The 72,089-nt window shown below is 43.7% G+C and overlaps 1 protein-coding gene across 1 annotated transcript; it reads left to right on the top strand.

Annotated features, from left to right (window-relative positions):
• Positions 1-20,887: 20,887 nt before the first annotated feature.
• On the top strand, positions 20,888-56,543 carry LOC122932172 (prostaglandin reductase 1-like). Its single transcript, XM_044286434.1, has 10 exons — positions 20,888-20,951; positions 33,760-33,873; positions 37,005-37,050; positions 38,120-38,176; positions 44,151-44,318; positions 44,534-44,653; positions 46,226-46,379; positions 51,282-51,387; positions 53,235-53,359; positions 56,385-56,543. Exons 2-10 carry the CDS (start codon positions 33,768-33,770, stop codon positions 56,493-56,495), a joined length of 993 nt encoding a protein of 330 aa, XP_044142369.1. The 5' UTR covers positions 20,888-20,951; positions 33,760-33,767; the 3' UTR covers positions 56,496-56,543.
• The last annotated feature ends 15,546 nt before the right edge of the window (positions 56,544-72,089 follow it).

Below are 72,089 nucleotides of genomic sequence, written 5' to 3'. Positions count from 1 at the left end.
AGGGCTGAGCCATGCGCCCTGCATGGCTCATGTGTTCAATCTGGTTGTAAAGCGGTTCCCGAATTCTTCACCCCATCTGCAAGACATCCTGAAAATGGCCAGGAAACTATGCATGCACTTCAGCTACTCATACACCGCAAAGCACACCCTCCTTGAGCTGCAGTGGCAGAACGGCGTCCCCAACATAGGCTAATAAGCAACGTTTCCACCCTTTGGAATTCCACCCGCCATATGTTGGACCGATTATATGAACAGAGAAAGGCCATAACGATTTCTTGATGATACAGGCGGACAGAGGTACTCCCCTGTGTAACTTCGATGTTAGCCAGTGGCAGCTCATGCGTGACACCTGCCATTTGCTTGGTCGCTTTGAGGAGGCCACTTTATTTGACAGTCGCCAGGACTACAGGATGAACAAGGTCATTCCACTGATTCATGTCCTGGAGCACATGCTACTAAATCTGGCTAGCCACATGAGCCCTGTGGGGGCTAAACTAGAAGAGGAGGTCATTCGAGCACAAGCAATGTGTAAAGAAATGGGTGGTTTTTCTACACAGTTGACAGAAGAGGAGGAGCAGAAGCAGCAAGAGGAGCTACAGGGTGATGAGAAAGACGAGGCAGAAGACCAAGACACACCGTGGCAGTATGCAGTGGAGATGGAGGCAGGGAGTCCCTCCGAGTCACTTGCGCAAATGGCCCGATCCATGCTCACTTGCTTGAGTAGTGACAGACGAATTGTCACCATTCGGCAGAGGGATGACTACTGGCTCTCCACCATGTTAGATCCTCGCTACCAGTCCAAAATAGGGGTCTTTTCTACACCCGCTGAGAGAGAGGACAAACTGAACTACTATCGAGACATCCTATGAAGTCAGTTGGCCGCTGCCTATGTGTGCCATCGCCCATCCTCACGCAAGTCTGCACTCACGGGCCCCCTGCACTCACGTTCCACTGCCATGGCTGCTGGGGGGGAGGGTAGGGGGGGCAGGAGTAGTACCAGCTCCATCAGCAGCAAATTAAGTCTAGAGTCGCTGATGAGCAGTTTTCTTCACCCACCTACTGAAGAAACTACTCACCAGCAGCAGCTAGACATAGAGCAGAACCTAAACAAGCAGGTTGTGGCATACTTGGGGTGCACCCTGCCACCCCACATCGAAGATCCCCCAGACTCAGTTTCGGCCTAGGTACCTAGGGCCCACTAGTGTAACTGATTCTGGGGGCCCACCTTAGGGCTCCTAAACACAAACTTATTTTTTTCTGTGCACGTACCATTTTTTTTTTGTGTGGACTGTATGTGAAACCATTCACTTCAATGGGGCAGCAAAAAACTGAAATGACTCCATGTGCATTCCGTGTCTGTATATCCGCTGTTATGCAAAATTACAGAACATATCCTAGCTGTTCTGTTCCGCATAATGTGGAATGTGCACACCCAGTATCCATGTTTTGCAGATCCGCAATTTGCGGACTGCAAAACATCCAACAACCGTGTTCATGAGCACTTACAGTGATAACAGAGATATTAAAGATGAAGTATGATGGTAGACACAGCAAAATGCACAAACATACATGTGGTAGAATTTAGGCTACTTTCACACTTGCAGTAGCAGGGTCCAGCAGGATGTTACAGCGGGAGAACAGCCTGCCGCATCCGTGCTAACGCTAGTCCTCCGTGCCGCCAGAAGTCCGCTGTAGTTTTGCCCAAGCAAAGGTGCTAGAGGAGCAATGTGAGCAAAGGGCACAAACGGAGGGTCATAAAGGAAACAGAGGCATTAGGGTCTCCTGAGTCAGGGTATTAGTGGGGATCCTGGAGCAGGGGTAACTGGAGAAGAGGCAATATTAGTGGGGGCATCTGGAGCTGGGGCACTTATGGGGGTGCACCTAAAGCAGAGGCATTAGGATCTTCTGAGGCAGGGTAATAGTGGGGATCCTGGATCAGTTGCAGGGGAGTTAGGGGGGCAACTGGAGAAGATTCAATATTAGGGGTGCTTTTAGAGTGGGGGATTTGGGGGGGGGGGGATCTGGAGCTGGGGCACTTATGGGGGTGCACCTAAAGCAGAGACTTTGGGTGGGACATACTGAAGAGTTTCCCCAATGCCACTCTGATCTCAACAAATCCCCTATTTCCCCCTTACAGTCTCCTACAGTTCACTAGTGTCACACACCTGAGAAATCAGCCCAGCACTGCAGAGGAGTCCTTCTCTCTAGCAGCCACAGTTTCTTGACAGCAAGGAGGGCAGGAGGAGGCAGACACCTTCTCTCCTTCTTCACAGCCAGCAGCCCCAGAAGTCTAGAAGATATTGTGGTGTCTCCTGTACAATGTGCACCAGTAGGAGGCTGCATTACTGTGGGATACTGCCACCTAGTAGTTACAATAATTATCTCTCCTAAGAAAGGAGAAAAAATTACTCCTCCATATTATATCCGGTGCAGGGGACTGGGGGCCCACCGAGGAATCCCCCGCCTCCCCAGTGGGCCAGTCCATGCAGTCTGGACTACTGGTCATCCAAACTCAATTTGTGGCCGCAACTGGCCGAGTTTGCCCTGGACAATCTTTCCTGCCCGGCCAGCAGTGTGGCATCAGAGTGGGTGTTTAGTGCGGCAGGGGCATAGTCACCCAAAATGTGGAGAAACTGACCTTTGTGAAGATGATTCAGGCGTGGATAAGCCAGGATTTTCAAATACCAGTGCCTGATTCATCAGACTAGATCATCCATGGTGCCGTAAGCCGTGTACCGGGGTGGGCTGACCAGGATACAGTGAAGTCACGAACGAGGAAAGCAACTTTGACACCAGCTTTTGTGAATCAGATTTCTTTTTACTGTAACAAGGTATTAAACAAAACCCCAAAATGATCAAAGAATGAGGTTACATGCACCCAGCCGCAGCTGAGAACCCCTGTGCTGCACAGCAAGATGTCCCCTGGTGGATACTGAGGCAGTTTGCCGTAATTTGCCTATTGGTGGAAACAACTAGAACTGTCCCACCGTACCTGTTATTACCCTTTGCAGAACGCGAACGATTGTGTGTATGCTTAGTTCGGGGTCATCTGTGGTACAGCACAGCAGCTTACAAACGTATCACTTCTATGCAATATTTTCCCCCTCTCCTTTACATAACTGATATGATAAAACATGTTCAAATGTTACTTTCTTAATGAAGACACTAAACAGGTTTGTAGTAATGGAAGATTGCTCTCAGTATGCAATGTCTCTTTAAGTAACAGAGTCCTTGTACTAACGGTGCCAACACTTTTCGCCTGATACACTGCAATGACCCTGACTGACTAACTACAGGCCTAATCTTTAGGTGCCAAACATCACTAGACGGTGCGTGCACAATATTACTGACCCGGGTCCTGATCTGTGTCTGATGATGCCTTCCAATTCCAACTAAACAATGACAAGCCCTTTCAGCAACCATGAGGTACTGCAGGTGAGGGAGTTCTCCGTTCCTCAGCTTCTATCAGCCTTCCTGAAAAACAATTCCTTTTCCTCCGGACAGGATCTGTCTTGGACGGTGATTACTCAGCTGCCATTCCTGAAGCTCTAGGATGCACTGACACCCTGGATGCGAGGAGATTCAGTTTACACACAGTCTTTTGCAAGATGTATGCTCTCCTGCTTCCTGTTTCTTGCTTCCCCAGTAGTGATGTCCGGATCATGAACGAATCGTTCTTTTGAACCGATTCAGTGTACCTGCTCATGCTGCTGCCACATCCCCACTATATCACTGAGCCACTCTGTGGTCTCTTCATGCTGTTGCCACCTCTCCACTATGTCACTGGACCACTCTGTGGTTTCCTCATGCTGCTGCCACATCACCACTCTGTGGTCTCCTCATGCTGCTACCACATCACCACTCTGTGGTCTACTCATGCTGCTGCCACCTCACCACTATGTCACTGGACCACTCTGTGGTCTCTTCATGCTGCTGCCACCTCACCACTATGTCATTGGGCAACTCTGTGGTCTTCTTATGCTGCTGCCATCTCACCAATCTGTGGTCTCCTCATGCTGCTGCTACCTCAACGCTATGTCACTGAGCCTCTCTGTGGTCTTCTCATGCGGCTGCCACCTAACCACTATGCCACTGGGCCACTTTGTGGTCTCCTTATGTTGCTGCCACATCACCATTCTGTGGTCTCCTCATGCTGCTTCCACCTCACCACTATGTCATTGTGCCACTCTGTGGTTTTCTGCTACTGCTGCCACATCATCACTCTGTGGTCTCCTCATGCTGTTGCTACCTCAACGCTATGTCACTGCACTCTGTGGTCTGCTTATGATTCTGCCACCTCACCACTATGTCACTGTTCCACTCTGTTGTCTTCTCATGCTGCTGCGACATCACCATTCTGTGGTCTCCTTTTGCTGCTTCTACCTCAACACTATGTTACTGGGCCACTCTGTGGTCTTCTCATGCTGCTGCCACATCACCACTCTGTGGTCTCGTCATGCTGCTGCCACCTCCCGACTCTGTGGTCTCCTCATGCTGCTGATACCTCAACACTATGTCACTGGGCCACTCTGTGGTCTTCTCACGCTGCTGCCACTTCACCACTATGTCACTGGCCACTCTGTGGTCTCCTTATGCTGCTGCCACATCACCACTCTGTGGTCTCCTCATGCTGCTGCCACATCACCACTCTGTGGTCTCCTCATGCTGCTGCCACATCATCACTCTGTGGTCTCCTCGTGCTGCTGCCACCTCACCACTATGTCACTGTGCCACTCTGAGATCTCCTCATGTTGCTGCTACCTCACCACTCTGTGGTCTCCTCGTGCTGCTGCCACCTCCCCACTCTGTCACTGGGCCACTCTGTGGACTTCTCATGCTGTTCCCACCCTCTCCACTCCAACTTGGCCTGGTTGACATCATCATTTATTTGATCCTTCTTTTGATCTGTCAGAAGGAAGGAACAATTAGACTCACAACGGATCCTTTCTATGTAGCAGCTGTAAGGCCTGTATTACATGGTCCCTATTTTTTACTTTGCATCAGAATTGGCTTAGGATTTGGTAGTCAAAAGCAGGAGTGGGTACAGAACACAGCAGACATGCAAATATTCCATTCATTTGTGATCTCCGTTTTGGATCCACTCCTGTTTTTTTTTTTTTTTTACTTTAGCAATACTGATGGATTACTGACCAAATGCTGACTGAGTGAAGGCGGATGCTCAACAGACAGGATCCGTTTTTGGGGGGTTATTGTTCTGATGGCTCAGAGGAAGGGCAAAATAATCAGTGACGTCAACACAAACTTACTGCTGACACCCTCTCCACTCTGTCAGGGGGATCAAGTCAAGTGTTTACTGTTTAATAGAACAGGTTCTGTAGACATCTATGTGGAATCAGCTGATGATGTAAAAGGAGTGCGCTCTTTCACATTAAAGTAGGATCTTGGGCCTCTGCTCATTTTTTTTTTATACCTGGCGCTAACATTGACCTTTAAGGCTGAGTTCACACTTGAGTTTTTTGGTCAGTTTTGGCCCCATAACTGCCCAAATAAGTGAAGTGTGCAGTGATTCTAAGAGCGACACAGTATTGTTTCACTACCACAGCAGACTCCCTCTGCATGTTACTGCAAGGCACAGTGTTCTACACCACTATACATGCTCTCTGCAGCCAGGAAATTGCTGTTTTTTTTAACTTGATTCGCCATGAATAATTTCGTATCGAATATTTTGGGAAAATTTGGAGAACCGACCGAAACAAATTTTAGAGAAATTCGCTCATCTCTAATATTAATAATAAAGTCTAAGGGGGGAATTTATCATGAGGGTAATATTTGAAGTCTGTTTTGTTTGAGTCTATTTTGAAGGACTTTGCACAAAATTTATCAAATGTTGAATGGTGTTTGATAAATGTTGTGCAGCCTTAATACTAACACTTTTGTCTAGAAATCCTACTCAACCCTCTTACTGTAGTGAATCTGCAGTAAAACTTATTTACATAGCTAACAATGCCCACTTTTTGAAAAGTTGCAAAATTTTTGAGCAAAGGACTCAAAAAGTCACAAAGCCCCTATTGTGTGACTTTTTTAAGCCAGAATTCTGGAGTTAATGGAATGGTAAATTCACCTCATAATTGTCTCATTCAGTGTTTAAGATCACCATCTAGTGGTGAAATGCCTGTATGCATGAAGTGGCACAATCCTTTTCCTGCTCAGTAAGGGTACTTTCACACTAGCATTATTCTTTTCCGGCATTGAGTTCCATCCTAGGGGCTCAACACCGGAAAAAAACTGATCAGTTTTATCCCCATGCATTCTGAATGGAGAGAAATCCGTTCAGGATGCATCAGGATGTCTTCAGTTCAGTCTTTTTGACTTTTCAGGATGGAGATAATACCGCAGCATCTGGCCCTGAGTAGACCCAAAAAATGTGAAAAAAAATGAATGCCTGATCCGTTTTTGCAGATGACACCGGAGAGACGAATCCGGCATTTCAATGGATTTGTCATACGGATAAGGATCCTGATTCATCTGACGAATGCCATCAGTTTGCATACATTTTGACGGATCCCAAAAAATCCCAAAGACAAATGAGTAAAGTGCAAAGTGCCATAGTAGAATTCAGTACATACAGGAGACAATTCTATAGAGTATACAAACCGATGTAGTCCTGATCCCGACATGTGTTTCGTGGTCGCTTTCTGAAGGGGTAGTGTGGATATGGCAGCAGCAGGAGGATACCACAGTGTGGCAAGGTGACATAGTGTGGAGATGGCAGCAGCAGCATCATGAGACCGCAGAGTAGCAAGGTGACATAGTGTGGAGATGGCAGTAGCACCAGCAGCATCAGGAGACCATAGAGTGGCAAGGTGACAAAGTGTGGATATGGAAGCAGCAGGAGGATAACACAGAGTGACAATGTGACATAGTGTGGAGATGGTAGCAGCAGGAGGATACCAAAGAGTGGCAAGGTGACATGGTTTGGAGATTTCAGCAGCAGCAGGAGGATACCACAGAGTGACAAGGTGACATAGTGTGGATATGGCGGCAGCAACAGCAGCAGGAGGATACCACAGAGTAGCAAGGTGACATAGTGTGGAAATGGCAGCAGCAGCAGCAGGATACCACAAAGTCGCAGAGGTGACATAGTGTGGAGATGGCAGCAGCAGGAGGATACCACAGAGGGGCAAGGTGACATAGTTTGAAGATGGCAGCAGGAGGATACCACAGAGTGACAAGGTGACGTAGTGTGGAGATGGCAGAAGCAGCTGCATTCGGAGACCAAAGAGTGGCAAGGTGACATAGTGTGGATATGGCAGTAGCAGCAGCAGCAGGAGGATACCACAGAGTAGCAAGGTGACATAGTGTGGAAATGGCAGCAGCATGATACCACAAAGTCGCAGAGGTGACATAGTGTGGAGATGGCAGCAGCAGGAGGATACCACAGAGTGGCAAGGTTAAATAGTTTGAAGATGGCAGCAGCAACAGGAGGATACCACAGAGTGACAAGGTGACATAGTGTAGAGATGGCAGAAGCAGCTGCATCCGGAGACCAAAGAGTGGCAAGGTGACATAGTGTGGATATGGCAGTAGCAGCAGCAGGAGGATACCACAGAGTAGCAAGGTGACATAGTGTGGATATGGCAGCAGCAGCAGAAGGAGGAGACCACCACAAAGTAGCAAGGTGACATAGTGTGGAAGTTGCAGCAGCAGCAGGATACCACAAAGTCGCAGAGGTGACATAGTGTGGAGATGGCAGCAGCAGGAGGATACCACAGAGTGGCAAGGTGACATAGCATGGAGATGGCGGCAGCAGCATCATGAGACCACAGAGTGGCAGGGTGACATAGTGTGGATATCGCAGCAGCAGCAGCATCAGGAGATAACATAGTGGCAAGGTGACATAGTTTAGATATGGCAGCAGCATCAGGAGGATACCACAGAGTGGCAAGGTGACATAGTGTGGAGATGGCAGTAGCAGCAGCAAAAGAATACCATAGAGTGGCAAGGTAATACAATGTGGAGATGGCAGAAGCAGCTGCATCAAGAGACCACAGAGTGGCAAGGTGACATAGTGTGGAGATGGCTGCAGCAGCAGCATCATCAGACCACAGAGTGGCAAGGTGACATAGTGTGGATATGGCAGCAGCAAGCAGGAGGATACATCAGAGTGGTAAGGTGACATAGTGTGGAGATGGCGACAGCACCAGCAGCAGGAGGATGCCACAGAGTGAGAAAGCGACCGCGAAACACGTGTCGGTATCAGGACTACATCGGTCTGTATAGTCTATAGAATTGTCTCCTGTATGTACTCATTTATACTGTGGCACTTTACTAATTTGTCTTTGGGATTTTTTTCATTCCTTCATTTACTGCCAGGAGTATCTTATCTTTATATATCCTGAATATTAGTCCTATGGGTATCTTTTCCTGTGAATGCTATGCTGCTAATATATATATATATATATATATATATATATATATGTATATATATATATATATATATATATATGTATATTTTTAATTATTTGTTCAATAAAATGTATCTTATGTATTACATATTTGATGCTTTGTTTTTTGGGGGGTTAATTGATAATATTCTGACAGGCAGCTACGTATCAGGTATTGATCTGATTATATGGTGTGTGTGTATAGTGTAGATATGGCAGCAGCAGGAGGATACCACAGAGTGGCAAGGTGACATAGTGTGGAGATGGCAGCAGCAGCAGGAGACCACAGAGTGATAAGGTGACATAGTGTGGATAAGGCAGCAGCAGCAGGAGGATACCACAGAGTGGCAAGGTGACATAGTCTGGATATGGCAACAGGAGGAGGATACCATAGAGTGGCAAGTTGACATAGTGTGGAGATGGCAGCAGCATCAGGAGGAAACCACAGAGTGGCAAGGTGACATAGTGTGGAGATGGCAGCAGCAGGAGGATACCACAGAGTAGCAAGATGACATAGTTTGGAGATGGCAGCAGCAACAGAAGCAGGAGGATACGACAGAGTGGCAAGGTGACATAGTGTGGAGATGGCGGCAGCAGCAGTAGTAGCATCATGAGACCACAGAGTGGCAAGGTGACATAGTGTGGATATGGAAGCAGCAGCAGGAAGATACCACAGAGTGGCAAGGTGACATAGTGTGGAGATGGCGGCAGCAGCATCATGAGACCACAGAGTGGCAAGGTGACTTAGTGTGGATATGCTACATAAACAGAAAAATCACAGAAAAAAACAAAGATAAAAACATCCTGAACAATATGATAAATAAATGTGCGGATGTCCCTGGCCACATTCATGAAAAACAAATAAAGAAATAAGATAATAATGCATAAAAATAAAAAAAAGTATACATATTAGGTATCGCCGCGTCCGTATCGACCGGCTCTATAAACATATCACATGAACTAACCCCTCAGATGAACACCGTTAAAAATAAAAAATAAAAACTGTGCTAAATAAACCATTTTTTGTCACCTTACATCACAAAAAGTACAACAGCAAACGATCAAAAATGCTTTTGCCCACCAAAATAGTACTAATATAAACGTCACCTCATCCCACAAAAAATGAGCCCCTACCTGAGACAATCGCACAAAAAAAAAAAAAAAATATGGCTCAGATTATGGAGACACTAAAACATCATTTTTTTTTAAAAAAAAGCTGTTATTGTGTAAAACTTACATAAATAAAAAAAAGCATACATATTTGGTATCGCTGCGTTCATATCGATCGGCTCTATAAAGATATCACATGACCTAACTCCTCAGATGAACACCGTAAAAAAAAAAGAATAAAAACTGTGGTAAATAAAAAAAATTGTCACCTTTACATCACAAAAAGTGTAATAGCAAGCGATCAAAAATGCACCCGAAAATAGAGCCAATCAAACCGTCATCTCATTCCGCAAAAAATGAGACCCTACCTAAGATAATCGCCTAAAAACTGAAAAAACAATGGCTCTCAGAATATGGAGACACTAAAACATGATTTTTTTGCTTCAAAAAAGAAATCATTGTGTAAAACTTACATAAATAAAAAAATGTATACATATTAGGTATCGCCGCGTCCGTAACAACCTGGTCTATAAAAATATCACATGATCTAACCTGTCAGATGAATGTTATAAATAACAAAAAATAAAAACAGTGCCAAAACACCTATTTCTTGTTATCTTGCCTCACAAAAAGTGTAATATTGAGCAACTAAAAATCATATGTACCCTAAACTAGTACCAACAATACTGCCACCCTATCCCGTAGTTTCTAAAATGGGGCCTTTTTTTTGGAGTTTCTACTCTAGGGGTGCATCAGGGGTGCCTGAAATGGGACATGGTGTAAGAAAAACAGTCCAGCAAAATCTGCCTTCCAAATACCGTATGGCATTCCTTTCCTTCTGCGCCCTGCCGTGTGCCCCTACAGCGGTTTACGACTACATATGGGGTGTTTCTGTAAACTACAGAATCGGGGCCATAAATATTGAGTTTTGTTTGGCTGCTAACCCTTGCTTTGTTACTGGGAAATATGGATTAAAATAGAAAATTTGCCGAAAAATTTAAATTCTGAAATTTCATGTCCATTTGCCAATAGCTCTTGTGGAACACCTAAAGGGTTACCGATGTTTGTAAAATCAGTTTTGAATACCTTGAGGGGTGTAGTTTCTTATATGGGGTCACTTTTATGGAGTTTCTACTCTAGGGTTGCATCAGGGGGCCTTCAAATGGGACATGGTGTCAAAAAAAACAGTCCATCAAAATCTGCCTTCCAAAAACCGTATGGCATTCCTTTCCTTCTGCGCCCTGCCGTGTGCCAGTACAGCTGTTTACGACCACATATGGGGTGTTTCTGTAAACTACAGAATCAGGGGCATAAATATAGAGTTTTGTTTGGCTGTTAACCCTTGCTTTGTTACTGGGAAAAATTGAGTAAAATGGAAAATTTGCCCAAAAATTTAAATTCTGAAATTTCATCTCCATTTGCCAATAACTCTTGTGGAACACCTAAAGGGTTAACGCCATTTGTAAAATCTGTTTTGAATACCTTGAGGGGTGTAGTTTCTTAGATGGGGTCACTTTTATGTAGTTTCTTTTCTAGGGTTGCACCAGGGGGCCTTCAAATGGGACATGGTGTTAAAAAAAACAGTCCAGCAAAATCTGCCTTCCAAATACCGTATGGCAAACCTTTCCTTCTGCGCCCTGCCGTGTGCCCGTACAGTAGTTTACGACCACATATGGGGTGTTTCTGTAAACTACAGAATCAGGGCCATAAATATTGAGTTTGGTTTGGCTGTTAACCCTTGCTTTGTAACTAGAAAAAAAATATTAAAATGGAAAATCTGGCAAAAAAGTGAAATTTTGAAATGTTATCTCTATTTTTCATGAATTCTTGTGGAACACCTAAAGGGTTAACAACGTTTGTAAAATCAGTTTTGAATACCTTGAGGGGTGTCGTTTCTTAGATGGGGTCACTTTTATGGAGTTTCTACTCTAGGGGTGCATCAGGGGGGCTTCAAATGGGATATGGTGTAAAAAAAAACAGTCCAGCTAAATCTGCCTTCCAAAAACCGTATGGCATTCCTTTCCTTCTGCACCCTGCCGTGTGCCCGTACAGTAGTTTACGACCACATATGGGGTGTTTCTGTAAACTACAGAATCAGGGCCATAAATATTGAATTTTGTTTGGCTGTTAACCCTTGCTTTGTAACTGGAAAAAATGGATTCAAATGGAAAATCTGGCAAAAAAGTGAAATTTAGAAATATTATCTCTATTTTTCATGAATTCTTGTGGAACACCTAAAGGGTTAACAAAGTTTGTAAAATTAGTTTTGATACCTTGAGGGGTGTAGTTTATAGAATGGGGTCATTTTTGGGTGGTTTCTATTATGTAAGCCTCGCAAAGTGACTTCAGACCTGAACTGGTCCCTAAAAATTAGATTTTTGAAAATTTCTGAAAAATTTCAAGATTTGCTTCTAAACTTCTAAGCCTTGTAACTAGTGCTGAGCGCGAATATTCGCATAACAAATATTAATCGCGAATATCACAACTTCGATAATTCGCGAATATTGCGAATATAGTGCTATATATTTGTTATATCGAATATATAGCACTATATCGAATATATTAGTTTTTTATAATATTCGTCATTGATGAATATTCTAAAAAACGAATATATAGCACTATATCACATATATTCGTTTTATAGAATATTCTTTTTTTTCCCCCCAATTAGTACAGTTATTGTCATTCGGCATATCCTCCCCGACAAGCGTCCCTGTCACCATGGGAACGCCTGGTGGTTAGAATATACCATCGGATCTGAGTTTTCACGATCTAACTCAGATCCGATGGTGTATTCTAACCACCAGGCGTTCCCATGGTGATGGGGACGCTTGAAGTTAGAATATACCACCAGAGTGCTGTGATCCGTTCAATTAACCCCTCAGGTGCTGGTTAATTGCGCTGATCACAGCGCCCTGTGCACCCTCCCCCCCACCTCCCCAGTATTTAAATAATTGGTGGCCAGTGTGCCCCCCTCCCCAGTATTAAAAAAAATTGTGGCCAGTGTGCCCTAACCCCCCCTCCCCCCAGTATTAAAATTATTGGTGGCAGTGGCCACAGGGTCCCCCTTCCTCCCACCCGTCATTGGTGGCAGCGGGCAGTTTTACTCAGCAGCATTTACTTACCTGCGGGGCTCTCCTCCTTTTGAGAACTCACAGGTCTATGCGCCGCATATGCCTTCAGCAATGCGCCGCATAGACCTGTGAGTTCTCAGAAGGAGGAGAGCCCCGCAGGTAAGTAAATGCTGCTGAGTGATTAACTAACCATGGCAGCCAGGACTTCAGTAGCATCCTGGCTGCCATGGTAACCAATCGAAGCCCGGCCATTACGCTGGGACTCTATCGGAGCTGCCTGCTGCCACCAATGAAGGGGGGAAGGGGGACCCTGTTGCCACTGCCAGGGGGGAGGGGGACCCTGTGGCCTCTGCCAGGGGGGGAGGAGGACCCTGTGGCCACTGCCAGGGGGGGAGAGGTACCCTGTGGCCACCGCCACCAATGATTTTAATACTGGGGTGGGAGGGGGGGTTAGGGCGCACTGGCCACCAATTATTTTAATACTGGGGGGGAGGGCGCACAGGGTGCTGTGGTCCGCGCAATTAACCAGCACCTCCATGGGAACGCCTGGTGGTTAGAATATACCATCGGATCTGAGTTAGATCGTGAAAACTCAGATCCGAAAGGATATTCTAACCACCAGTCGTTCCCATGGTGACGGGGACGCTTGTCGGGGAGGAGTATGCAGAAGGGCAATAACTGTACTAATTGGGGGGGGGGGGAATTAATATTCTAAAAAAACGAATATATGTGATATAGTGCTATATATTAATTTTTTAGACTATTCGTCATATTGTAAGAGGAATATTTAGCAACATTGAACAAATTGAACATATAGACTGCAATTTGACTAATGTAGTGATCTAATCTTTTTTTTGTCAATTTTTTTTGTCTCTTTCTGATTCAGAAAGAGACAAAAATATACATTGTATATGTGTATTTTACGAATATTCGCTATATTGCTATAACTTAGTTTTTTAGAATATTCGTCATATTCTAAAACAAGAATATATGGCGAATATTCGTAAAATAAGCAAAATCGCAATACGCGATTAATTAAATTGCATATTATTCGCGATAAATAGCATAATGACGAATATAAGACGAATATTCAATCTAATATTCGCAAAATATTGCGAAATCGAATATGGCACCTCCCGCTCATCACTTCTTGTAACATCCCCAAAAAATAAAATATAATTCCCAAAATGATCCAAACATGAAGTAGACATGTGGGGAATGTAAAGTAATAACTATTTTTGCAGGTATTACTATGTATTATAGAAGTAGAGAAATTGAAACTTGGAAATTTGCAATTTTTTAAAAATTTTGGTAAATTTGGTATTTTTTTTATAAATAAAAATGATTTTTTTTAACTTAATTTTGCCAGTGTCATGAAGTACAATATGTGATGAAAAAACTATCTCAGAATGGCCTGGATAAGTCAAAGCATTTTAAAGTTATCAGCACTTAAAGTGACATTGGTGAAATAGGGCTGAGTCCTTAAGGGGTTAAATTAGTGAAAAACCCTGTTCATTATGAATCAGTTTTCTTTCCCTTAGGCCTCCTGCACACAAACGTGTGCACCCCGTGGTCGTGTTGCGGCCCGCAATACACGAACACTGTCCGTGGGGCAGCCACAGCGGATCGTGGACCCACTCACTTTTTTTGTTCTATCTTTTCGCTGAAAGGAAGTATGGGACGAAACCCCACGGAAGCACTCCGTAGTGCTCCCGTACGGTTCCGTTCCGTGCTTCCGTTCCGCACCATTCCGCATCTCTGGATTTGCAGACCCATTGAAGTGAATGGGTCCGCATCTGTGATGCGGAATGCACACCGAAATGCACACGGAGCAGTGCCCGTGTATTGCGGATCCGCAAATGCAGACCGCAATATGACCATGGAGCGCACACGTTCGTGTGGAATAGGCCTTAGTCTGAAGACTTTCTGAGTGTACTTTACAGGTTCTTACTCCTCAGAAAACTAGGCATGAGTCCCAGACAATTTCCTTCTTTGAGACATTTACGTCAACAAAGCCATCTCTACTTCACATTACTCCAGAGAGAAAGGGAAGAACTAGAAAATCTAGAATCTGCATGGCTGAGCAATGGAGTCAGTCAGTAATGAATTAAGGCCTCATGCAAACGGCCGTTGTGTGCATCCGTGGCCGTTGTGCCGTTTTCCGTTTTTTTTCGCGGACCCATTGACTTTCAATGGGTCCGTGGAAAAATCGGAAAATGCACTGTTTTGCAGCCGAGACCGTGATCCGTGTATCCTGTCCGTCAAAAAAATATGACCTGTCCTATTTTTTGGACGGACAACGGTTCACGGACCCATTCAAGTCAATGGGTCCGTGAAAGAACACGGATGCACACAAGATTGGCATCCGTGTCCGTGATCCGTGGCCGTAGGTTACTTTCATACAGACGGATCCGAAGATCCGTCTGCATAAAAGCTTTTTCTGAGCGATTTTTCCATGGACCCATTGAAAGTCAATGGGTCCGCGAAAAAAAAAGGAAAACGGCCACGGATGCACACAACGGTCGTGTGCATGAGGCCTTACACCAAGCCCACAGCGCCAAGGGGAACCCAACTACTATCAAGCAGGAGCCCCAATATCAGGGTGTGGCCTGAGTGAAGAATAGGTGTGCCAGAGCCACTACCACTCCCATCCTCCTGTCTGCCGCTCTCGGGCCGCTTCACTTTCACTATAAGGGATAAAGATATAGCCACATGGTCAGGTTTCCTGGTGAAAAGCAGAGAAGGTATACAGTAAATTACAGAAACAACTTAGCCTCTTTTTTTAATTCACTCCTTGAAAAATGACTTATTCTAAGACCCCATTTACACAAACGTGTTTTTGGTCCACATGCAATTCGCATTTTTGCGGATCAGATGCAGACCTATTCATTTCAATGGGTCTGCAAAAAAAGCTGTCCGCATCCGTATGTCCAATACACAGCATGTTCTATTTTTGTCTGTTTTAAGAACAAGGATAGGCATTGTTACAATGGATCTGAAAAAATTAAAAATAAAATGATGCAACACTGACGTATGTTTTGTGGATCCACATTTTCCAGACTGTAAAATATATGCGGCTGCGTGAACGCAAACTAAAGAAAATAGCTACCATAGATGGAGAGGTGTAAAGCCTCGTCAGTGTTTTGGTCAGTGATTTCCATCAGTGATTGTGAGCCAAAACCAGGATTGGAGCCTCCACAGACATAAGGTACAAGGGAAAGATCTGCTCCTGTTCTGTGTTTAGAGCCGCACTTGGTTTTGGCTCAAAATCACTGACCCAAAGGCCTCTTGCCCACGAACGTAAGGGCTCTGGTCCACAATGCACGGGCACCGACTGTGGGGCAGCCGCATGCCGAAAGCAGACCCATTCACTTGAATGGGGTCCGCGATCCGTCCGTTCCACAAAAAGATAGAACAAGTTCTAGCTTTTTTTGGAACAGAAGCACGGAATAGAACACCACAGAAGCACTCCGTAGTGCTTCTGTGGGGTTCTGTTCCGTGCTTCCGTTCCGCAACGCATCTCCGGATTTGTGGACCCATTCAAGTGAAATGATCCGTGATGCGGAATGTACACGGCTGGTGACCCATGTATTGCGGAACCGCCATATGCGGTCCGCAGCATGGGCATGGAGCCCTTACGTTCGTGTGCAAGAGGCCAAACACGTGTAAATGAGGCATAGTCCTAATATTTTCCACTTACGTTGCTAGATCAGTGTGACTCGGCAGTTTTACCTTTACCGGTCTTTACTGGCCTATAAATTAGAACAAAGGTCACATCAGCAGAGCTTGTGAGTTAGAGGTAATAGTGTCTAAGGAAATGCTGTGAAATCTCCAGAGAAAATCCCTCTTTGAGAGGACCATCCCTCATGAAGGCCAGAATTTTTATGACCAGTGTGCATCTACATTAAAGACTATGTACAGTCAGCCTTTTTAAAAAGGTCACCTCTCTCACAATCTCATTCTGAGTAGTGAGTACCCTTTCTGAGCAGATTTTATGTTGGAAGTCACTTTGTAAAGACCTAGGGGGTCACTTATTAAAGTTACAGAAATACTTTTTTTTGCGGTGCGGAGGCACGGACAGAAACGCCACGGAAGCACTCCATAGTGCTTCCGTGCCTCCGTTCCGCAAGTGAATGGGTCCACATTCATGATGCGGGTAGCACACAGCTGGTGTCCGCATATTGCATCAGTAAGTTGCATTTATCATGTAGAGAAAATTAATACAAGGCACTTACTAATGTATTGTTATTATCTATATTGCTTCCTTTGCTGGCTGGATTCATTTTTCTATCACATTATACACTGCTCGTTTCCATGATTACAGACCACCTTGCAATCAATCAGTGGTGGTCGTGCTTGCACACTATAGGAAAAAGTGTTAGCCTCTGGACAGTGGGAGCTCATACAGGCTAGTGTTTTTTCCTATATTGTGCAAGCACGACCACCACTGATGGATTGCAAGGTGGTCGTAACCATGGAAGCGAGCAGTGTATAATGTGATAGAAAAATTAATCCAGCCAGCAAAGGAAGCAATATATTAGTAAGTGCCTTGTATTAACTTTCTCTACATGATAAATGTAATTTTCTGAAGTAAGACAACCCCTTTAAGAAAGCATTGCAGCCATAAGAAAGTGGTGTGGTGTTTTTATTTATTTTAGAACATCTGAATGGGGATCACAGAAATCCATGAGCTTCCCACCAATATCAGATTACTGGAACTGATATTAAGAAAATATCTGCATCAAAATGTGCAGCATTTGAAGGCACCTTTGTAAGGTCAGTGGCACTGCTTGTCAAGTAGGAAAGCTCATTATATTATTCTATGAAGTTAAACATTTACTGATACATATCAAAGGGGTTGTCTCACTGCAGCAATAGCATTTATTATGTAAAGGAAGTTAATACAAGCCACTTACTAATGTATTATGATTGTCCATATTGCCTCCTTTGCTGGCTGGATTCATTTTTCCATCACATTATGCACAGCTTGTTTCAGTGGTTACGACTAGGGATGAGCGAACCCGAACTGTATAGTTCGGGTTCGTACCGAATTTTGGGGTGTCCGTGACACGGACCCGAACACGAGCATTTTCGTAAAAGTCCGGGTTCGGTGTTCGTCACTTTCTTGGCACTTTTTGAAAGGCTGCAAAGCAGCCAATCAACAAGCGTCATACTACTTGCCCCAAGAGGCCATCACAGCCATGCCTACTATTGGCATGGCTGTGATTGGCCAGAGCACCATGTGACCCAGCCTCTATTTAAGCTGGAGTCACGTAGCGCCGCACGTCACTCTGCTCTGATCAGTGTAGGGAGAGGTTGCAGCTGCGACTGTTAGGGCGAGATTAGGCAGTGATTAACTCCTCCAAAATACTTAAGTCAGTGATCGATCTACAGCTGTGGATCATTGAACTGCTGCTATTCAATTGCTCACTGTTTTTAGGCTGCCCAGAGCGTTTTTATGTCACTTTTTTCTGGGGTGATCGGCGGCCATTTTGTGTCTTGTGGTGCGCCAGCACAAGCTGCCACCAAGTCCATTTAACCATCAATAGTGTGGTTATTTTTTTGCTATATCCTACATCAGGGGCTTGGCTGTGCTTGCTATTTTATTCAGGGGTGAAATACAATTGCCAAAATAGCAGTACCCTAAATCATGTGTTTCAGCTGTGGCTAGCCAATTGTAATACTGTCTGCTGTCTGGCAAAGGATATATTTTTGTTCTGGGTTGAAATACAATTCCCAACTTAGCAATTCCCTAAATCTGTGGTTTCTGCTGTATCAGGCCAAGTTTAAATCTATCCATAAAAGGGTATATTACATTGAAGGTGCTGATAGGGTCATCCTCAATAACTTCACACGCTACCGTGCATTTCCAAGTCTAATTCTGTCCGTAAACGTATACCTGTCACCCAGCGCCTAAATAATAGGCCTACAATTTATATTCAGCTAAATCTGTCATTATTGCTGTAGCTGGTCAAGTTATTTAGTGTCCGCCAAAGCACAGTTTTTGTTCTGGGTTGAAATACAATTCCCAACTTAGCAATTCCCTAAATTAGTGGTTTCTGCTGTATTAGACTTACTTTAAATCTATCCATAAAAGGGTATATTAGATTGAAGGTGCTGATAGGGTCATTCTCAATAACTTCACACACACGCTACTGTGCATTTCCAAGTCTAATTCTGTCTGTAAACGTATACCTGTCACCCAGCGCCTAAATACTAGGCCTACAATTTATATTCAGCTAAATCTGTCGTTACTGCTGTGCCTGTATTAGTGTAATACGGTACCTAAATAGATAGCCAGATAGTGTTAGGTGTCTGTAAAAAAAGGCCTGAATTTGAATTCAATACATTGGGCTAAATAATTTTTTTCTTATTGTGGTGAACAGTAACAATGAGGAAAACATCTAGTAAGGGACGCGGACGCGGACATGGTCGTGGTGGTGTTAGTGGACCCTCTGGTGCTGGGAGAGGACGTGGCCGTTCTGCCACAGCCACATGTCGTAGTGAACCAACTACCTCAGGTCCCAGTAGCCGCCATAATTTACAGCGATATTTGGTGGGGCCCAATGCCGTTCTAAGGATGGTAAGGCCTGAGCAGGTACAGGCATTAGTCAATTGGGTGGCCGACAGTGGATCCAGCACGTTCACATTATCTCCCACCCAGTCTTCTGCAGAAAGCGCACAGATGGCGCCTGAAAACCAAGCCCATCAGTCTGTCACATCACCCCCATGCATACCAGGGAAACTGTCTCAGCCTCAAGTTATGCAGCAGTCTCTTATGCCGTTTGAAGGTTTTCTGAGAGATGCTATCTTGGAGCACCTCAATGAACATTAGCAAATAACGCCATATCAGCATGGCTAAATGAGGGTTCGGTCATGTTAAACTAATTTAATCCGTTTCTATGAGGAGGTAAGTTCTAGACTTGACAGAGGCGAATCAATGGATGTTGTGTATCTGGCCTTCTCTAAAGCATTTGACACTGTACCACATAAAAGGTTAGTATATAAAATGAGAATGCTCGGACTGGGAGAAAACTTCTGTATCTGGGTAAGTAACTGGCTCAGTGATAGAAAACAGAGGGTGGTTATTAATGGTACACACTCAGATTGGGTCACTGTCACTAGTGAGGTACCTCAGGGGTCAGTATTGGGCCCTATTCTCTTCAATATACTTAATAATGATCTTGTAGAAGGATTGCACAGTAAAATATCAATTTTTGCAGATGACACTAGACTGTGTAAAGTAATTAACACTGAAGAGGACAGTACACTGTATATATACTACAGAGGACAGTATACTGTATATATACTACAGAGGACAGTATACTACTACAGAGGGATCTGGATAGATTGGAGGCTTGGGCAGATAAGTGGCAGATGAGGTTTAACACTGACAAATGTAAGGTTATGCGCATGGGTAGGAATAATGCAAGTCACCCGTACATACTAAATGGTAAAACACTCGGTAACACTGACATGAAAAAGGACCTAGAAATTTTAGTGATCGGCAAACTATGATGTAGAAACCACTGTCAGGCAGCTGCTGCCAAGGCCAATAAGATAATGGGTTGCATCAAAAGGGGCATAGATGCCCGTGATCAGAACATAGTCCTACCACTTTACAAATCACTAGTCAGACCACACATGGAGTACTGTGTACAGTTCTGGGCTCCTGTGAACAAGGCAGACATAGCAGAGCTGGAGAGGGTTCCGAGGAGGGCAACTAAAGTAATAACTGGAATGGGGCAACTACAGTACCCTGAAAGATGATCAAAATTAGGGTTATTCACTTTAGAAAAAAGACGACTGAGGGGAGATCTAATAACTATGTATAAATATATCAGGGGTCAGTACAGAGATCTCTCCCATCATCTATTTATCCCCAGGACTGTGAGGAGGGGACATCCTCTGCGTCTGGAGGAAAGAAGGTTTGTACACAAACATAGAAGAGGATTCTTGATGAGGAGGTGGTGATGGTGAGTACAATAAAGGAATTCAAAAGGGGCCTGGATGTATTTCTGGAGTGTAATAATATTACAGGCTATAGCTACTAGAGAGGGGTCGTTGATCCCCTTAAGTGGGGAAAATTGGCTTCTACCTCACATATTTTTTTGCCTTCCTCTGGATCAACTTGAAGGATAACAGGCCAAACTGGATGGACAAATGTCTTTTTTCAGCCTTATAAACTATTTTACTATGTTACACGCCCCCTCACTCTGAAGCCTAATGCAGGCATGCAGTGTGAAGGACTACCCCTCCGTCTTCCTGTCTTCTTAGCCGGAGACAGATGAGCCATAGGAACTGTCTTTCAAAGGAGCAGTGGAAAGGGACAGGAGACATTAATGAAAGCTGTTATTATAAGGTAATTATAGATCTATTGACAATTATTGACAGACTAACTCAGGTATACATGCCTAGCTCTAATAAACTAGCAAATAAATAAAAAATATGACAGTTACACTTTAACTGTACTAGACATTGCCAGTTACTCAACAATAATGGCACTCTTGGCTCTGTAGGTTGGAGTACTTTGTACCAGATTTATCAAAGGCTGCATGTCGTTCGCTACATTTTAGTTAATCTTTACACTGAACAATTTGTTTAGAAATTCTGCTTAATTTTTATGCCATCCTTCTCCTGGAGTGAGTTTATTACTTTGTGCAACTTTAAAAACAAACACAAATTCTCAATAATAGGCTACATGCACACGACCGTATGTGTTTTGAGGTCTGCAAATTGCAGTAACCCAAACAGTGTCAAAAGTCAAATTTTTTATTTTTTTATAAAAATTTTTGAAGTCAGAATTCTGGAGTGCTGGGTATGATAAATTTCCACATGTCAGGGTGCTTTCACACTTGCGTTTTTGCCTGCATCTGTTATGAACGGATCCGGTTGTATTATCTTTAACATAGCAATGACGCAGCCGTCATGAACTCAATTGAAAGTCAATGGAGGATGGGTCCGTTTTCTACTGTGTCAGAGAAAACAGATCCATCTCCATTGACTTACATTGTGGGTCATGATTCATCCCACGATGGAAAGAAAACCGCAGCTTGGGAACGCAACCAAAAGGAACGGAATGCATTTTGGAGAATTCCATTCTGTTCAGTTACGTTTTTCTCCGGTTTCGAGATCCTCTGCTGGATCTCAATACCAGAAAAGAGAAAAGCTAGTGTGAAAGCAGCCTTATCGTATAATCACATTAGGCAGAATGTTTACAGGTTGAAATGTGAGGCAGATAGTCACATTATAACACGAGATGCTGTGGATTTACAGTTTTTACCTCATGTAAAATGATGTGCAGATTCCAGGGTGAACATATGGGAAACCTTTCCTAATGCCTGTTTCACACGATCAGTATTTGGTCAGTATTTGCAAGTTAAAACCAGAAGTGGAACCTATAGAGAAAGGTGTCATGGAAATACTTGTGCCTCTTGCGTGCTTACAAATACTGATGCAAAAACCCTGACTGTGTGAGTAAAGCCTCATTCACACGTCTGTGCTTAAATCCGTGAGTGATGCAGATCGGTGATGCATCCATGAAGCTGTCCGTGAAGGATCCACGTTGGGTGCGTGTGTCCGTTTTTTGCTGTCCATGTTGCATCCGTGTTTTACTGACACTAAACAAATAATTTTCAAAGCATCTAGTTTTAAAGATCCGTGAAACAAGGATGCAACATGGATGCAACACGGACAAAATATAGCATGCATCCGTGCTAAAAACGCTGACCCACGGACCGTGCTAAAACACTGATGTGTGAATACACACATTAAAATGAATCGGGACGTGTGCTGTCCGTGGAGAAAACGTACAGCACACGTCCGTGAAATACTGACGTGTGAATGAGGCTTAAAGCCTATAGCTTTGTTTGGAAAAGGATTTTCCGATCTCTGGATATCATTCTATCCCTGGCCAATGACCTACTTTACAGTATGGTTATGTAGCTGCATTATCACATCGGTTGTATATTGTTGTGTTGTGACATATGACAGCTTCCTGGGTGTGCTGCGTTGCTGAGAAAGCTCCTTATCTGCGTCTTGCATATAATTGTTTATAACACTATTACATTGTATATCATATCTATCTATATATATATATAAAGAAGGACGTATGTATGTATGTATGTATGTTCCGCGATCACTCAAAAAAGTAACGATCGATTTCAACGAAACTTCGAAAAAAATCTTGTGGGGGTCACAGCTCTCTAGCACGTACCGTTCCTGAGATATTCCCCAAAAATGCAAATATGGCACATCACATGACCTACATTAGCCAATAGAAGCCTGCAGGTCTTTCTCTTCATATCCCAACTGCCATGGTCACATATCCCTTATCAGCCAATAGAAGCTCGCAGGTCCTTAGTCTCCACATACACAGTTTTACAACAGGTTTCCATAACAACCCAGCCATTTTTCTTCACTGCTGCAGCCTGCAGGTCAGCTTTAAAGGGGAAGGGAGCTGTGGATGACACTGTTAAGGGAGTGGAGTTCTGTGGAGGTGACAGTTCAGGGGGCAAGTAGGGTGGCCATTCAGGCTACACTCAAAAGATGGACTTAAAAACCCCACCCCCAGGTCCGGCTAAGCTACGCCCTCAATCTGGTTAGGCCACGCCCCCTCCCAATCCGCAGCCAACAGGGATTGAAAAAATGAAGGTAAAAATCAACTTCTGTCAGCTGTAGGGGTGGGAGGGAGAGTGACTTTCTCCCTGCAGCTCATGCTCAGACAGCACAGTGCTGCTGTCTGAGAGTGAGCTGTTCAAAAGGACATCCCTGCGTGAGAGATTCCAAAAAATGCATTAGCCAATAGAAGCCTGGTCACATGACCCTTATCAGCTAATAGAAGCTTGCAGGCCCTTAGTCTTCACATACACACAGTTTTACACCAGGTTTCCATAAGAACCCAGCCATTTTTCTTCACTACTGTAGGTCAGCCTTAAAGAGGCAGGGTGCTGTGGATGACAATACTAAGGGAGCGGAGTACTGTGGAGGTCACAGCTCAGGGGCAGGTAGGGTGGCTATTCAGGCCACCCTCAAAAGACGGACTTACAAACCTCGCCCCCAGGTCCCGCTAAGCCACACCCACTCCCACTCTGCAGCCGATGGGGATAAAAAAAATGAAGGTAAAAATCAACTATCAGCTGCCGGGGCTTGAGGGAGGCGCTAGATGGAGGACAGGTAGGTTGAAAGCCGGACTCTCCGGCCTAAAACCAGACCTCTGGCCACCCTAGGGGCAGGCTGCTGTGGAGGTCACAGTTAAGGGGACGGTCCACTATGGAGGTCAGTGTTAAAGGGGTTGTCTGTAGTGATGAGCGAACTTCTGTTTTAAGTTCGGCGTCTAAAGTTCGGCTTCCGGTTAGCGGAGAATCCCGATATGGTTCCCGATATGGATTCCGACTTCCGTTGTGGTCCGTGGTAGCGGAATCAATAATCGGCCATTATTGATTCCGCTACCAGGGACCACAACGGTATTCGGAATCCATATCGGGATTCTCCGCTAACCGGAAGCCGGACTTTAGACGCCGAACATAAAACACAAGTTCGCTCATCTCTAGTTGTCTGGGTTCAGAGCTGAACCCGGACATACCCATATTTTCACCCCGACAGCTCCCCTGATGTTAATATCGGAGCATCTCATGCCCCGATGTGCTCCCTTGCCCTGCGCTAGATCGCAAGGGCAAGGGCTTTTTTGTTTACAATAACACACTCCCCGGCAGAGGCTTCCGCCCGGGAGTGTGTTCGGTGATGTCACCGGCTCAGATGGGCTAAAGCTCGCCCATCAGTGCTGGAGACGTCACCGGGACTTCCTGGCAGCCCCATGGAGAGCCTGGTTCGTCACCGGAACGCCTGAAAATGCCTTTGCCCTGCTCTATGTAGCGCCTGGCAAAGGAGAGCATCGGAGCATGAACTGCTCCGGTACTCAAGTCAGGGGGGCTGCCTGGATGAAACTGGAGGTTTGCCCGGGTTTAACTCTGAACCCGGACAACCCCTTTAAGGGGCAGATTGTTGTAGAGGCCAATGTTAATCCCTTAGTGACCACTAATACGCCTTTTAACTGATGTAAACAAAGGGGGTTTTAGCTACACAGCTTGGAGGTCACTGCTAAAGGGGCAGGCTGCTGTGGAGGTCACTGTTAAGGGGCGGAATGCTGTTGAGATCACTGTTCAAGGGGCGGGCTGCTGTGGAGGTCACTGATAAGGAGGCGGGCACTGTGGAGGTCTCTGTTAAGGGGACAGGGAACTGTGGAGGTCACAGTTAAGGGGACAGGGAACTGTGGAGGTCACAGTTAAGGGGACGGTCCGCTATGGAAGTCAGTGTTAAGGGGCGGGGTGCTGTAGAGATTGCTGTTAAGGGGGATACTGTCGATATCTTTTCATAGAGGTAAATAGATAAGATATCCCAGGGCGCAAGAATCCAGTCCAGATGGTGATAGGGAAAAGATACTTTTATTGCAGAAGTACAACGCGTTTCGGGGAGTAGTTCCCCTTCATCAGGTGCATAACTGCAATAACTGCAATAAAAGTATCTTTTCACTATCACCATCTGGACTGGATTCTTGCGCCCTGGGATATCTTATCTATTTACCTCTGTATCCTACCACTTCTTGGAGACCTCAGGTATCCCTTCGCGGCTGCAGATCCACCAGCGAATCGTGACTCCAGTACACATCTTGACAAGCTTTCACTAGAGTTATGCCTACAGGTAGCACAACCATCAAAGGTGAGCCTTGTACTGGAACCATTTATTTTACCTGTCTACCAACGGTATTACCCTATAGTGCGCCCTGCTTTATCTTTAACAGCATAAAGTAAATCCTGTGGATATCTTTTCATGGCATACACAAACATTACATGAAATAGATGAGATATACCCGTGCAAAGCCGGTTCCTTCTGCTAGTAAGTGATAAATAATGACATAAAAGTAAAGGTGTCCATATGTTCTATTTGGAGATATTCACACTTGAGTTGGCCACAGTGAATCTGCAACAGATGGCATATGTTTTTTTCACATTTTGCTGCAACACAACAATGAAGGAATTTCGAGACAAATTCACATCAAAATCTGCATCAAAATCAGCTCATAACACACTCGCGGAGAGGGGGGGGCAACGAGTCAATGGCCCCCCCACACGGAGAATATAGTGAGAGTCAGGGCGGAAACCGGATCAGGGGAGATGAGCGCTTCCATTGTGGAAGCGCTCATCTCCATAGTTATCTGTATCACCGTCCCCAGGACAGCCATACAGATGGAAGTGCTGCGGCGGGGCAGGGGAGGGAGAGGCGTCTCCCTTCCTTGTTCCTCTGATAGGCTGCCGGCACAAGGCCCGCAGCCTATTAGAAATGGTGCAGGCGGCGCAATGACGTCATTGCGCGCGGCCTGAGCCGTACAGTGCAGGATACAGGCCGGAAGAGACCTGCATTGCATCGCTGCCATGAAGGTAGGTATAAGTGTTTTTTATTTTTATACGGGCCAATAATTGTGGCACGTGATTTGAAAGGGGGGGGCATGGAGAGGCACTTTTTACTGGCACATGATTGGGGGGAATGGAGAGGCACTTGTTACTGGCACATGATTCAGGGGGCATGGAGAAACACTTGTTATTGGCACATGATTGAGGGGGGCATGGAGAGGCACTTCTTACTGGCACATGATGGGGGAATCTATGGGGGCACCTCTTACTGGCGCATTATTGGGGGCCATCTATGGGGCACTTCTTACTGGCACATTATTGGGGGGCACTATGGGGGCATCTACTGAGGCCACAAATAAGGGGTATTTTATATGGGGGGGGGAGAGGAACACTACGGGGGCTTCTACTGAGGCTACAAAGAAGGGGTATTTTATATGGGGGGCTCTGTGTGTTACTAGTATTATCAGGGGTTTATCGGTTTCTACAGTATAATATTGGGGAGCACAGAAGAACAGTATTTGGGGTAGTATGATGATTTGTCTAGAAGATGGGAGGATGATGGAAAAGTAGTAAACTAAGATTTATTTTGTCAAACTGCAGAGATAAAAAATGGCTGAAAAATTATGGTCTGGTCTGAAGGTCTGAAAGGAGAACATGAGGAAAGAGGTCATCTACATCAAAGAGACGTCACTGGATGTAAGAGGTATGTGGGGCTGTATAGCAAGTACAGCAAAATGCAGTGTGGAGGGAGGTGGGGACTTAGAGAATTGGGCCATATTCATTGGGGCTTGGACCCAGGATCTTTTTCGACCCTAGCAACGCCCCTGACCTCCACCCATTCCACTGCGCCCCGCCCACGGACACCGTGACTAGCATCTCAACAGCAGAAGCAGAATGTGATGTCATGTTCTAGGTGGTTGATAGATCGGCAGGCTTAGCGGCTACTTCCTGCCAAGCTAAACCTGTCTGCAAAAATCGGCGATGATGAGAAGGTCAAAATAGCATATCTATGTGATGTCATTGTGTGCTGGGAAGGCTGTTACTGGAAATGCAGTGGTAGATTAAAAAGAAAATATTACTGATAGCAGCCAAAGGCTGTGTATGATACTGCCGGCTGAACCACTGTATCTTATCATGGGTAATACTGCCTGGTGAGCTACTGTATCTAAACTTATCATGTGTAATACTGCCTGCTGAGCTACTGCATCTAAGCTTATCATGTGTAATACTGCCTGTTGAACCACATATCTAAGCTTACCATGTGTAAGGGCTCATGCACATGGCCGTGGCTGTATTGTGGCGGGTCCGCAATATACGGGCACTGGACGTGTGCCCACTGTATGATGGATGAAGAGGAAGTGCCCCTCCCAAGACCAGGCTCTGGATCCGCCACGGATTCTGGAGAAAACGGCCAATAGGAAAAAGGGGGTTTCCTGAGGATAGATTAAACAAAAGGAAATATCACTTTCGTCCCTATTCTAGTCAGGACAGGTCCTAGAGGGGAAAAGGATAATCTGGCCTCTGGAGTTACCCAAAAGGGGGTAAAGGGAGGGGATTCCTCCCTAATTCCCAAAGTAAATCTGGCGACAAACAATGACGCCAAGATAGGTGGGAGGCTGCAGAAATTAACCTTTCCATGGGAAATAATAACATCCAACCCTTGGGCCCTAGAAATAATGTCGGGCTACAAAATAGAGTTTTCTTCAGTCCCTCCCAAAAGATTTTTGATTACGATTCTAGGTTCAGGAAAATCTTAGGAAAATGTTTGTCAAGGACTGCGGGATTTGCTAAATCTAGGAGTGATAGTCCCTGTCCCCCCATCCCAACAGGCACAGGGTTCTATTCAACACTATTTTTAGTAAAGAAAAAAGAGGGCCAATTTAAGACAATAATAAATCTAAAAAGTCTGAACAAATACATTTCATACAGGAAGTTCAGAATGTGCACAGTCGACCTAAAAAACACATATTATCATGTTCCAATTCATCTCAGAAATTTCTAAAATTGTCGGTCAGGGATACAGAAGGTCAGATTCTTAATTTTCAGTTCACAGCCCTCCAATTCGGAATCTCCTCAGCTCTGACGGTATTCACCAAGCTGGTGCAACATTTCTGGGGATTGATTTGGACTCAGAAACAGACTACCTTCCTTCCCCAAGACAAAATATATCAACTCAGGGAGAAAATCAGATTGTTTCAGAAGAGGAGGAGATGCTCTATAAGGGAGCCAATGAGCATACTGGGTCTTCTGACCTTATGTATCCCACTATGGCACCATGCAGATCTGGATCCTAAAAGAATGGGACAGACAACAAAGATCTCTAGACCGGAAGATATTAATTCTGGGCTTAGTAAAATCATCTCTCTCCTGGTGGACAGTTCCCAAAAATCTATTCAAAGGAGTAGTTTAGAACAAATCTCCGTCTATTCTGATTCAGACAGATGCAAGCAGGACAGGTTAGGGTGCAATGATTGGAGACAGATATTACCAAGGCACTTAGATTTTCTACAACAAGGTTTGGAATTAGGTCTTAGACCATCCACTTTGAATATCGGTAGAAATTAATAGCGGGCGCTGCACAGTGCTCCCCAAGTTCATTTCCCAGGTCCGTTCTCATTGTAGATGGGACCCGCACCTATCAGACATGGGGGCATATTGTAGCGATATGCCCCCATTGTCTGTGATAGTGATGAGCGGGAGGTGCCATATTCGATTTCGCGATATTTCGCGAATATTCGATTGAATATTCGTGTTATATTCGTCGAAATCGAATATTCGTAATTTTTCCAATTATCGCAAATAATATGCGATTTAATTAATCGCGTATTGCGATTTTTTCTTTTAATAGTATAAGGCAACGGTATTTTACGAAATTTCGCAATATTGCTCTAACTTCGTCTTTTAGAATATGACGAACATTCTAAAAGACGAAGTTAGAGCAATATTACAAAATTTCGTAAAAAACACATATAGATTGTAATTTAGCTAATATAGTGCTATAATCATTTTTTTTTCTCTAATTTTTTTTGCCTCTTCTGAACTTAAGTTTTGTAAAATATGTACACTGTTAAAAAAATTACTATAGCAGTCTATTAGCTAAATTACAGTCTATATGTGTATTTTACTATATTTCGTAATATTGCTCTAACTTCGTCTTTTAGAATATTCGTCATATTCTAAAAGACGAAGTTAGAGCAATATTACGAATATTCTAAAAGACGAAGTTATTGCAATATTAAGAATATATACGTAAAAAGTTGAAATCGCAATTTGATTATTATAACTTGAATTAATCGAATTGCGATTTCAACTTGGACCTGGTTGCTGCTATATTCCATATTCGTTAATTCTAGCCTAATATGGAATATAGCAGTGCTAAGTTGAAATCGCCATGCGATTACTTTGGGGTATATTAATCGCATTGCGATTTCAACTTAGCACTGCTATATTCCATATTAGGCTAGAATTAACGAATATGGAATATAGCAGTACTAAGTTGAAATCGCAATTCGATTAATTCAAGTTATAATAATCGAATTGCGATTTCAACTTAAGCACTGCTATATTCCATATTCGTTAATTCTAGCCTAATATGGAATATAGCAGTGCTAAGTTGAAATCGCAATGCGATTACTTCGAGTTATATTAATCGCATTGCGATTTCAACTTGGACCTGGTTTACTATGGTTGGCTTCAATGGCTTGGTAGAATTAGCGAATATGACGAATGTATTCATCATATTCCACAAAATGAATATACGAATGTATTCGTCATATTCTACAAAACAAAGATATTCTCCATCTTCGTTTTAGCTACCTATTCATCAACTTCGCGAATTCTAGCAATCATATAGGAAAGTTGACTATAGAGACAGCTAAGTTTAATTCGCTATGCGATTATATTACTTAGCTTTTTTTTTTTATAAATAGAATAATTATAATAATTATCAGGTATTATAATTATTCTATTTATAAAAAAAAAGCTAAGTAATATAATCGCATAGCGAATTAAACTTAGCTGTCTCTATAGTCAACTTTCCTATATGATTGCTAGAATTCGCGAAGTTGATGAATAGGTATCTAAAACGAAGATGGAGAATATCTTCGTTTTGTGGAATATGATGAATACATTGGTATATTCGTTTTGTGGAATATGACGAATACATTCGTCATATTTGCTAATTCTACCAAGCCATTGAAGCCAACCATAGTAAACCAGGTCCAAGTTAAAATCGCAATGCGATTAATATAACTCGAAGTAATCGCATTGAGATTTCAACTTAGTAATGCTATATTCCATGCTCATGGAGCGTCCCCATCACCATGGGAACGTCTCCATATACTAGAATGTACTGTCGGATTTGAGAAATACGTTGAAATCGCAATTCGATTATTTCAAGTTATAATAATCGAATTGCGATTTCAACTTAACACAGCTTTATTCCATATTTGTTAATTCTAGCCTAATATGTAATATAGCTGTGCTAAGTTGAAATCGCAATTCGATTATTATAACTTGAAGCAATCGAATTGCAATTTCAATGTAATTCTCAAATCCGACAGTACATTCTAGTATATGGAGACGTTCCCATGGTGATGGGGACGCTCCATGAGCACGGAAGTCGGCAGAAGCGGCAACGGGCACTGGCTGGAGCATTAAAAAAAATAAAAATATGAATATTCGATTTCGCGAATATATAGCACTATATTCTAAATATTCGCGAAATCGCGATATTCGAGAAAAAAATTTGCAATTAGAATATTCGCGCTCAACACTAGTCTGTGATGGGAATACCCCTTTAAAGGTTCAGGCTTCTGCACTTAGTGCCTTTTTTTTATACCGACCTGGCCATTCATAGGTGGATTAGACGTTTTATCAGAGCAGCTTCTAGATTGAGACCTACCTTGAAAACTCGTACTCCTGCTTGGGAATTAAATACAGTCCTTGTATTGGTTGATGCTGAGTCCTTTTGAACCCTTGATGATTGTCCTATTAAGCTTCTATCTTTAAAAACAGTTTTCTTAATTGCCATTACATCAGCTAGAAGGTTAGGGGAGATTCAGGCTATTTCTATCAGGGAACCTTATCTTAGAATATCTGATGATAGCATTATACTATATATTATAAGACTAGACTCTGCTTTTCTTCCCAAGATTGTGTCTGACTTCCACAGAAATCATGAAATCATTTTACCTTCCTTTTGTAACCAACCTTAAAATGAAAAGGGGCGTGAATTTCATACACTAGATGTTGGACGCACAGTGTTAAAGTATTTAGAGGTTACCAAAGAGTTCAGAAGGGCCGATAACCTCCATATCCAATTTGCAGGGATAAAAAAGAGCAAGATGGTTTCCAAATCCTCCATTGCAAGATGGTGTCACGCTTTGGTGTGGGAGGGAAACCCGCACCTAACGTTGGAAGGAAAGGGGTGAGGGGAAAATGCGTGGAAACTAGGGAAAGGAGCACATCACCTCCTAGAGAAACCCTAATCAAAGTCCTGACTGACTGCAAGTATAAACTGAGTGAGTGAGTTCATACACAAGAACCTAAAGTCCTAACTTTCTCTGTAGGAACCTGGTACTAATGTCAGGACAAGAGACAACCTATTCCTCCAAACGGTAGGACAACAGGAGTCTCCCTCAGGCCAAAACACAAATGACAGGGAAAAGAGCAACACAAGTAAACCCACACAATAAACAAAAGGGGAAGAAGACACTTAACTTCAAATGGCTATGGAAGCACTGGAACTCTGCCGAGATCCAAACACCAGCAATCAACAAGACTGAAGCTATAAACCGCACAGCATGGTGGGAGAAGCCACAATAAATAAGGAAGGTAAAATGAGCAACACCTGAAGCAAGGGGTGTGGCCATTACCAGAAACAACACAGACACAAATTGATCAAGAATACAATTTCTTTCTGTTACAAAATTCAGGGTTTAGTTTCTCCAGAAAACATCAGAGCTCATTCCACCACGAGATATGCAAGGCTGTGACCTGGTCCAATATGCATACCTTTATAAAACATTATAGGTTAGATTTTTCTAAATATTCCGACCTGTCTTATGGATGTAAGGTCTTTCAGGCAGTAGCCCTCCCCCAAGTTGTATAATTTTTTAGTTCTCCTTGTGGTGCCGTCATTGTGATATTATGGAAAATCGGAGTTAGTCTTTCCAGTAACTCTGTTTCCATGAATTCACCATGACGCCACATTAGTCCTTTCCCTTATCTGAAGTTTCTTTGTAATATTTGTTGGTGTGAAGTAATACCATGAATGTAGATTTTGTCTATATTTAAGCCTCTCTAGTAATTTTTGAAACACTGGGGTACGGTGGTGGGAGGGGGCAATTTAATCTCTTCTCTGTTCCTGACCCTACAGAGGTCAGGGGTCAATCTCCTTGTGGTGCTGTCATGGTGAATTCATGGAAACAGAATTACAGGTAAGCAGAGGTCGCTATAACGCCTGTAAAAGCATCATTGACGCCTGTTCAGGCCATTTTACTCCCTACATTTTATGCCTTAGATTTTCCCCCTACATTCAGCACTGTGAACGGCACAGGCAGCGCAATGATACTGCCTGAAATAACCAATAGCAAAGCTCCTCACAGAACGGAGCTCTAGTTTGGGTGGGCGTCGGAGCAATACAGATCTCTGCAGCAGGGAAAGCTGTCGGGAGATGAAAGGAGGAGGAGCCGGCTCCCGAGGGTGGCTGTACGAACGAGAGCAGGGCGCGCTGCTCAAGGACCACAGCAGATATGTCCCAGAAATCAAGAAGACTATGACTATGTCCGGACATCAAGATAGAGGCACAGAACAAGGTGACAGCAGCAGCTTGTGATGTATGTAGTCCAGTGGGTGTAATGTATGTGGTGCAGTTTGTGATGTATGTAGTACAGTGTGTGATCATCACACCCTGCTCCACATGCATCACACCCTGCCCCACATGCATCACACCCTGCACTTCATACATCTCATACTGATGTATATGGTGCAGTGTGTGTGATGTATGTAGTGAATGCAGGCAGGCTATTTTTTCATAAGTTTAACATACGCAAAAAAACGTATTTGTTAACAGATGTCATACTTTGGCATCCATCACCATAGAGTTCCATTGTAAAAATAATAAAGTATACTTTTTTTTTTTTTTTTGCAGGACTCTGAAGGATAGGAAAGTGTAGTTTACCATGTTTTCCATCTTGTAAAGTCCAGCAGAAAAATGTATAGGCTTACATATATACTTTTTCTTTTTTTTTGCAATGGATTTCTATGGTGACAGATGCCACAGTATGGCGGCTTCTATTAACATATGTGTTTTTTGTGTGTACATTAAATGTATGACAAAAACTTAATGTGAACTTAGTCTAGCTGACAGGGAAGAAGCTGAAATAACCCCCCTTACCATGATGGAGTCTGTTCAGTTTCCGTTTGGGAGCTGTCTTTTTACCAGACAAAAAAGTGCTGCATATAAGGCTGGTCTTTTTGACAGAATCTGCAACAGAGGTTCCAAACGCAGCCTCCAATGTAAATGCGAACAAGTGTAGGCCTATATATTATGTATTTGAATTACTGCAAATTTCATACTCCTCCTTGGGTAAAATACTCCTCAAAAATGGTAAGAGGAGTATTTTTTTCTCTTCCGGAAAAATTGTAGTGCAACCTCTGTCGGTAAGACTAATTCCGATTTTCTTCCTTGTATTTTTGTATGTTCATATTATAGCTACATGATTCACCAGGTCTTTCTTTTCTTTCATGTCTGTATAGTGTCTAAAATGGTTGTATCAAAATCATGGACTTTGGTGAGACACTTTGAAGGTGCCCCTAAACTGGAGGACTTCAAACTGATTGAGAAGGAGTTGCCACCACTTAAAGATGGAGGTAAGGTCCCTTCTTGATTCAGCAATATATGCATAAGTTTTTTTTACAGCAAGGTTGAATATTATTTTGAAGAAGCTGAAGCATATAAGCTTTTTTTAGTGATAATATAGTTAAAGGGAACTTGTCATATTTAAAATACAGTCATATCTACAGGCAGCATGTTATAAAGTGTGAGGAGACACAGTAGCAGTATGCAGTGGAGATGTAGCAGGGGGTCCCTCCAAGTCTGTTGCGCAAATGGCCCTATGCATGCTGAATTGTGACAATTTGGCTGTCACTACACAAGCAACCGAGCATGCATAGGGCCATTTGCGCAACAGACTTGGAGGGACCCCCTGCTACATCTCCACTGCATACTGCTACTGTGTCTCGGGGTCATCTGCCTGTTTTTTCCTTATCACACTCTAGCTCCTGCACGCTTTACCTTCTGCCCACAGGTTCTGCAAATGGCCATGCTGATGTCCTCCTGCGGCTCAATGAAAAATTGCCACACCGCCGAGTATGACATTTTCCCCCCACCAATCACATGCTGACTGCCTGCTACCACTGCCTCCTTGAACCACAATATTTTCCCACAAAACTATATATAAATCTGCTCAGCTTCTCCTGCTCTATAACATGGTGCTGTCAGATTGCACTGGCTTTTGTGGTGACAGGTCCTCTTTAACTGATATACAAGAGCTTGCTCATTCGTCAGGCAATTGCTGCCTTGTTAGGCCTCATGCGCACAAATGTATATTCTTTCCGTGTCCGTTCCATTTTTTTTGCGGACCATTACGGAACCATTCATTTCAATGGGTACGCAAAAAATGGAAGTTACTCCGTGTGCATTCCGTTTCCATATTTCCGTTCCGCAAAAAAAAAAACATGTCCTATTATTGTCCGCATTACTGACAAGGATAGTACTGTTCTATTAGGGGCCAGCTGTTCCGTTCCGCAAAATACGGTATGCACACGGACGCCATCCGTATTTTTTGTGGATCCGTTTTTTGCGGACCCCAAAATATATATGGTCATGTGCATGATGCCTTAGGCTGGAGCTAAATGGTAATCTTGGCCCCAACACCCATCACAAGAACAAGGACTGCTGTGCAGCAGGGCAGTCATAGGACTGAATAGGGTTGCGTCACAATATGCAAGTTGATGTGACTGCAACCTTAGAATTTGAAAATAAAGTCCAAACCTGCAGGATTTTTGTGACACAATCTTATTTTGTGTTCTGGAGAAGCTGCAATTTGTAAATTGTGTTACGACCCCATTGAGTTCTACAAATGTACTGCAACACAGCAAACTTTTTGTGAGACAGGTGTCACAGCATTGGGGCTCAAGCACATGACCATATCTATTTTCTGGGTCCCTAAATCACAGATCCGCAAAACACAGATACAAACTGGCATTTCTTTTTTTAACTCCTACAAAAATGTCTTATCCTTGTCCGCAAAACTGACACGAATAGGCATACAGACATGTTCTATCCTTTTTTTTTTTTTATGAACTGGTCCACATCCGATCTGCAAACATTGCAGATTGTATGTCGAAGGAAAATTTGGTCATGTGCATGAACCCTTAAATTATTTGGTAATGAATGTTCTCACAAATGCTGATCCACTCAGGGCCTTAAATCTGCACGATAAACCTTTTATATTTTGTTTTGTACAAGTTTTTTTGCCAATATTTTATTTATTTTATTTTTTATTGCAAATCCTTTGAAAAAAAAAAAGGAAAAAAAGGTTAAATGCCATACCTGGAGCATGCCACATTTGATAAAAAGACTGCCGACTCCAAAGTGACATGAACCAGAACGCTATTACTATAGACTTAAAATTTGACTGCAACATTTTAACCACCAAGAGTGGAACGAAATGCAGTGAAAAACACCACTGAAAACTTTGCAAAACTAAATGTTGTTCAGACTGTTAATATATTGCACTTTTTAAAAATCAGTGGCGTGCCTAAGGTGTTTGGCACCCAGGGCGGGTCCTTTCTCTGCCCCCCCCCCCCCCCACAAATATTAAAAAAAATTGTACCCCCTTACAGTTATGCCCTCATTGAGCAACTTTCACAATAGTTATGCCCAAATTGTGTCCCCTTAAAGTACTTATCCCTTTATTGTGCTCCCTTCACAGTAGTGAAGCCCACTCTGTGCTCCTTAACAGTTATGCCCACCTCTTCACAGTAGTAATGCCCACTGTGCCCCTCCATAGCATCAATGCCAATTTTGCTCCCTTCATACCCTCTGTTCTCCCCTGTGTAAAAAAAAAACAGTAACTACTCACTTTGTCCCGTTCCTGATGCTCAGATCCAGCTCTCACCTGCAGATACAGATCACTGTGCAGCACTGTGTGGGAGGAGCCTAGGCAGATTGCCAGGATAAAGACTCCTCCCACACAGGCAGGCAGCGCAATCTGTTTCCGCAGGCTGAATGGTGGAGCAGAAGGCTTCCTGCCTCACCATTCAATGCAGGAGAGTCAAAGCATGGGGAGCTAAGTGACAGGACTGCAGCTCCTGGCGCTCCAGCAATGAGCGCTTTAATCTGTATTGATGGAATTGCTCATTGCTTATGGGCTCTGGCAGCCCCCTTTTTACCATGACATCGATGGGCACTGTCCATGTGCAAGCCACTTGTGGAAACAGAAACATTCACTTGAATGGATTTGCGAACCACAAGAGACGGTCCACACACTGCAGAAAAATTGTGGAGGCACAGACTGAAATACAGACATACCATGATAGCAATATACTTTTGCACTTTGCAGTATACTGTATATGACTTCTAGGAGCAGGATGCTACACTTCCAGCTCTATCTATGGTATTGTTTCTGATGCTAGTAGCTGCCTGAAACAGCTGATCAGTGCAGGTTCAGGGTTTGGACCCTCATTGATCTGCTGTTTATGACCTATCCTGAGGAAAGTTAATCAATATCTAAGTACCAGAAAGCGCCTTTAAGAATTTGAACAGGCTATGTCATCCACTCGTATGAATGTACCCTGTGTGTTTAGCTTTAATTTTTAAACCATTATCTAAGATAATGAACAATTCAAATATGAGGCTCAAGTTCTTGCTGATTCTGCAGCTTCCTACTGTATGTCTCGATACTTATTGATATGTTTTTGTCATTATAATCATGCAGAGGTACTGCTGGAATCTGAATTTTGGAGTGTAGATCCATACATGAGGTAAGAAAACATTACATTTAAAACTGGTTTGAGGGTTTTATATTAAGTGAAATGTGTGTACTGTACATGCAGTCATTTCCCTGTAAGTCAGTGGTAATGTTGTGTTGGCATCTCTTGTTAAAAGCATTCCAACGCTCCTAACTTGACTATTTTAGTAAATACTTGTATTTACCCTCTGAGCACCTTTTTTAAAGCTCTGTGTTGTGACGTTCCTCTCACAGACATTCATGAAATTTATAAAACATTGTCATTGTCAACTGACTGTTACCAGTTGTGGAAAGAGGTTTTCCTAGGAGAAGTTTGGGTCCCACTGTTCTCCACTTCCTGTACCAGGTTGACATGCTGAGAAAGGCCCACTCAGCCAACCTCTTGTTGAGAGGAGTAAGGCCAGTGATTTGCTGAATGGGCCTCTCCTGCCATGCTATGTAAATGGAGGGGAAAAGTTGTGTTTTGGAGCACAGAGGGTAAAAAATGAAAATATTTTGAGAAGGGGATAAGTGTTTGAGAAGATTTCATGATGAATATCATGTCTCAAAGTAAAGCCTCAGACACACTACCGATGTCCATAAAACATAATAAAAAATCTATTTTTTTTATTAATGGGACTGAGAAAAATGCTGATTTCATGTGGAAGTTATTAGTATTTTGTGATAACCAGTTTGCCAACTGCAAAACCTATACAGTCTTGTGCATGTTGCCCAAGGCAATAGTTGGTATAGAGCAGGGATCAGCAACCTCATGCACTCCAGCTGTGGGGAAACTTCAACCCCAGCATGCTCCATTCAATTCTATGGGAGTTCTGACAAAAGTCAAGGAAGTGTGCATGCTGGGAGTGGTAGTTTCATCAGATCTGGAGTGACGGAGGTTGCTGCTCCCTGGTATACAGTAAGAGAACGGTGTTTATCCATGCACCAGATTTACCATCCAGCCTCAACCCCATGATAAATGTAGTGCAGTCTACTCAGCCTAAGTTTAGGCCATCTTTATGATTTGTAAATCCGGGCCCATGTTTTTGGTTTTGCTATAAAGTGAAAATGATTGTATACTTATGCTAGTTTCAACCTTTCAGAGCATACAGTAAGTCACTGAAAGAAGGTGATGTCTTGATGGGCTCTCAGGTTGCCAGGTAAGGTCCTTTGTCTGCAACTTTTTACCATATGCTATTCCAGCACGCATATAACACACATGCATGAATGTATATATATATATATATATATATATATATACACTCACCTAAAGAATTATTAGGAACACCTGTTCTATTTCTCATTAATGCGATTATCTAGTCAACCAATCACATGGCAGTTGCTTCAATGCATGTAGGGTTGTGGTCCTGGTCAAGACAATCTCCTGAACTCCAAACTGAATGTCAGAATGGGAAAGAAAGGTGGGCTACAACAGCAGAAGACCCCACCGGGGTACCACTCATCTCCACTACAAATAGGAAAAAGAGGCTACAATTTGCACAAGCTCACCAAAATTGGACTGTTGAAGACTGGAAAAATGTTGCCTGGTCTGAGGAGTCTCGATTTCTGTTGAGACATTCAAATGGTAGAGTCAGAATTTGGCGTAAACAGAATGAGAACATGTATCCATCATGCCTTGTTACCACTGTGCAGGCTGGTGGTGGTGGTGTAATGGTGTGGGGGATGTTTTCTGGGCACACTTTAGGCCCCTTAGTGCCAATTGGCCATCGTTTAAATGCCACGGGCTACCTGAGCATTGTTTCTGACCATGTCCATCCCTTCATGACCACCATGTACCGATCCTCTGATGGCTACTTCCAGTAGGATAATGCACTATGTCAAAAAGCTTGAATCATTTCAAATTGGTTTCTTGAACATGACATTGAGTTCACTGTACTAAAATGGCCCCCACAGTCTCCAGATCTCAACCCAATAGAGCATCTTTAGGATGTGGTGGAATGGGAGCCTCGTGCCCTGGATGTGCATCCCTCAAATCTCCATCAACTGCAAGACGCTATCCTATCAATATGGGCCAACATTTCTAAAGAATGCTATCAGCACCTTGTTGAATCAATGCCACGTAGAATTAAGGCAGTTCTGAAGGCAAAAGGGGGTCCAACACCGTATTAGTATGGTGTTCCTAATAATTCTTTAGGTGAGTGTATATATATTATCTAAAAAAGGCAGCACTTACATATTGAAAAGAAAAGAGATTTATTCACCCATACAGGACGCAATGTTTTGGCTCAACACTAGAGCCTTTCTCTACCCAAGGCTCTATTCAAAAAGATATTACACATACTATCTCTTCTATAACAACAACTGTAGAACAGTTGGGTGAAAAAGTTGACCATGTTGAAACCAAAATGGGCGAATTCTCATCCACCCACAATGAGCTGGTCGACACCCACAACAATATGGCAGAAGAGGTGGAAGCAGTTAAACATAAAATGGCTGACCTGGAGGACAGGAACCGCTGAAATAACTTGAAGTTCCGGGGGATACCTGAATCGGTTCTTGTGGCAGATTTACAGTTTTTTATCATAAAAGTTATACAAACTGTCCTCCCACATGTGCCTGACATGGAATTGATCATAGATCGGGCTCACAGGCTACAGAAACCAAAAAATCTTCCAGATGCTGTGCCGCGTGACTCTATTGCACGTATTTACTTTTTCCATGTTAAAGAGCAACTCATGCAAGCGGCGAGGAAACTACAAAAATTGCTGGATCCCTTTCAAGTTATCTCTCTCTTTGCTGATCTTTCCTAAGTAGCACTACAGGCTAGAAGGAAGCTGCACCCCATCACGCAAACTCTTCACCAACAGTGCACCCCATATAAATGGGGTTTCCTTACGAAAATCCTGGTCTCAATTAATGGAATATATCCTCATCAGGAAACATATGTGGTTGTGTGTCAGTGCATTCTATGTCTTCCACCCCTGGGGAAGGGCTGGGTGGATGCCCTTGGGAAACCCTGCCAGTAGAGTCTTCAAACAGCATAAGAGACTGCTGCATGACTTGAGGCTCAGACAGGTTCCCCGATATGCACAGGGGTGATGTGACAGACTGATGGGCATGGGTTTCAGGCGCCACCTGTGCGCTTTCTGCAGAAGACTGGGTGGGAGATAATGTGAATGTGCTGGATCCACTGTCGGCCACCCAATTGACTAGTGCCTGTACTTGCTCAGGCCTTACCATCCTTAGAACGGCATTAGGCCCGACCAAATATCGCTGTAGATTCTGGCGGCTACTGGGACCTGAGGTAGTAGGTTCAGTAGGACATGTAGCTGTGGCAGAACGGCCACATCCTCTCCCTGCACAAGAGGATCCACCAACACCACCACCACGACCGTGACCGCGTCCCTTATTAGATGTTTGCCTCATAGTTCATAGCGTTCACAAAGCAAAGTCAAAAGTGGTTAAGTCTGTTAAAAATAATTAACCGCCAATAAAAACCCTAATGTAGGGTATTGCACTCAATTTTTTTTTTTACTCTATATGACAGCGGTATTTGTGGCCTAAATTCACAGTAATTTATGCACGTCTAATCCCAGATGTGCAGTATATATTAGAAGGTTTTTTCACCCTAGTAACCCAAAAAAACGTATTTCTGGCCTAAATGTGACAGTCACTTATGCATGTCTAATCCCAGATGTGCAGTATATTAGAGGGTTTTTTCACCCCAGTAAGCAAAAAGATGTATTTCTGGCCTAAATGTGACATTCACTTATGCATGTCTAATCCCAGATGTGCAGTATATTAGAGGGTTTTTTCACCCCAGTAAGCAAAAAGATGTATTTATGGCCTAAATGTGACACTCACTTATGCACGTCTAATCCCAGATGTGCAGTATATTAGAGGGTTTTTTCACCCTAGTAAGCAAAAAGATGTATTTATGGCCTAAATGTGACACTCACTTATGCACGTCTAAACCAAAAATTGCACTATATGAAAAAAATGTTTTTTTTAACCCCATTAAGCAAAAAGCTGTATTTCTGGACTTGCAGACATGCAGATAGCCTGTGCTGGTGCACTATCATTGCATAAAATGGCTGCCGATTATGTATTGACTAACTGAAGTAAAAAAAGTTCGCTTTCAGCAGTAGTTGGCTCAAGGCAGGCTTAAAGAAATTGTGTACTGCACCCACAAAACACATTTGCTGTAGATCGCTGAGTAAAAAAAGCAATTCTTGATAAGATTTCTCCATGATCTCTCCCTCACCGCAGCTGCAGCCTCTCCCTACACTAATCCGAGCAGAGTGACGGGTGGTGCTACGTGACTCCAGATTAAATAGAGGCTGGGTCACATGCTGCAGTTGGCCAATCACAGCCATGCCAATAGTAGGCATGGCTGTGATGTCCTTTTGGGGCAAGTAGTATGATGCTTGTTGATTTGGCTGCTGTGCAGCCTTTCAAAAAGCGCCAAGAAAGCGCCGAACACCGATCCCAAACCCAAACTTTTATGTAAATGTTCGGGTTCGGGTGCCGAAAAACCTAAAGTTCGGTACGAACCCGAACTTTACAGTTCGGGTTCGCTCAACTCTACTCATTAGCTTTTATTATGACTTTTCTATATTTGGTCGAATGTAACAATACATAAATATTGTAAAAGTGATATTTGGCATGTAAGCATTGCTATTGATAGTACCTGATTTTGTATTCCTCTTATTTGTATTAATTTATATGATAAAACGCAAGACAGGTGAACATATTGCTGAATTAAATTTGAGGAATTTTGATTTGAATAACAAGAGTGATTTTACTCCACCTATTACTTCTAGAGCCATTGATATATTCTCTGAGATGGTTCTCAGATATCAATGACTTGAGACTTTCCAGACAGGACAAAAGGTAACAATATCAAAATAGGAGTAAAATGGAATGGGATGCTCTAAATGAGTTGGTCCATGACCGCAGCCTCCCCATCAAACCAGCTGATATAGGTGGTGCGATTGTGGTCATGGACACTCATGAATACATAAACGAACCCAATAGAGAGTTGAGTGATACTACTGTATATAGAAAAGTCAATCATGATCCAAAATGGGATATACAGAGAAAAATCTGAGATTTGATTGATAATCGCATTCAGGCAGGCATTATTGACAAGACACTGGCTGAATTTTTAACCGTTGAACACCCTACAACTCCTGTTGTAGTTGCTTCCTAAAATGCACAAGGATTTGCTCCATCCACCTGGGAGATCAATTGTTTCCAGGAGATGTTCAATATTCAGCAATATAGCTATTTTCCTTGCTAAAATATTGAGACAATATGCATTGCAGCAAAATCATATATTCAGGATACAAATAATTTCTTGATCAAATTGATGGATGTAGACATTCCATCTGGAGCCATTTCAGTGTCTTTAGACATAGCCAGCCTATATACAGCAATGAAACATCATCTGGGTCTGAAGGTTGTTTCAATGGCCCTAGAAAAATCTGATTTTTGTCCCAAATGTAAACAATTCATACTGTCTTTGCTAGAATTGATACAAACAATTATTTTTTGTTTGGAGATGATTTTTATTTATAGATTAAGGGCACAGCCATGGGGTCCAATGTGGCACCCATGTATGCCAACATGGTTTTGTACTTCCTTGAGGAGACATCAATCTATGTATCACACCACTTCAGACATGTTCTGAGGTAGTGGCGATACATTGATGATGATTTCCTCATATGGATTGAAACACAACATGAACTGTTGTCATTTTCAGTTTTTCTTAATTACATTTTTCCAGACATCTAATTTTCTTTGCCTTTCTCTGGTGAGAGGATCAATTTTTTGGATGTGGATATTCAGCTAAATGGGGGTAAGCTACAAAGAGATCTAAATAACAAACCCACCAACAAGAACATGCTATTGAGATATAGTGCACACTCAATAAAGATGGTCAGATCACTCCCATTGAGCCAATACATGAGAACTAGATGGATAGTGAGTGATGATAACAAATTACAAGTCACCCTATCACAAATGTCTGATTTTATACACCGAGGCTATCCACAACAAACTCTTCAACAACAGATGAATAAAGTGAGTACAATGGATAGGTCAGATCTACTGTGCACTAAAAATAGAGAAAAATATGCAATTTTATATACCATTGGTGACCACATATAATGAACTTTGTCCACAGATCAAAGATATTATTTACAGACACTGGTTTATCCTAAAGAGTGGACACTCTAATGTCTGGATTTAATAATATGCCACTCATGTCATATAGGAGACCTACAAATTTGTGTGACAGATTGGTAAAAACGGACATAGGGACACAAAGACGGGTACAGCAACATATAAAAAAACTGAAAATGGGATGTTGTCCCTATCTTTTTTGTTTTAATTGTAAGCTAATGTCAATGGGTAAATGTTTTATTCACCCACTGACCAATTTAAGCTATAATTTATACAACATATGAAGAGTTACGGACATGTTAAATAATGATTATGTACTATGGTGTCCATGCAAAATGTTATACGTTGGTGAAACATGATTGAATAATCATAGAGCCAGCATTCGAAAAAAGCGAAAAAAGACTTACCTGTACCAAAACATTTTGTGGAACAAAAACATGGTTAGAATGATCTGAAGTTTATGATCGTGGACCATGTTCCTGTAACACGGAGGGTGGGAAATACATGTTCACACAGTGGAAGACTGCAGCAAGACTCCACAAGATTAATTATGGAGGTCCTGCAGCAACCTTGAAAACAGGTCACTGGAGAAAGAGGATACTGGCTGTCCTGCCTCATTGCCTAAAAGTCTTCTAAGCCAACCAATGTATTTATAATAATAAATGGGGCAGTTTGTTATATATATAATCTCACATAGGCTGGTTCAGATGCTGTATGCAGCCTATCTAAATTTAGTGCAATCAGTCTACTGTGTTTATGTATTTATGTATTATGTATTAATGTAGGGAGTGGGAGACTAGGGCCCCCAGGGGATTCACCTGTTCCACTGAGGGCCAGCAAAAACCTGAAAGTAGCCATGTGAGCACATTTCTCAATTGAAACCAACTGCCATATAATATACTTTATGGTCAAGGTTCAAGAGATAGCATTCTATATGACAATCGACAATGATATGATAAGTGATAATTTTTTCTGTTTTTAATCCAGGGTAATAGAGAGCAAAAATCCTGCCTTTGCTGTTGGAGATTATTATGTTGCACGGTCAGGCTGGACCACACATTTTATATCAGATGGTGAAGAACTCCGTGCTTTACCATCAAGTTGGCCTGAATCTCTGCCAAGATCACTAGCACTCGGAGCTGTTGGTATGCCTGGGTAAGTTTTGAAAGTTCAATCATGAATATCTATTACCCCCTACTAGAGTTAAAATGTCTTATTAAAACTAATACCTTAAGTTGTCCATATCATGGAGGATAAACAGACAAAACATAAATCAAGATATCTTGTTCATCCCTAAAATGCATACATCATACATATGTATGCATATGTAATTAAATGTCCAATTCACTTTAGATTCTTTCTCTAAATAGAGTGACAGCATACATTGGTCTACATCTGATCTGCAATCCAAAACCAGGGGAAGTTTTTCTTGTTAATTCTGCTGCTGGTGCTGTTGGCACAATAGTTGGCCAAATTGCTAAGATCAAGGTAAGTTACAGCACAGATTTTTTTTTAGGTATGTAGTTCTGCATACAAGTGTAGATAAAATCTATGAATGTGGGCATGCTACAGTAATAAGTGATCATGTTTGCATTGTACAATACATAGAATTTTTATTTTTGAGAAAGGCATTTAAAATATATCACATTCTCACAACTTTTTTTTAACATTAGGAAGCTCTTAAAAATCCTATCTCATGGAACCCTTGCCAATTAACAATAAAAAACTGAAAACAAGTAATATGACAGTTAAAAATGTCTGGAAACCAAATTTGTAAGCAGGATAATAAATTGAGCATTAAACAGTATAAAGAATAGCAAGGTAACAATGACAACTGTCAAAGGAACAATGCTGAGCACACACAAAAAAAGATTGACCTTTAACTATGACAGCACTAGACTCCACAATCAACCCAACTTGAGATTAGGTTCCAAAGTTATTGCTGACCCCACAATTGATGTAGACTGCCAGACCTCTAAATTAATCACAACCCTAAGACCCTAGACGAGACCCCAAAATTAAACATCACATCAGACCAAAACAAAATGTCAAATTCAAAGGTTAAGGTGAACCACTGAACGTATCACAGGCATTCGCAGACTTCAGAACACAGAATAGGCAAAAACTAATTTTTTATTCAACAATGATAAGGAGACAAAACATACTCAGAATCAAGCTGGATGTACGGATAGAGAAGAGTGCAGACCTAAACTCCTCCTGATCACTGTCCCTACCTGCTTGGTGGCTGTCTCTTAGAACAAATCGTCCAACTGGTTGACAGTCCCTATGCTGGCTAAGTGCAGGGTCCTAATCCATACGGCAGGAGCACAACCATACAAAACAGACATGAATCAAGATGACAAGCAAATTGAACCAGATCAAAGCATAAACCAAAACCCATTTGAATCAAAATACACTCAGGAATCACTGTGTTCAGGGGCAGACCAGAACATGACAAAGGCGTAAAAGACTAAGGCTAAGCGCATGAGTCAGGGCCGAAGTCACAAACACTCTGGTCAGGATAGCAAGCACCCTGCAAACCAGTTTTTCTGGATTCAGAAGAAAGACTGAAAACCCAGGCACATAGCTCAGAGATCTAAACAGCAGAAAGATTAAGACACCTGATTTTCAGACACACAGACCAGGGAAACATTAACCCTTACATCAACAAACACAGAGCATACAAGTCACAGGTAATAGTTCACACACACCCATAGAAGTCAACAGCCAACAAGTATGGCAAACAGCCAGCATACACGCCAATGAGGTACCATAGTGAACAGAACTGTGATGAAGTGCTATTCACTAGCCTCTCCCTGCTCCTGCTTTTTCTTTGCTTAGGGGCATGAGGTATGGCAGGGAGATTTGTGGACTATGGGGCTCTGTTACAACTGTGACCCCTATATTTATGCTTCTGGCAGGTTATTTTGCGGGTCACATGTCAAATGGCACTGCTTCATGCAGTGCGGTTTCTATAAACCTTGGTTGCTCAATGCTAAAATATATATAATGAAATGTTTCAGATTTATATAATGAAAAAAAATAATTGTTACCTCTAGGGCTTGTAAAGTAGTTGGATCAGCTGGGTCAGATGAAAAAGTAGAATACTTAAAGGAAATTGGCTTTGATGAGGCTTTTAACTACAAGACTGTGAGCTCTTTGGATGAATCTCTGAAGAAGGCATCTTCGGAAGGCTATGACTGCTATTTTGAGCAGGTAAATTACAAATTAATATAAAACATGTACTTCTTTTTTTAAAATCTATATATATTTTTTTTTATAATTGGCTAGACAACCCCTTTTAAGTTTAATTTACAAGGAAATAATCCCATAAGGAATGCTCAACCAATGTTAAAAAATAAATGAAGCCAAAACTATCGGCAAGATTTACTTTAATTTTTTAACAAAATTGCATGGAAAGAAACAATATAAACCTGAATAACAACAGGATAACACCAGCTTAGCCACTACTATTAATTAATAATGTGTCCGGTAAAGTTGTTCTAGTTATGGATAGATGGAGACTAGAGATGGCCTTGCGGTTCGTCCGGCGGTCGTTTCGCGGCGAACTTTGCTCGTTTGCGATTCGCCGAACATGCGAACATATGGCGATGTTCACATGCGCCATATTCTATTGCATTGCTCCGTACTTTGACCCATGACACATCCATCAGATGGGACAGGACAGCCAATTGAGATGTTTCAGCACATTGACACACCCCCACCCTATAACAGAACCCGATCTGGCAGCCATTTTACATTCTGTGTTTTGCCAGTGTAGGGAGAGGTTGCTTTGTGGAGCAGGGACAGACTATTAGGGACACAAAACTCTAGCTAGTAGGGCAATACACGTGCCATGCATTGCACACGTCCTGAACTTAGTCGTGCAGCGATTCGTTGCCAAATACCCCGGATTCTAGGACGTTTTGCAGCAGGCCAGGAAAATCTCTGGCCATTTTAGAAGATCTTACACGGCCATGGCTCGCCTTGCTGAGGTTCAGTGGCGACACCACCTGCCCGTCAGACGTCTGATTTGTGACAGCCCGACGCACTGGAACTCCACCTTGTATATGCTTGATAGGCTGCTCCAGCAGCAAAGTGCAGTTAATGACTACCTGTATGAACTCTGCAGCAGGACAGGTTGTGGGGAGATTGGTTTCTTTTCACCGTACCAGTGGCTGCTCATGCGCAACGCATGCAGACTTCTGCGGCCGTGTTGAGGGGATCAGCAAAGTGGTGTTTTTGCAGCCAGGGCACCATCAGTGACATCATACCTTACGCCTTATTTGTGGAGCGTGCATTGTATCGTGTCATTGATCAAGCTGAGGAGCAGGAGCTGGAAGATAAGGAAGTCGCAATGCTGAATGAATTCCCAGGGGGGGCTACTCCATCTAAGACAAGACAGCAGGAGTCTGAAGAGGAGTCAGAGGAGGATGGTGGCTTGGGGGAGGGGGAAGAAGAGGAGCAAGAAGAGCAGGCTTTGAGGGGGACTTTAAACTTTTCAGGGATCCCTGGTGTTTTCCGTAACTGGGGGAGGAGATCAGGGACGACATTCTCCTGGGCGATGAGCAGGAGCCAGGGCGTTCCACCGCTTCCAATTTAGTGCAAATGGGGGCCTTCATGCTCCAGTGTTTGAAGAGGGACCCCCGTATAAAAAGCATAAAGGGCAAGGACCAGTACTTGGTGGCAACGTACTTAGACCCCTGGTACAAACACAAAATGGCGGACATGTTACCATCATCACAGAGGGCTGTCATTGCCAGAATGCAGCATTTCCAGGCCTTGCTGCGAGAGATGCTGCATTCTGCTGTTGCGGGCTCTGGCAGAGGAATTTCCACCCACAGCGTAACAGGTGCGGGTACCAATCCTACCACTCCTGCAAAAAGAGGACGTTTGAAGATGTGTTGGTCACTTCGGATATGAGATCATTCTTGCAGCCAACCCATCGAGAGCCGCCATCCGGATCCAGCTTCAGGGAACGCCTAGACCAACAGGGTTAACGGCCGATGTGGACGCTCTGAGAAACGAGAAACTCCTGGACTACTGCGTGTGCAGGCTTGATCTGTGGCCAGAGCTGGCACAATTTGCCATGGAACCCTTGGCTTGCCCCTCGTCGAGTGTACTGTCCGAAAGGACGTTCAGTGCAGCAGGGGGGATCGTGACCGATAAGCGCACTCGCCTAGCTCACGACAGTGTGGACTACCTCACATTTCTAAAAATGAATGTGGCATGGATGTTGGAGGAATTCAACACCTGTGACAACCACGTGTAATTGAATTTCCTCATGCCAGCTCACAATTTCCGCCACCACACAGAACAAAGAATGGTCATTGTCTTATGTATATACAGCGGCATAAAAGGCCTTTTCTTTCACGTGAATGCCTAATTTTTGGGGCCTCTACTCCAGTGGCCCTTTTATCCAGTGACTGCCTAATGTACCCAGACACATAATCACTAGTTGTTTTCTGTTAGGTGAATGCCTAACTTTTGTGGCCTGTACTGACCTACAGTAAAATATTTTGCCGCTGACCGCCTATTGTACCTCCAGCTACATCATCACAAGTTCTTTTCTGTCAGGTGAATGCCTAGTCTTTGAGGCCTGTAGTGGCCTACAGTAAAATTTTTAGCCAGTGACCGCCTAATGTACCTCCAGCCACATCATCACAAGTTCTTTTCTGTCAGGTGAATGCCTAATTTTTGAGGCCTGTACTGGCCTACAGTGAAATGGTTATCCACTGACCTTCTAATATACCTCCAGCCACATAATCACTTGTTCCTTTCTGCAAGGTTAATGCCTAATTTTTGGGGCCTGTACTCCACTGGCATACAGTAATATTGTTATTCAGTGAATGCCTAATGTATCTCCAGGCAGATAATCACTTGTTCTTTTCGGAAAGGTTAATGCTTAATTTTATGGGCCTGTACTCCACTGGCCTATAGTAAAATTGTTATACACTGACAGTCTAATATACCTCCAGCCACATAATCACTTGTTCTTTTCTGTCAGGTGAATGTCTAATGTTTGGGGTTTGTACTCCACTGGCCTGCAGTAAAATTGTTATCCACTGAACACCTAATATACCTCCAGCCACATAATCACTAGTTTTTTTTCTGTATTACACTGGCCTACAGTAAAATTGTTATCCACTGACTGTCTAATATACCTCCAGCCACATAATCACTTGTTCTTTTCTGTCAGGTGAATGCCTAATGTTTGGGGCCTGTACTCCACAGGCCTGCAGTAAAATTGTTATCCACTGACCGTCTAATATACCTCCAGCCACATAATCACTTGTTTTTTTCTGTCAGGAAAATGCATAATGTTTGGGGCCTGTACTCCATTGGTCTGCAGTAAAATTGTTATCCACTGACATACCTCCAGCCACATAATCACTTGTTCTTTTCTGTAAGGTGAATGCCTAATGTTTGTGGCTTGTACTCCATTGGTCTGCAGTAAAATTGTTATCCACTGACCGTCTAATATGCCTCCAGCCACATAATCACTTTTTATTTTCTGTCAAGTGAATGCATCATTTTTGGGGCCTGTACTCCACTGGCCTACAGTAAATTTGTTATCCACTGACCGTCTAATATACCTCCAGCCACATAATCACTTGTTCTTTTCTGTACGGTGAATGCCTAATGTTTGCGGTCTGTACTCCACTGGCCTGCATTAAAATTGATTTTCAGTGACCATCTTATGTACCTCTAGCCACATAATCACTTGTTCTTTTCTGTCACTTGAATGCCTAATGTTTGGGGCCTGAACTCCACTGGCCTACAGTAAAATTGTTATCCACTGACAGTCTAATATACCTCCAGTCACATAATCACTTGTTCTTTTCTGTCAGGTGAATGCATAATATTTGGGGTCTATACACCACTGGCCTATAGTAAAATTGTTATCCACTGACCGTCTAATATACCTCCAGCCACATAATCCCTTTTTCTTTTCTGTCAGGTAAATGCCTAATTTTTGGGGCCAGTTCTCCCGTGGCCTAAAATAAAAATGTTCTAGTCTCCAGCAGGGCACATTTTTGAGAGTTTCACTTTAAGACACATAAAAATGGCCCCTGATTAAAATACATATTTTTTGTGGAAATTTTTGCCATTGATCCCCCTCTGGTATGTCACTGTCCATGTTGTGGGACTTTTTGTGCACTTCTAGTAAGTATTTGTTGGCTGCAATAATAACCTGAAGGTTTTTCTGGTTCGCCTGCCATTAAAGTGAATGGGGCCTACTGCGAACGCACGGTTCACGAACATTTGATCACGAACGCACGTTAGCGTTCGTGAAACGTACAGCCAATGTTCGTCCATCACTAATGGAGACTACATGTCATTGATGTATGTAAAGTAGCTACTACATTATGTAATTGGGATATGGTGGATCTAGTGAACATTCAGATCAGGGTTGCCAAGCGTCCAGAAACCTCTGGACAGTCTGTAAAAATAGGCAACTTTTTTTCTGTGTCCATAAATTTTTTTGGGGGGAGGCTGGTGGCTCTTGACTAGATTATTTTAGTGGTAATTTTCATCATTTTACAGCTCACAGTAAATGCTGGTAATAAGTTCTTATCGGTATATTTTGCTATAGACATGTATTACTTATATCATCTTTATCATTCATCATGGTTTTCCAATTTGTCCATAAAAAATGTTGGCTGTCCATAATTTTGGGTTAACTGGTCCAGAAAAAAAAATATAATTATAGTTGGCAACCCTGATTCAGATAGATGCTCATACCAGGTTAATCCAAATCTCCTAAAGTACAGTACAGTACTCTGTATATTTCATTGCGACGTGTTAATTTCAACAAATGCATTACTATTAAATGTACAGTATATTAACAGCTCTGATCCTCAACATCCATCTTTTAGGGTACGGCCACACATTCTGGTTTCCTGATGCCGTTTTGGAAGCCAAAACCAGGATTCAGTTAAAAAAAAAGAGTACCGTTCCTTTATATTTTCTCTTCTTTTATGATCCACTCCTGATACTGGCTTCCGAAGCTGCATCCAGAAACTTGACCGTGTAGCCATACCCTTACAATATATTACACAAATAATGAGTGACACCATCACCTGCTTCTTATTATTTCTCTATGTGACCACATAGGTTGGAGGAAAGTTTGGGGATGCAGCTCTTCAGCAAATGAAAGATTTTGGAAGAATAGCAGTTTGTGGATGCATCTCAATGTACAACGATTCCATTCCTCCGACAGGTCTCTTTTCACTTCATAGATAAGCTTTTTAAATTTTCAAGTTTATATACCACTCTGAAAACTGGACTGGGCCCCACACAGATCCAGACATGCTGACCCAAATTAATTAAGACTGGTGATAAATATTACATTTAACATTTTAAAAAAATTGCTGGAGTAAATAGCGCCAATTTTACTAAAAGGCATACACCTCTTAATACATTTGGTGCATTTTTGACTGTTCTAACTCCAGAAAATGAAAATTTGCACCATTTTCTGTCTTTAGTATTAATAAATCACAAACACTTCACCACTTCTGAGGAGCACAAATTTTTTTTATGAGCAATTAACCACTTTTGAAAGTCAAAAACTGCAGCAAAGCTGATAAGTTCTGCCCACTGTCTTTTTCTTTTGTTTGATGCTATTATGTGCTCTACTAAATTACTAATCTTAAAGGGAACCTGTCACCTGGATTTTGGGTATAGAGCTGAGGACATGGGTTGCTAGATGGCCGCTAGCACATACGCAATATCCAGTCCCCATAGCTCTGTGTGCTTTTATTGTGTAAAAAAAACGATTTGAAACATATGCAAATTACCCTGAGATGAGTCCTGTATGTGAGATGAGTCAGGGACAGGACTCATCTCAGGGTAATTTGCATATGTATCGAATCGTTTTTTTTTACACAATAAAAGCACACAGAGCTATGAGGACTGGGTATTGCGGATGTGCTAGCGGCCATCTAGCAACCCATGTCCTCAGCTCTATGCACAAAATCCCGGTGACAGGTTCCCTTTAAGTGAAACTCCTGGCAAAATTTTGATAAGTAGCAATTTACTAGGGTCTAGTAACCTACCAGGGTCATTAACTCTTTCGCTCTTTACCCTTAAATGTACATTTTACCCTTAAATCTCACTTGATCACAGCATCTAAAGCCTTTAATTACCGCGATCGCATTATTGCCAGTGACAGTGATTAGCTGCAGGTCTCTACTGTTTGAAACAGCAGAGACCTGCCGGCCATCGCTCCAGCGCCATACATGTACAGCGCTGGTAGTGAAAGGGTTAAGTGGGTTTTCCAGGCATTGGATATTGATCAATATCAGATCAGTGGGGGTCTCATATCCCTCACTAACACTATTCAGCTATCTCACGCCAGCGCCAATACTATACTTTAGATGGAACCACAAGCACAAGGTTTCACCCACTGTGTAGTGATCATGCTGAGGTACTGCAGCTCAATGAATGGGAGCTGAGCTGCAGCATGCTGATGCCCTCTGTCCACTGTATAGTTCTGACACTGGTAGCTACCTGTACAAGCTGATTGGTGGGGATGTCACCCTTGGACCTAATATTGATTACCAATGTCATGGAAAATACCTTTAACAGCATTATACACAGAGTGTATGTTAGCGGTGGCAGATGTAATGCTTCAGCCAATAGCCACAGATCAGGTAGTGTTAGAGGAGGGGCTACAATTTTGGCAACTTCAACTGTAGATCCCACTTTGTGATGTCCTGTGGTGTAATGCCCTAAAGTGTACATATTGTCTCAATGCTACTGAGGTGGACAGAGCAAATTAACATACAAAGCAGGTAGCGCCATACAAAGCTTTTATTTAGTTACGTGCAATTACAAAAATGCTTATCGTTGAAGCACCTGTGTTTAGAAAGAGGGTGATCAAGAGGAGATGCTGAGATATCCAGATGGAACTTGTTCAACCAGCTGAACTTCTGTAATTCCAAGCTGTCAGTGAAGCACAAAATATTCCACTCCATTCTACTTTAGTCACGGTTCCACAATGACAAAAATGACAAATGCCTTCACAGGTTTTATTTTCAGGAAGTAACTGTTATAATTTACTTCTAGGACCCTATGTTCACACACTTATTCTCTTTAAACAACTGCGCATGGAAGGGTTTCTTATATTCCACTATGAGAATAAACCCATCTATGAAGAAGCACAGAAGAAACTGTTGGAGTGGATTTTAGAGGTATAAGTATTCTAAATTCCTAGATCCCAAACATGGACAATTATACTTTATTCTTTGTTCAATGTCCTTCGTATGTAAGAAGTTGTTATAGGTATCATATGACTGTATTTCAAAATTCATACCTAATTTCTACTTATGCAAATACTGTATGTCAGAAGAAAATGGAAATTTGGGTTTTGCTTATCTTTACATGCACATATTTGGGGGTATGGAATATTTAAATGGGAAAGGATACCGATGGCAGCCTGCAATGAAATAGAAACTGTCAGCAGTTTCAAGTATGCTGAACTGCTGACAATGGTTAGGGGCTAGGGAAAGCACTACAAACATACCTTTTTGGGAGCTTTTTATCAGTGGTGTGTACAGTATTTGAAGCTTTATTCAGTCAGATTCTGTTCCTGCAAGTAAAAGGAGGCTGTGCTTCACTGAAGTGCCGTCTGCATTGAGCTGCTCCACAGCCCTCCCCCTGCACTAGTGATAGCTGTAGTGGTCTCCTGGTTGGATGCATCACATCCAACAAACAGCAAGGGACACTTGTATTGCAAAAGGTATTTTCTTTGTCAAATATTTCCATATACAATAGTAATGAAACAGTATAGTCATACCAGTCCTTTAGATGTTGCATAAAATCCTTTGCTCCATTCATAGCAGCAGGAGCTCATACATAGCAGCTTGGGTCACCACAGAGATAAACAAGGTGTAGTGCACAAGCTGCTGTGTATGTCCTGCTACTGCTATGAATGGACAAAATGATTTTATGCAACATCTAATGGACTAGTATGAATATATTGTTTCATTTACTATGGTATATGGAAATATTTGATAAAGAAAATAATTTTTGCAATACTAGCGTCCGTTATTTGTTGGATGTGATTCATGTAAAGAATCGGCAGGTCCTGAGTGCAAGACGTTAAAGCAGCTGGAGTATTTGAGAACAAGCCTACTGTATAATATGCAGTTATTTAAATCTTTTTAGAGTTAGTAAGTGGAGAATTGGAGATGAGCTCCTGTATATATACAGGTCCTTCTCAAAAAATTAGCATATTGTGATAAAGTTCATTATTTTCTGTAATGTACTGATAAACATTAGACTTTCATATATTTTAGATTCATTACACACCAACTGAAGTAGTTCAAGCCTTTTATTGTTTTAATATTGATGATTTTGGCATACAGCTCATGAAAACCCCAAATTCCTATCTAAAAAAATTAGCATATCATGAAAAGGTTCTCTAAACGAGCTATTAACCTAATCATCTGAATCAACTAATTAACTCTAAACACCTGCAAAAGATTCCTGAGGCTTTTACAAACTCCCAGCCTGGTTCATTACTCAAAACCGCAATCATGGGTAAGACTGCCGACCTGACTGCTGTCCAGAAGGCCATCATTTACACCCTCAAGCAAGAGGGTAAGACACAAAGAAATTTCTGAACGAATAGGCTGTTCCCAGAGTGCTGTATCAAGGCACCTCAGTGGGAAGTCTGTGGGAAGGAAAAAGTGTGGCAGAAAACGCTGCACAACGAGAAGAGGTGACCGGACCCTGAGGAAGATTGTGGAGAAGGACCGATTCCAGACCTTGGGGGACCTGCGGAAGAAGTGGACTGAGTCTGGAGTAGAAACATCCAGAGCCACCGTGTACAGGCGTGTGCAGGAAATGGGCTACAGGTGCCGCATTCCCCAGGTCAAGCCACTTTTGAACCAAAAAACAGCGGCAGAAGCGCCTGACCTGGGCTACAGAGAAGCAGCACTGGACTGTTGCATGTCATTCGGAAATCAAGGTGCCAGAGTCTGGAGGAAGACTGGGGAGAGGGAAATGCCAAAATGCCTGAAGTCCAGTGTCAAGTACCCACAGTCAGTGATGGTCTGAGGTGCCATGTCAGCTGCTGGTCTTGGTCCACTGTGTTTTATCAAGGGCAGGGTCAATGCAGCTAGCTATCAGGAGATTTTGGAGCACTTCATGCTTCCATCTGCTGAAAAGCTTTATGGAGATGAAGATTTAATTTTTCAGCACGACCTGGCACCTGCTCACAGTGCCAAAACCACTGGCAAATGGTTTACTGACCATGGTATTACTGTGCTCAATTGGCCTGCCAACTCTCCTGACCTGAACCCCATAGAGAATCTGTGGGATATTGGGAAGAGAAAGTTGAGAGACGCAAGACCCAACACTCTGGATGAGCTTAAGGCCGCTATCGAAGCATCCTGGGCCTCCATAACACCTCAGCAGTGCCACAGGCTGATTGCCTCCATGCCACGCCGCATTGAAGCAGTCATTTCTGCAAAAGGATTCCCGACCAAGTATTGAGTGCATAACTGAACATAATTATTTGAAGGTTGACTTTTTTTATATTAAAAACACTTTTCTTTTATTGGTCGGATGAAATATGCTAATTTTTTTAGATAGGAAATTTGGGTTTTCATGAGCTGTATGCCAAAATCATCAATATTAAAACAATAAAAGGCTTGAACTACTTCAGTTGTGTGCAATGAATCTAAAATATATGAAAGTCTAATGTTTATCAGTAGATTACAGAAAATAATGAACTTTATCACAATATGCTAATTTTTTTAGAAGGACCTGTACATTAGTAAATGAAAGGTCCTGCAGTCTTTATTTACCACATCTTGATGTCTATAATTTAGGTTTTACCTAATCAATATCTACAGTGCAGGTGTCTGCAACAAAGTACCATATTTTTAATACACTTGACAAGAGAAATGGTAACATCCACTTGACTATTCATCCATACATTTCCAGGAGAAGCTAGAGAAACTACAAAATTCTGATTGCTAAGGGATTCTTAAACAGTTATTCCATTATGAATGCGAGTATTTACTAAAATGAACAGCTTAATAGAGCGCTTGTTGTTAAGATTTATAACGCAGGTTCTTTTTTATACACCTAATATAGTTTACCTTTTACTTTTTAAAGAGTGCTAATTCATAATGACTTGAAATAGAAGCTATTTCGTGGATTTTCATGTGCCTAAACAATATGCAATTGTGTTATGTTTCCTAAAAGGGTAAGGTGAAATATCATGAACACATCACCAAAGGTTTTGAGAACATGCCGGCTGGATTCATAGGAATGCTCAGTGGAGAAAACACTGGGAAAGCAATAATAAAAGCTTAAAAGAAGAAATTAATCATTCAAAACTGTATATGGAGAATGCCCTCCAGCAGTCCCTAGTCTTGTGAAATAAATAATATTTCTTAAATGTCTGTTTTGTTTTTGACCCTTGAAAAGTTACTAAAAAATGGTTAAGGAAGACTGGTAGCAGTTTCTGACTTTGCTGGTTTCAGACAGTGATCATAACAGGGAGTGCACATTGAGTCATGGATAGTAGGGTGAATAACCCCACCCCCCCAACGGCATAATGTCACATGGACGTGATGATACACTACAGAAGAACAGAACCCATTGCTAACACTAAGTAAAGCAGACAGATATTTTTGTAGGGGAATTCATTATAACTGAAAATCCTATGTTTAAGGGAGTATATATAAGAAAACAGCCAACCCCTTTAAACAATGGCTTTTTTTATGACCACTTCTATAAAGCCACAACCTGTGGACTGTATCGTTTAGTGTGGTCCTATGGACAGATATTTCCATCTCCACGGTAGATTTGGCATTAACTTCAGTGTTAATGCTGTTGTCTTGGTTGAATCTCTGAGAAATACCCTCCTTGCCTGGTCTGTAAGTTTTGATGGGTTGCATTCTCTTGTCAGGTTTGTAGTTTTGCCATATTCTTTCCATTTTTTTAAACTATGGCTTTAATGTTGCTCCACAAGATGTTCAAAGCTTGGTATTACAGCAGCCACCGCTCCACTCACCGTGCCTGGCTGACCGGACCTGACTCCTGCTGTCCTCTTCCAGGTGAGCCAGGCTGCTGAATCCTCTCTGTCCAGCATGTCCTCCCCTTCTGTGCCTGTAGTGCACGCACTCCCTCTTGCTCTTAAAGGGTCAGCACACACTTTTTACTTTCACCAGCCAATGGCTGGCAACCCAGGGTAGTTCAGGCACTATGGGACGGTGTCTGACCAATAGGTCCCTTAGCTTGCTAAGTTCTTGCAAAGGTGTGTTGTATTCTGCTGCCTGTATACTGACCCCTGCCTGTTTACTGTATGCTGACCTTCTACTGCTTGACCTGACCTGTGCCTGGCCTTTGCTGTCTGCCCTGACCTTGGACCATTTACCATATTGCATGTACTTCACCAGCCCTGACCGCAGATTGCCTTTGATCACAATTTTTCCTGACTTCTTAATTCCCTGCACCAGTGTCTCTGAATCCCATCAGTTAACTGCTAACCACATACAGACTACTCCAGGAGGCAGTGGCCTGGTGGCTCCCTTGCAGCAAACTACAGGGGTTAAAAGATGAATACCAGGGGACTGCCAGGATAACACCCTTAGGATTAGCCCAAAGCCAATTATGTTAGTTAACTGAGTGGTTCCACACCTACTGTCATAACAGTTTGCTCAGGCCATAGAACCTGCTCACCCCACCCCCCAAGATGGACCCGTCCAAAGTATATAAGATAATGGTGGTCGCGCTGCCCAGTACACAGAGGTCCGTCAGGTAAAGGTATATGGGATATCCAAGCTCTTCACAATGCAGCCACACAATTTAAGTAAGTGGTATTTAAGGGCAGTGCATAAAGCACGCCACCCTTTTTTTCGAGGTTACAACATATTCTTTAAAAAACAGTAAAACTCTTTGCCAGCAATAACATACAATTCAAAGATCCATATAATCAGCATATACAAAATCAAATGGGACAATAAATCTCATCCCTTTTCTTGATAAAAACACAATAACTAAATCTCTCCTCCTTTCATTTCCAAGTTACCACCCTTTTCATCGATAAAAAGGTCACATGACCATACCTCCGATCACATGATCGTGTTCTTCCAGTGACAATTTACAACTCCTGTTATTCTAGTCACATGATCCATAGGTGAACACCTCTTTTCATTCATAAACAGGTCACCTGTCCCCACAGTCCGATCACGTGTCCATCTTCATACAATTAAATCCTACACCTGTTCAGCTGGTCAAATGACGAATAGAATCTACTCTTTGTTAAATACACATTAAATCGAATAACTATCGATTCCCTTTTTAACAGAGCGAATATACAAGAAATGGTCCACACACTTTGACTAATCAACTAAGCAGGGCTTAAGATTGAATTCAATATTCAGCTGCCTGGTTTCAAGGTGTCCATTTTATATATCCTCTCCACTTTTTTACAATTTATATCAAATACTGGATCCCCCCCGCCAGTTTGATCTAACATTTTCTAATCCCATACATTTCAAACCTGTTGGATTTTTATTATGGTGTAGTTTGAAGTGGAGCGGGACACTATGATTTTAAAAACCTTTTTAGATATTGCCAATATGTTCTTGAATCCGTGTTTTAAGTTTACGGAGGGTCCTGCTTACGTACTGGAGCCCACACGGGCACTCCAGTAAATAGACTACCCCCATTTGTTCACATGACATCTCACCTTTTACCTTATGTGTCATGCACGCTTTAGATATAGCAAGTTGTACAGTTTTCATTTTTTTGTCCTCCCTGGTGTGGTTCCTGCAGGCACTACAGAAACCGCACCATGTGAACCGTTTTTTTTTCTCCACTTTCGCTGGTTTGGTAGAAATAAAGCTGTGGACCAAAGTGTCTCGTATATTCGACGCTCTGCGATAGATTACAGAAGGACGATCAGGAAGAACCTGCCCTAAAACAGGGTCATTCTTTAAAGTGAACCAATTCTTGTACAGAGAATTTTTTAAAGGTAATTTATTGTGTGGCTGCATTGTGAAGAGCTTGGATATCCTATATACCTTTACCTGACGGACCTCTGTGTACTGGGCAGCGCGACCACCATTATCTATCTGCTTGAACTCTATGTGAACTTGACCCACGTCACGCGGTGGATCTGCAGCACCGATAAGTTCCCTACAACGTTTTGAGAGACTTCCTTTTTTTATTGTATTCAAAGTATATAAGAAGCTGACTACTCACAGTGGCTGCCAAGAGCAATTCCTGCAGTACTTGTGCAGCATGCCAGACCTGCAGGGTATTGCAATTGTGAGGTCACGGTTATGGGCAAGCGAGAGTTACTCACAGTACTGTAGGCGAACCCTGGACAGGCATGCGGCAGTGAAGGAGAGGCTGGCACAAAGTTCCTCTGGGGCACACTCTGTATATAGGGACCAGGCCTGATGGTGGATGAGGTGCCCTGGATGTTGCAGGTGTTTTAAGTGCCTGGGGCAAGGTCCCTTTAAGGATCGTGACGCCAGTGCCTGTAACGGTGGCACACCGATTTCTAGTTGCAATAAGTGAGGTACACAGATGGTATGGTGAACCAAACTTTGCTTTACTTGGAACAGTCCAACTTTATACAATAAGATGGTAATACAGTCCCTTGTATCAAATTCTTCACAAGCAGGCTTATTTCCAATACTGGCAGGCAGGGCCGGACTGGCCATAGGGCAGACCGGGCATTTGCCCGGTGGGCCGGGCCGAACACAAGCAGCCGTTTTTTTTTATTTTTTATTAATGTGGCAGGCAGCAAACAGCAACAGGACGGCCCGATGTGGGCGGAGCTATCATAGCCCCGCCCCTTTTCTACCCGCGAAGCGATTCCTGCAGCCTGAACCTTTCCTGCCCAGCAGCAAGCTGAACATGAGTTGGATTGTCACCAGTTAACTGCACCAGTGATGTGAGTGACAGGGGAACTGGGGTTATATTCAGCTTTCCCAGACTGTGCACATGTGACCTGCAGTACAGTAGGAAAGCTGGGTGAATTATATCATGAAATGTCATCCAGCTTCCCTGCTATCCTGCATGGCACAAGTGCAGAGGCATTAGAGTGTGGGGGAGAGGCACAGCAGGAAAGCTGGGTGTTTATATATGTGTATGGTATATGTGTGCGTCCATGTATGTGGAGAGTGTGTGCATGTGTGCGTCCATGTATGTGGAGAGTGTGTGCATGTGTGCGTCCATGTATGTGGAGAGTGTGTGTATGACTGCGTCCATATATGTGGAGAGTGCGTGTATGACTGCGTCCATGTATGTGGTGAGTGCGTGTATGACTGCGTCCATGTATGTGGTGAGTGCGTGTATGACTGCGTCCATGTATGTGGTGAGTGCGTGTATGACTGCGTCCATGTATGTGGAGAGTGCGTGTATGACTGCGTCCATGTATGTGGAGAGTTCGTGTATGACTGCGTCCATGGATGTGGAGAGTGTGTGTATGACTGCGTCCGTGTATGTGGAGAGTGCATGTATGACTGCGTCCGTGTATGACTGTGTCCATGTATGTGGAGAGTGCGTGTATGACTGCGTCCATGTATGTGGAGAGTGCGTCCATGTATGTGGAGAGTGCGTGTATGACTGCGTCCATGTATGTGGAGAGTGCATGTATGAGTGCGTCCATGTATGTGGAGAGTGCATGTATGACTGCGTCCGTGTATGTGGAGAGTGCGTGTTTGAGTGCGTCCATGTATGTGGAGAGTGCGTCCATGTATGTGGAGAGTGCGTCCATGTATGTGGAGAGTGTGTGTATGACTGCGTCCATGTATGTGGAGAGTGTGTGTATGACTGCGTCCATGTATGTGGAGAGTGCGTGTATGACTGCGTCCATGTATGTGGAGAGTGCGTGTATGACTGCGTCCATGTATGTGGAGAGTGTGTGTATGACTGCCTCCATGTATGTGGAGAGTGCGTGTATGACTGCGTCCATGTATGTGGTGAGTGCGTGTATGACTGCGTCCATGTATGTGGAGAGTGTGTGTATGACTGCCTCCATGTATGTGGAGAGTGCGTGTATGACTGCGTCCATGTATGTGGAGAGTGCGTGTATGTGTGCGTCCATGGATGTGGAGAGTGTGTGTATGACTGCGTCCGTGTATGTGGAGAGTGCATGTATGACTGCGTCCGTGTATGACTGCGTCCATGTATGTGGAGAGTGCGTCCATGTATGTGGAGAGTGCGTCCATGTATGTGGAGAGTGAGTGTATGACTGCGTCCATGTATGTGGAGAGTGCATGTATGACTGCGTCCATGTATGTGGAGAGTGCATGTATGACTGCGTCCGTGTATGTGGAGAGTGCGTGTATGAGTGCGTCCATGTATGTGGAGAGTGCGTCCATGTATGTGGAGAGTGCGTCCATGTATGTGGAGAGTGTGTGTATGACTGCGTCCATGTATGTGGAGAGTGCGTGTATGACTGCGTCCATGTATGTGGAGAGTGTGTGTATGACTGCGTCCATGTATGTGGAGAGTGCGTGTATGACTGCGTCCATGTATGTGGAGAGTGCGTGTATGACTGCGTCCATGTATGTGGAGAGTGTGTGTATGACTGCGTCCATGTATGTGGAGAGTGCGTGTATGTGTGCGTCCATGTATGTGGAGAGTGCGTCCATGTATGTGGAGAGTGCGTCCATGTATGTGGAGAGTGTGTGTATGACTGCCTCCATGTATGTGGAGAGTGCGTGTATGACTGCGTCCATGTATGTGGAGAGTGTGTGTATGACTGCGTCCATGTATGTGGAGAGTGCGTCCATGTATGTGGAGAGTGCGTCCATGTATGTGGAGAGTGCGTGTATGACTGCGTCCATGTATGTGGAGAGTGCATGTATGACTGCACTATGGGGGCATCTACTGGGGGCCCTATATACTGGCACGCATTATAGGTGGGCACTATGGAGAAGTAGGGGACAAGAGCACTATGAGGGCATTATATAGGGGCATTTAATACTGGTACCCATTTTGATGCCACTATGGGGAAGGGAGGAAACGAGCATTATAGGGGTATCTATGTCGGGCATTTTATAGTGCCACATTATGGAGGGCACTATGGAGACGGGGAAGGAGCACTATGGGGGCATCTTCTGGGGGGACTATATAGGAGTATTTTATACAGGCACAAATTATAAGGTCACTATGGGCACCTAAGCTCAACTGGGCACTAAGTGTTTTTTGTAGTGGCACACAGTGCAGGTCATTAGAACACATGAGGGCACTCTGGGGACATTGGCTCTACTGGGGGCACTAAGAGGAGGTGTTTCTTTTTTTACTGCCACACGACTGAGCATTTTTTGTACTGGTGCACATTATAAAGATAATTATTACTATCGGGGCATTATGGTGGGCTTTATTACAACTGGGGGACTATGGGAGCATTATTACTTGTGGGACACATTACTGACTTTGGGAGCACCATTACTTTGGGGGCACCCTGGCACAGCATCAGTTTAGCACAGTTCTTTTTGCAGTATAGTTTTGGGGAGCACAGCTTCTCATTATTGGGGGTGCATGATGGGATGTTAATTGGAGGATGATGGAAAAGTAGGAAACTAAGATGTCTGTCAAACTCTGCAGAGACGTGAGATGGCTGAAAGAAATGATCACGGTGGTCTGGTCTGAATGGAGAAGATGAAGAAAGAACATCTACATCAGAGGAGACGTCACTGGATATAAGAGGTATGGGGCACTGTATGATACTACTGTCACATCTGCGATAGTGATCCTGGCGGCTGTTCCAGCTGAGAATTCACTGGATGCGGCACTGCTGGATGCAGACAGAATGCCCGCCAGCCCCATTAACTATAATGGGGTACGGCAGAGATCCGGCCACAATCTGGGAAAAATGCAGAGAATCAGCGGGACATAAACCGCTGCATGCTGTGCTTTGTGTCCAGTCGATTCCTTGCATTTTCTGCCGGATTAGGTGGCCGGATCGTACTAAGACCCCTAATGTCACCTGGGGACCCCCAAAGAACCTTGTGTGTTGGCTGAAGCCTTCCTATCTTACTGGTGGCTGGCCCTGCCTCTCAATTGTGCTTCCGGTGGTGGCTCCGCCCCTAGACTGCAAGGGGGTGGGGCCTGTTGTGGGTCATGTGATTGGGCTGCTCAGTCAAAAATGCCCGGGCCTATTTTTTGTCCCAGTCCGGCCCTGAGTGGCAGGTATACTCTTGCAAGATACTCGGAGGGTAATAGATTCCATGCTTCCCAGCCCAGGCTGCACTATTTCACAGTTATACTGGCTGGCTGTATTCCAAGGCCAATATTCCTAAATGCTGGCTCTTATCCTTGGCAAATAATCTTCCTCCCGTATTTATCCTTGCACTAGCTTTATAATTCCTCTGCCCTTCAGCTTACTTGAGTTTAGCTGGATACACTGCTTGGCTTGTGGAAAACTGTAGGTTTCTCCCAGGAGGCAAACTCTTCTACTGGGGTGTCTCTTCTGAGCTAAACATAGACTCAGGAACTTCAGGCTGACTAGGCTTCACTTCTAGCCACCTGGACTGGACTAACCCTCCCCTGTCTGGACCTACCTATATATACTCAGGGCTCTCTAGCTCCCTCTAACGTCTAGGAGGCTAAACTACACCCTAACAGGCTTGATACCCAGTTAACACAGGGAAATGAACATACAACATCACATTAATGCAATAGACATATTAACCCTTGTGTAGTGCCCACCTTTACCTAGTGGGACACTACACTTGCATACTGTTTTAGGCTGCCTGGGCTCCTTCACTACCGCTCTGGTACTTCAACCTCTAGTGTCTGCAGTATCTTCCGCTTCCCCCACACTATGAGGGGAGGCCCAAGTTATAAAGTGGATTTCATAACCAGTGTACTATCCACTTTGAGAAAGACCTTGAGGAACCAGGTCACACCACCTCAACTGCGTCATCCCTCCTGCTCCTCCACCAGGGTAACTTCACAGTTGGGCAGTATGCCATACAGTCCCGCATCCTGGCTTCTGATCTATCATTGAACAACAAATCAGCACCTTTCTGAAAGGGTGTGTCAGGCTGCATAAAAGAAGAACTGGCAGGTCCTGATGTTCCATCTACCCTGGATAACCTGATTAGTTTGGCTGCCCGTATTGATCTGTGTTACAGACAGCGTCTCAAGAAATCTGCACATGAAAGGAGGCTGGCACCAACTTCTCAGATTCTCTCATGCCTCCATCATCTGATCCAGCGCCTATACAACTGGACAAGGAATGTTTACCTGGGGAGTCTATACATAGATGCAGTGAGGACTTATGCATGTATTATAAAGCCAAAGGACACCATAGGGGACATTTATCAAGACTAGAGTTGAGCAGACATCTGGATGTTCGGGTTCGACGGGTTCAGCCGAACTTCGGAAAAAAAATCGTGTTCGGGACCCGAACTTGACCCCGAACCCGAACCCCATTGAAGTCAATAGGGACCCGAACTTTTGAGCACTAAAATGGCTGTAAAATTGTCATGGAAAGGGCTAGAGGGCTGCAAATGTCGTCAAAATGTGGTTAAGAGCATGGCAAGTGCTCTGCAAACATGTGGATATGGAAATGACTTTAAATAACATATAATACGTAAAAATAAAAAATAATAATTTTGATCTAGGAGGACGAGGTCCATATGGAGTAGGAGGTTGAGGAGGCGGTGGATGTGGCGGTATAGGTTGAAGCGGCGGTGGAGGAGGAGGAGGTAGCCTACACTGCTTTTTGGTTTTTAATTTTTTTATTTTTTTTTAAATTAGGTTACACCCCAAAACATTAGGAAATATAACCTGTGATAACCCCCTCCGCGCTAAATACACGTTCAGACAATACACTGGCTGCAGGGCAGGCCAGCACCTCCAAGGGGTAAAGGGCAAGATCATGACATGTGCCCAATTTGGAGACCCAGAAGTTGCAGGGGCTGACCCCTGTCTGTCAGTTCGTGTAGGCGTGTGCACACTTAGTGCCCCACCATGTCGCACGTCCCCGTGATGTTCACGGTCCAATTTGATATCTGCTCTATCAAATTTCGATGTTCTTTTATGCGCCTACCATGGTTATCACGGGTGGCGGGGAATCAGGGTTCCAGGCCAGAGAGGGAACGTGAGAAAGAGAGACCACATCCAAGTTAGGATTCATTTTTTCAAATTTAAAATGAGTTGAAATATGGGAGAAATTATTAAAGCGTAAAAGTGTGACAACTTTTCAAAGTTTAAGCATTGAATGAAAGGATGTGGCGCGCATTAATTAATAAATAATATATAAAATTTTATTCCCTGTTACCTATGCATAGCAGGTGTTTATTCACGTCGAAAATTGTATAATGTCAACCCAAGAATGTAACAGAAAAATTATAAAAATTTATTAAGCTGTCAACTAGGAAGAGGACGGGTATATTACACACAAAATTGGTAATTTCAGCAAAAAAGTGTAACTGACAATTTTTTTTTTCAGTCTACTAGGTATAGCAGTGGTACTATACACACCAAAATTGGTGAATTTCACCCTAAAATGTAAATGACAATTTTTTTTTTTACCGGCCTACTAGGTATAGCAGTGGTACTATACACCCAAAAATTGGTGAATTTCACCAGGAAATGTAAATGACAATTTTTATTTTTTGTTTAACCTGTCTACTAGGTATAGCAGTGATACACCCAAAAATTAGTTAATTTCGCCAGAAAATGTAACTGACTATTTATTTTTTATTTACCGGTCTACCAGGTATAGCAGTGGTACTATACACCCAAAAATTGGTGAATTTCACCAGGAAATGTTAATGAGAAGTTATTTAATTTTTTTAACCGGCCTACTAGGTATAGCAGTGGTACTATACACCCAAAAATTGGTGAATTTCACCCGAAAATGTAAATGAAAAAGTAGTGAAATGATATAAAATAAAACACGTACAAAAAAAATAAAATGGTTTATGAGTTTATAGTTTATGAGGTGGAGTTCCATATGGAGTAGGAGTTTGAGGAGGCGGTGGACGTAGCGGAGTAGGTGGAAGCGGCGGTGGAGGAGGACGAGATAGCCAACACAGGTTTTTGGTTTTAATTTAATTTTGTAAAATTGAGGTACAGTCCAAAAGAGTGTGAAATATCCAAAATACAAACATGAGCAATTGCGCTGCAGTATAACAATGGCTGCTTAGTGCCGGTATACATGTCTATTCTGCACAAGGTACGGACAAGTCCTGAAGGATCCATGCCTGGTTCATTTTAAGGAACTTGAACTTGTCCACATTGGCTGTGGACAGGCGGCTGCGCTTGTCTGTGATGACGCCCCCTGCTGTGCTAAACACACGTTCAGATAATACACTGGATGCAGGGCAGGCCAGCACCTCCAAGGCGTAAAGAGCAAGCTCAGGCCATGTGCCCAATTTGGAGACCCAGAAGTTGAAGGGGGCAGACCCGTCATTCAGTACGTGTAGGCGTGTGCACAAATACTGCTCCATCATGTTAGTGAAATGCTGCCTCCTGCTAAGACGTTTCATATCAGCTGGTGGTGCTGGTTGTTGTGGCGTGCTGACAAAGCTTTTCCACATTTCGGCCATGCTAACCCTGTGTCACGGCCACGGTTATGGCCGTGACTCCTTGGGAGCCGCATACAGTTGCCCGCGGTTTGGGTAGTTGTTTCAACCGCAGCTTGAGGCATGATGTTGTGTGCCTCAGGTGCGGTTGCCGCGGACAACAGCTATGTGTGCGGTTCCCTTGGAGTTGTGTGCGTGTGTGTATGCACGTTTGTATGTCTGGTGTGCACTTTGTGTTCTGGTGTGCACTTTGACACTTCCCTTTCACTGTGGCTGCCCGTGGCAACGTTTGGTATGTTGTACATGTGGTGGCAGTGTCCCGCCTTCGGGCTGTCTCCCAGGACGGCTGCCACCCATGTCGTTGCCTGCGGCAACAGCCACAGTGTGATCTTAGTTTGGTCACTTCCCCTTTATGTGTGTTTCCCTTCTGTGGTGCTGGAAGGGTTAACTCCCTTCCCAGTGTGTGTGTGATGTCACTGGGTGTGTCCGACTGTGGGGTGTGGCTTCTTGGCCTATATAGCCTTGGTGTTTGGCATGGCTCAGTAGGTTGCTTCAGTCATGCTTGGCTGGAGCAGCCTCCTGTGCATATTACCTGTCAGTGAGAGCCACCCCTGTGGTCAAAAATGATATTGTCGTTATGTTTATGTCTTCTGTGTGTGATGTTGTATGTTATGTTCTGTTGGGACCTTCCTATGTGATTTGGTGCAGCTTACGGTTCTGGATTCCTGTTTGCACAGGGATCCAGTCAGCAAGGCTGTGGCAGGTTGGCGGAACTACTAGTTCGCCTGCCATACCCGTAAGGCTGTATGAGTTCCCCTTTTCCCAACAGCTTGGCCATGGAGACTCCTGCTCCTCCGTGCCTAGGAGGAGTAGGTCGTCTTACCCAGCTCCTAGCTCAGGGACCTGCGGAGGGTAAGTCAGGGCTCCGAGGTTCCTGCGCATGGGTCCTCCTACCTTAAAGGTCGCCCATGCAGGTAGGAGTTAGGGTCAGGTTAGGGATGCTTTGAGGAGGTGACCTGCTCCCTATCCTGTTCTCATGGCCGAGTAGCCACAACATCATCTGGCATCGCACGGCTGAGGGTTTCCCCCATCCTCAGCCGTGACACCCTGCCTACTTAGGTGCTGGCGGTGCCCCAGCTGTGTTGGCGACCTCTTCCTCCTCCCCTACCTTAACCTTGTGCTTCCACTGTGCCCACGCTGTCAGGTGGGTATGCAACCAGCAGCGTGTCTACCAGCGTGCGCTTGTACTCGCGCATCTTACGATCACGCTCCAGTGACGAAATTAAGGCCGGTACAATTATCCTTGTAACGAGGATCCAGCAGCGTGACCACCCAGTAATCAGCACAAGTTATAATGTGGGAAACTCAGCGGTCGTTGCGGAGACACTGCAGCATGTAATCGCTCATGTGTGCTAGACTGCCCAGAGGCAACGAAAAGCTATCTTCTGTGGAAGGTGTATTGTCTGTGTCCTCTGTATCCCCCCATCCACGCACCAGTGATGGCCATGAGCTGGTCTGGGTGCCACCCTGCTGTGAACATGGTTCCTCCTCCTCCATCTCCTCCTCCTCATCCTCCACCCCCTCATCCTCCTGAACTGCGCCCTGGCTGGACAATTGTGTACCTGTACCTGTATTTGTGGATGCAGGAACCCACCCTCGGAGCCACTTGGGAATGACTGGCCGGAAATCCTATGAAATGATCCCTCTTCCTCCTCCTCCTCCTCCTCCTGTGCCACATCCTCTTCCATCATCGCCAGGAGCGTTTTTTCAAGGAGGCATAGAAGTGGGATAGTAACGCTGAGAATGTCATTATCGGCACTGGCCATGTTGGTGGCGTACTTGAAACAGCGCAACAAGGAACACAGGTCTCGCATGGAGGCCTAGTCATTGGTGGTAAAGTGGTGCTGTTCCGCCGAGCGACTTACCCGTGCGTGCTGCAGCTGAAACTCCACTATCGCCTGCTGCTGCTCACACAGTCTGGCCAGCATGTGCAATGTGGAGTTCCACCTTGTGGGCACGTCGCATATGAGGCGGTGAGCGGGAAGGCCGAAGTTACGCTGCAGCGCTGATAGGCGAGCAGCAGCAGGGTGAGAACGCCGAAAGCGCGCACAGACGGCCCGCAATTTATGCAGAAGCTCTGACATATTGGGGTAAATTTTAAGGAATGCTCTGCACCACCAAATTCAGCACATGCGCCAGGCAAGGGATGTGCGTCAAACCGGCTAGTCCCAGAGCTGCTATGAGATTTCGCCCATTATCGCACACCACCAGGCCGGGCTTAAGGCTGACTGGCACAAACCACTCATCGGTCTGTTGTTCAAGGCCCGTCCACAGCTCCTGCGCGGTGTGGGGTTTGTCCCCTAAACAGATACGTTTTAAAACTGCCTGCTGTCATTTACCCCTGGCTGTGCTGAAGATGGTGGTGAAGGTGTTAAGCTGACCAGATGAGGAGCTGGTAGAGGATGAGGAAGCAGAGTAGGAGGAGGAAGCAACAGGAGGCAAACTGAAGCGCCCTGCAATCCTCGGTGGTGGGAGGATATGTGCCAAACTGCTATCCGCCTCAGGCCCAGCCACCACTGCATTTACCCAGTGTGCTGTTATGGAGATATAATGGCCCTGACCGTGCTTACTGGTCCACATATCAGTAGTCAGGTGCACCTTGCCACAGATGACGTTGCGCAGTGCACACCTGATTTTGTCCCCTACTTGGTTGTGAAGGGAAGGGATGGCTCGCCTTGAAAAGTAGTGGCGGCTGGTCACGACGTACTGTGGGACAGCCACCACCATCAGGCTTTTAAAACTATCCATCTCCACCAGACGGAATGACAGCATTTCAAAGGCCAGTAATTTAGAAATGCTGGCATTCAGGGCTAGGGATCGCGGGTGGGTAGGGGGGTACTTCCTCTTCCTCTCCAGAGTTTGGGATATGGAGAGTCGAACGCTTTCGTGGGACATTGTGGAGATGCTTGGTGACCCAGGTGTTGGTGTTGCTGGCAGATCCTCTGTTTGCGGGGTGCCAGGTGGCACTGTCACTCCAGAGGTGGATGAAGAGGCCGCGACTGAAGCAGAACAGGAAGCAGGAGGAGCCAGAGACTTTTTTTGTTTTTTGAGGTGTCTACTCCACTGCAGCTCATGCTTTGCACTTAAATGCCTGGTCATGCAGGTTGTGCTCAGGTTGAGAACATTTATGTCTTGCTTCAGGCTCCGATTGCACAGCGTGCAAACCACTCGTGTCTTGTCGTCAGCACATTGTCTGAAGAACTGCCACGCCAGGGAACTCCTTGGAGCTGGCTTTGGTGTGCTCGGTCCCTTGCTGCGTTGGGCAGTAGCAGGCATACTGTCAAGAGGACGGCCGCTCCGCTTTTGCACCCTGCTCCCTCTTCTGCTGTGCTGGTGGGTCTGTGCGACCACAGCCTCTTCCTCCGAACTACATAGGTCACTCGCATGACCTTGAATCAATGTGGGGTCGAGGACCTCATCGTGCTCCACATCATCTTCCACCCAGTCTTCACCCCTGCCTTCCTTGTCGATCTGCACACTTTCTAGAGCCCCAGCAGTTGGCACCTGTGTTTTGTCATCATCCGAGACGTGCTGCGATGGTCCTCCCATGTACTCATCTTGAAAGATAAATGGTTGGGCATTGGTGCACTCAATCTCTTCCACTTCTGGGGCAGGGCTAGGTGGATGGCCTGGGAAACCCTGCTAACAGAGTCATCAAAAAGCAGAAGAGACTGCTGCATGACTTGGGGCTCAGACTGCTTGGCTGATTTGCAAGGGGGTGAGGTGAAAGACTGGTGGACATGGGCTTCAGGTGCCAACTGTGGTCTTTCAGCTGGAGACTGGGTGGGAGACAATGTGAAGGAATCCACTGTCAGCAACCCAATCTACTATCGCCTGTACTTGTTCAGGCCTCACTATTCGTAGAGCAGCATTAGGCCCAAACAAATACAGCTGCAGGTTTTGTCGCCTACTCGCACCTGAGGAAGGGGTTTCACTTGTGCGTGTAGTTGGCACAGATTGACCACGTCCTCTCCCTGCAACAGGAGCTCCACCAGCAGCACCACGACCTGGGCCACGTCCCTTATTTGACTCTCTCCTCATATTTTTCGAATTTAGGATCTTGCCTTAAATGGGTGTTTAATTAATAGTAGAATAGAATGACAGTATGTAAATGGTGTATCTGACGCGGTCTGAACCAGTGTAGGCCTTAATTTAAAATTTCTTTGCCCAAAATGGCTGTATTTCAAATGGCTGTATTTAAAATCCCTGAATCAAACCCCTGTATGTAGAGGTTGTATCTCACAGGGACTGAACCAGTGTAGGCCTGAGGTAAATATTTATTTGCACAAAATGGCTGTATTTCAAATGGCTGTATTTCAAATGCCTGATTCAAACCCCTGTGTGTAGAGGGGTTATCTCACACGGTCTGAACCAGTGTAGGTTTGAAGTAAATATTTCTTTGCACAAAATGGCTATTTTTCAATTGGCTGTATTTCAAATCTCTGAATCAAACCCCTGAATGTCGAGGGAGTATCTCACAGGGCCTAAATCAGTGTAGGCCTGAACTAAATTTTTCTTTGCCCAAAATGGCTGCATTTCAAAAGGCTGTATTTCAAATGCCTGATTCAAGCTCCTATATGTAGAGGGGGTTTCTCACACAGTCTGAATCGGTGTAGGCCTGAATTAAGTATTTCTTTGCCCAAAATTACTGTATTTCAAATGGCTGTATTTCAAATGTCTGATTCAAACCCCTGTATGTAGAGGGAGTATCTCACAAGGTCTGAAACAGTGTAGGCCTCAACGAATTATTTCTTTGCACAAAATAGCTGTATTTCAAATGGCTGAATTTCAAATGCCTGATTCAAACCCCTGTATGTAGAGGGTGTATCTCACGGGGCCTGAACCAGTGTAGGCCTAAAGTAAATATTTATTTGCACAAAATGGCTGTATTTCAAATCCCTGAATCAAACCCCTCTATGTAGAGGGAATATCTCACAGGGCCTGAACCAGTGTAGGCCTGAACTAAATATGTTTTTGCCCAAAATGGCTGTATTTAAAATTGCTGTATTTCAAATCCCTGAATCAAACCCCTGTATGTAGAGGGAGTATCTCACAGGGCCTGAACCAGTGTAGGCCTGAACTAAATATTTCTTTGCCCAAAATGGCTGTATTTCAAATGGCTGTATTTCAAATGCCCAATTCAAACCACTATATGTAGAGGGGGTATCTCACACTGTCTGAACCAGTGAAGTAAATATTTCTTTGCACAAAATGGCTGTATTTCAAATGGCTGTATTTAAAATCCCTGAATCAAAGCCCTGTATGTAGAGGGAGTATCTCACAGGGCCTGAACCAGTGTAACCCTGAACTAAATACTTCTTTGCCCAAAATGGCTGTATTT

Source organism: Bufo gargarizans, chromosome 1 (assembly GCF_014858855.1).
Source record: "Bufo gargarizans isolate SCDJY-AF-19 chromosome 1, ASM1485885v1, whole genome shotgun sequence".
In the NCBI taxonomy this organism is placed as follows: Eukaryota; Metazoa; Chordata; class Amphibia; order Anura; family Bufonidae; genus Bufo; species Bufo gargarizans.
This window is presented reverse-complemented; position numbering and strand designations above follow the sequence as displayed.

Excerpts from the sequence above, each read along its gene's own strand:
- LOC122932172 (XM_044286434.1), top strand. The coding sequence starts at position 33,768 with ATGGTTGTATCAAAATCATGGACTTTGGTGAGACACTTTGAAGGTGCC. Across the intron at positions 33,874-37,004 it reads GCCACCACTTAAAGATGGAG|AGGTACTGCTGGAATCTGAA; the intron begins GTAAGGTCCCTT and ends ATAATCATGCAG. Across the intron at positions 53,360-56,384 it reads TGTTGGAGTGGATTTTAGAG|GGTAAGGTGAAATATCATGA; the intron begins GTATAAGTATTC and ends GTTTCCTAAAAG.